The sequence below is a fragment of the Helianthus annuus genome, chromosome 3 (assembly GCF_002127325.2).
Source record: "Helianthus annuus cultivar XRQ/B chromosome 3, HanXRQr2.0-SUNRISE, whole genome shotgun sequence".
In the NCBI taxonomy this organism is placed as follows: Eukaryota; Viridiplantae; Streptophyta; class Magnoliopsida; order Asterales; family Asteraceae; genus Helianthus; species Helianthus annuus.
This window is the reverse complement of record NC_035435.2, coordinates 17360584-17432509: the sequence shown is the minus strand read 5'-3', so window position 1 is coordinate 17432509 and position 71926 is coordinate 17360584. Positions and strand designations below refer to the sequence as shown.

The following is a 71926-nucleotide window of genomic DNA, read 5'->3' as shown; positions in this document are numbered from 1 at the left end:
AAACTGCACAGCTCAATAAGCTCCTTCACCTCTTGACCAGCCGCTAACTCCCTATTCCACTGCCAGCGAAATCTTGAAATACCATCATCATTAGCGATCCTTTCAGCGATTCTGCAATTTTTCTTTGATTCCAGATCAAAGAAAGCTGGAAATTTCAGCTTCAACGGCCCGGTAGACAGCCAAGAATCAGTCCAGAAATGAATTGACTCTCCATTACCTACTTCTCCTTTGAAAAATTCCTTGATCGGCTTATTTTCAATCACACAACTTTCCAATAACTTAACAATGTTGGACCAAACCTTTGAAAGTTCCTTGATCGGCTTATTTTTCAATCACACAACTATCCAATAACTTAACAATGTTGATCGGCTTATTTTCAATAAGTACTTGACTTACATTGCTGTGTTATAATTATATGCAAGTCATTATTTTATATCCCCTAATCCAACATTTATAATTGATAAATTCTGAACATTAAATTTGTCATTCATTTCAACATTTGATGAAATAAGCAAGGCTTAGAGTTGACTTATAATAAACTGGAAAGAGACCTGCCAACTGGATAATCATAAAGAGAGAGGAATGAAGTATTAGCAAGTTGGATTTGACCATAATTTTTATAAAAAAAACATAATAATAAAATAATAAAAAACCCACAGGGTTTTGCTTTAGGCAATTAAGTTCCATATCATACAAAAAAAAAAAAAAAAAAAAAAACAACCTATTTTTTCAAATTATTTTCGAGCCGTAAGAAAGACAAAAAGAAAATAATAACAATAATTAAATAAAAAAACTTAATATGTGTTGATCATCAGATGGACTGACCTAAGTTAGCATTGGCATGGGCATCTATGTTTGACTGAACTGTAGTTGGTACCAGAAATATCCAGAAAATGTTCAAGGACAACAACTCTATTTCGCATAATCCTCTTTTGTATGATTAGTTTTCATTACTATTTTGTTTTTGACTGACTCCTTCATATGTTTAGAAGTTTCCTTGCATGCACCTACTGTAGTTGAAACGTGACTATAAAACCTGATCAAAATTGTTATCACGTTCTGAATCCAAGCTTACATATTTTGTCCTCAAAAACTTCTGGACAAGATCTCTAACTAACCATGATCATGTACTCTGCAGAAGGCGAGGATGACCAGTCGTCTACAACGTCTGCACGTCCATGTCGCCTATTTTCTCTTGTGGAAATTCAGTCTGCAACCATGGACTTTTCTGATGAACTGGTAATTGGAAAGGGAGCATTCGGAAAGGTCTATAAGGGCCAAATTTCTAGGGAAAAAGCATGTCATGCTGTAGCCATCAAACGACAGGACTCTATGTCCAATCAGGGGGAACCTGAGTTTAGGTCCGAAATCGAGATGCTTTCAAAGTTGCGTCACAACCACTTGGTGTCTTTGGTTGGTTATTGTGATGATAGCAAGGAGATGATCCTTGTTTATGAGTATATGCCTAATGGAACCCTTTACCACCATCTACACAAAGCGCAAACTCCATTAAATTGGGTTCAAAGAATGAAGATCGCAATAGGTGCTGCACGTGGACTAGACTACCTTCACACTGGTGTTGGCACCCAACATGGAGTTGTACATCGTGATGTGAAAACCTCGAACATTCTTTTGGATAATAATTTGGAAGCTATGATATCCGATTTTGGTTTGTCCAAAATAGGCCCAACTAATCATTCAACATCTTATGTTACTGGGAGTGTTAAAGGCACATTTGGGTATTTGGATCCTGATTATTTCTATACCAGAAAATTAACAACCAAGGTAGATGTGTATGCATTTGGGGTTGTATTATTTGAACTACTATCCGGGAGGCTTGCAGTAGATGAGCTCTATGGTGAGGAGGAATGTAGTTTGGTAATGTGGGCTAAAAAATGTGTCAAAGAACGAAAAATAGATCAAATGGTTGATCCTTCTATTAAGGGAACAATTCATCCCAAATGCGCAAGAGGGTTTGCACAAATTGCAAATCGTTGTGTGCACAGTGTTCCAAAAGAACGCCCTACCATGTCCGAGGTCGTTGCCTCACTTCAGGCATTACAGGTACAAGAAAAGAAATATGATTACCCTGTCAGGTCAAGAGGCAAAACTGGATTCCCTTCAAGGATTCCAGAGTTTCTTGTTTCCAGCACCAAACTATATATTCCAGAGTTTCTTGTTTCCAGCACTAAACTATATACTGGCGCCAAGGTTGTCATACACCCTTTGTTAAACTAGTATCTAGTTTTGGGTGATAATTGTCATGTTTAGAACTTCAGGGACTATTTTTGTAATACTTGTGAACTCTAGTTAGTTATAATGATTGAATTTAACAGCTTAGACTTTGGAATTTGGATCATCCGTTCTCTCTAAAATCTAGGCAATACCCATAAAATTAGAAGGCACTAAATACTTAATTTACATGTTATGATTAATAATTATAGAAGAATGGCTAGCAATAGGTAACTTGTATAAGATACGATTAAACCTGTTTACTAAAAGTATATCATGTGATTTTTTACTTTTTTAAAAATAATTAAAATTAGAAGGTTAGAATCCATCATTTCTCCTTCTTAATAAATAAAACATACAACTGTATTATAGACATTGGATATAAATAGTTAAATGAGTCGCATTCATGTTTAGAAGTTTTGTTGTTCGCGTCGTCAGATACCTGTTAAACCCGTAAAGACACGATTTTCCAGACCTACGGCTTTAAACACCTTGGTTTGGGAAGAGGATGTCTTGAGTTCAAGCCCTATAGACGAGAGGAATTAAAAGAGATTCACTTGGTTCCTTTGTTTTATTTTGTAGATTAAATTACTATTCACCTTAAAATTAGATTTAACCAATTTAAAGAATTTGTGTAGATTAAATTACTATTCACCTTAAAATTAGATTTAACCAATTTAAAGAATTTGTAAATAGTATAGATTTTCTATTCTAAATGAATATTAATATCAGTACATCATTATATGTTAAAAACTAAAGAAAAACATTGTGTTAATGGTTAAAAAATAATTCAAACGCCTATGTTTATTTCAAAAGTCTTAGAACTTTAACACTGTGTTCCAGAGTTTACTAATGGAAGGAAAGAAAAAGAAACAAAAAGAAAGTAAAAATATTTTGTGTTTCAGAGTTTCATTTAAGGAAGAAAAATATGTGTTCCCGGGTTTCATTTAAAGAAGGAAATGAAAGAAAAACTAGTCTAAATTCTTTAGTTTTTCTTTTCTTCTGATTTGGGAGGAAATGGTGGGAAAGACATCTTTTTTTTTTCCTTTTTCGTCCTTTCCTTTCTCACTGTTACTTTCTTTTCCTTTCCCTCGTTAACTCGGGAACAGAGCGTAAGAGATGTTTATTTAGTATGTGACACACTACTTATACGCTAAATTGTCTTAAAACCTTTTTTTCAAATGTATATACATATACATATACATATGTGTGTAGGATTATAAGTAAACCCTAAGGGCAATGGCGTCTCTGAAAATTCACGTACCCTATTCGAGCTCGAAAAATGGGCCCATATGCTTTAACGTTAAACAACATAATTACGAAAATGACAAAAATTGTAGTATTTGATAAACAATGCAATTACGGTAATGACAAAATCATAGTATTCTAATGAGTTACATACCGTAATAAATAATAAGTTAATAGTTAACCAATGATTCGTGTAGCCCTCCTTGCGTTCTTCATAGCAAATTGTTAGATCAACTCTTCACAATTTATATACAAATGCGGGTTCTATGTTCAACAAAATAATATTTAATGTTCAACATCAACAATTAAACGAACTTACGAACAGTTCTATAAATATGAATATGATGATATAGGTATTGTTTCTCTTGATTCTTGAATCGAACAAGTATATTACATGGTATATCTTCCAAATAACCATATGTACTCAAATATATTTATGCTATGTTTAATATATAATCAATTATAAGTAAGGAATCATGAGAACCGCAATAACTATTTAATATATCAAAGTTCATCAATCATCAGAATTCAGAAATTCAGAATCAAAGTTTTAATATATCAAACTTCAATCGGAAATTCACCTGATCTTCAACGTGTTTCACTAAATCGCCAAATTTCCTGCTGCGTATTTCCGAATCGTCGTTCGATTTTCCTGCTGCCGTTCGATTTTCCTACTTCGTCCATCCAGTTTCCTCGTTTCCCGTTGCGTATTTTTTTAATCATTTTAGTATTGGATTGGGCCCAATAAACCTATTGTTAAGTTGGGTAAATTATAAAAAATACAAATCTTTTGATGATGGGCCTTGTGACAACCCGAGATTTCAAGGTCTTTTTCCTACAAATCACTTGTTTCGCAATCCTGTTTTGATAATTTGATTTATGTTATGTCATGTGTAGTGTATGATTATAGTATTCTGATTCTTGGTTGATTAAATGTGTAATGTTTAATAGTTTTATAGTTAATGAGTAATGGAAACCCAAGTGACGAAGAGTGACTCTTCGCCGCCACAAATGGGCTCGACGAAGGATGGGTCTTCGTCACCATCTATAGTCGACGAAGAATGAACTTCGTCACCCACGGCCCAAATAAAGCCCAGTTGTGCGACTCGGCCCTATTCCCGCTATTTAAACACAAACCTTCCTAACCCTAAGCCCTTCTCCTCATTTGTGAACCTCGACAGCGCCTTTCATCTCCCTCGAAGCCCTTTTTGCACTTTCGTGATCAGTTCATCATTCGGTTAGCATCCCACCGTACCTCACGTTATTTGATGATTGTTTTGTGATGACTTGAGACCTGCTGTGGATATAGGGCTTTGTTAGAAACCATACTTCCATATTGTGTTGATTAGGGTTTCGATGTTCATTGTTAACCTAAGAGATTAGAAGATGCATGATGAGGATCCGATGGCTTGTATTTATTCATGTTCATTATGTGGTTTAATAATTCTATTTGATTGTAGTTATATTATGATATCTGTTGTATATGGTTATTGAATAGTCGAGAATGTGACATGATGAACGTGATGATGTCTAGGGCTGCTTATGATTGATTTATGAGTATTAAGGAAAAACTATTGCTATGAAATTATATGATCATGAATGATAACTGACTAAAGCATATGGTTTGATCCGTTTTGGAATGTTGAATGTGTTTACTGGAGTTAAGGAAATCTCGAAGCTGATAAGGGCAGGCGATGAACCCCAGGTCGACGAAGAATTATTCTTCGTCAACAAGCCTTTCGATGAATAATTGGAAGCTTCGTCACAAATGTTTTTGGACGAAGGATAGACCTTCGCCATGAAGGATCTTCGTCGAATGGGATTCTTCGCCGACTAGGAACCTTCGCCGAAGACTAAACAGTTAATCAGTTGTGACGTATCTAGTAATACATATATGTGTTTATAGAATTCGATTGGCTGCATGTTAATAATGTTGACTAGGAATGAGGGATCTGAACTGACTATGTGATTTGCACACTCATTAATTAAGTGATGTTATGTGACATGCACAAGGAATGTGGACTTGTATGGGAACTGAGCGCTTGCTATATGTTATACAGTGACCTTTTGATGAATGCCATTTGTGTGAAATATGTGACTTGGTTTATTATGAAACTGATAGTATTATTAACCACGGTAGGGTTGGTTGATTAACTGGAAAGGGTAACTAAATAAATCGAGCAAATCTAAGGTGAGTTCACTGCCTTTTTCAAGCATGCGACCCGGGGAGGGACATCTGGTAATTATTCCGGGGAGGAATGTTGGGTAAATCAGTTTAACTGGAATGTTAAACTTGGAATGTTGGTTAATACACTCATATCTATCATTTAAGTCCCATCATATACTGAATAAGTTGCCGGGGAGGCAACGGGGTTATTAGTTTATAGCGCTATTAGGTTTGGCACCCTCACACCGTACCGGGGAGGACGGGCGTGAACTAATTACCTTAACCACTCGACCAATGTTTGATAGAGCATTGGGGAAGGGAAAATACTCTGGAGCCATCTCGGTAATCGAGTTATTAACAACATTGAATCTTTGACATGTTTTAAACTCATAACTGGTAACTAAATGTGTTAACAAACTTTGAACTCACCAGCGTCGTCTGACACACTTGTCTGCATGCTTGCAGGTCGTTAGATTTATGGTTATGGAACTTGCTATCTGGGAGTGCTGGAGTGGTCATGGGTCGTGGCTCTTGGATACATGTTCATTGTTTTCGCACATTTGTTTTGATACACTTGAAAAAAAAACGATTTACATTATGCTTCCGTTGAACAATTTGGTTTTAAGTTATGATTTGAAACTATATTATGAAATAAATGGAATCTTTCATTTAATATATTGTGATAGTTCAATGCGATTAGTGGTTGGATCCTGGTACGTCACACACCTTGCGGTGTTTCCGCATGTGGTATTTTGGGGGTTTTTATCTTTTGTTATTATTATTTTTTGAAATAATATTTCATTTCATGATTATCAATTGGGGTATTGGATTTTAATAATCCCAAGTTTCACTGATTGGCCGGTAATAATCCCAACTTCAAAAATTGCCTACAACAGTCCCAACTTGTAAGATTTTGGCCACCAATGATCCTACCCGGTTAGTTTTTTGAAGTTTTGAGCGGCAGAGAAGGTCACTAGAGGTTGGAGATGACAAGTGGTGGTCTCCTTTGGTGGTTTCAGGGGTAAAGAAGGTCGTCGGAATAAGTTGCAGGTCACCGGAGTTGCGTAGATGGTGGAAATTTTAAACTTTTGAGAAGCGGAGAAGATTATAGGAGGTCGGAGATGATTGGTGGTGGTCTCGTTTGGTGGTTTCAGGGGTAAAACGGGTCGCCCGGAATAAGTTGCAGGTCACCAGCCCAACAAGGTTATAACCCAGTTAGACAAGGATCATTGGTGGCCAAAATCTTACAAGTTGGGACTGTTGTAGGCAATTTTTGAAGTTTGGATTATTACCGGCCAATTAGTGAAACTTGGGATTATTAAAATCCAATACCCCTTATCAATTCAATACTCTTGTTATTTTAACTTTATTGAAGCAACAATGACCGGACAAATTGTTTACTCGGTTCCGTATCATTGACGTAATATCTAAACTCGATGCTTATCTTTTTTAAATTATTGGGTTATTGGATTTTTATAATCTTAAGTTTCACATGTTGGCCTGTAATAATCCCAACTCTAAAAATTCCCTCCAACAATCTCAACTTGTAAGAATTTGGCCCCCATCGAATTTTTTCAAACTGTAGGTGCACTTAATTCAATTAAGGAGGCTGGAGGTGCACTTGAATCTATTGAGAAGGCCAAATTCTTATATGTTATAAAAGGATCAATGGAGGCCAAACTTTTACAAGTTAGGATCGCTGGGGGAATTTTTAAAGTTAGGATTATTATCGGCCAATATGTGAAACTTAGGATTATTAAAATCCAATAACCCTAAATTATTACCTTATTCTTTAAAAAGTCACGAATTTTTATCATTTCGTTAATGAACTAACATGAACATATGTTTCGTTCGTTTATTTATGTTTGTAAACGTTTGTTCATGGTTGTAAAACAAGGTCTCCAAGGCCGAGTACTCCCCGAGTAGTCGCTACAAGGTAGGCTGCCGAGGCGACTTTCTTCAACTTCCACTAATTACTCGGAACCGATCAAATGCGGTCAACATTGGCCAAAATCGGATCTAGTAGGTCAACTCGGGCCGAGTTTAACTTAAAATTAAATAAAACATAATTTCTATGCCTATCATATTAAAGAATGAATATCAATTTCACATATTTTGTTATAAATATTAGTAAATTTATGTTATTTGACATATATTTAATTTCCGAAAACTAATTTCTTTATGTTTTGGCATCTCCGAGTATTCCCCGTGTACTCTCCGGCTAGGCCGAGTACTCTCAACTCCTCCGTCGACCGACTAGGGAGCGCCTAGCGACTTTGTTCCTTGTTTACGTACGTTAACTATTTTTGTCAGATATGTATTCATTAATTTAGTTTTTTAATTACATTGCAATTTAGTCTAGTTTTATAAGTTTAAGATATTAACCATTACAGATTAATCTAGTTTTATTAATTTTCTTTTGGTCCAATCTATTGATATTTATGCTTGATAGGAGTAAATATTACTACTATATCTTCGTGTTCGTTTATAATCCAGAAACTATAGAAGCAAACTTTCTATTAAAAGTATTTATCTTACGTAAATATAAAGGGTATAAAAGAAAAACATTAAAAAAAGACTTAACATAAGTAAGTTAGTAAAAACACAAAATAAAAAGTATAATGAGTTGTTTGGTATAAAAACATGATACTGAATAAAAGATAAAAGCAAAAAACATAGTATAGTAATTTAAAATAAGGGAAAATATCAAATAGGAAGTTAATTTTCGCTAGGAATGATAGGAAGCCATAGGATTATGACATGTGGCAAATTTTAAAATAAAGAGAAAGGGTATTTTAGTCAATCCAACTCCTTCTTATTCCTTTTTCACAACCCAGTAAATTCAAAAACCCGCCATTTTCAAAACCCACCATCTTCAACTATTTCTTCAATTTCTATCTCAATAATCACTACATTATAGTGCGATTTTCATCACCAATCAATGATTCAGAACCCGATCAACGTGTTCTTCAGCTTTTTTTTTAAGAAAACCCAGTTTAATTTCATAAAAAAAATATCGTTTTTCCGGTTATTTTGGAGATAATCACTTGATTCGTTCGATTCGAGCGTTGATAAGTGTTTCTATCATTCAAATTTCGTTAATTGATGAAGAAATCGGCTTCGATCCATGTAAGAAATTCTTTAATTTCATTTTCACGATCTGGGTTTTTGATTTATTCATTGCATTTTACGATCTTTGCGGGGTCCCAGGGGCGGCAGCCCCTGGCGGGGTCCAAGGGGCAGAGCCCCTGGCTGGGGTTGAGCTGGGGTCCAAGGGAAAAAAAAATTCGATTAAATTGCTGTACTAAAAACGCATCAGAAAAATTAATTTTCCAGAAATTGGCTCATTTCGAAGACAGTAAATCGTAGACAATTCAGACAGTTCACAGTGACAGTGACAGACAGTTTTATGTGTCCATTGCGTTTTAGAAATAAGAGAGTTTTATGTGGTTTATGGCTATTGCGTTTTAGAAAAAAACACATTTTTAAGTGTTTTTAGTCATTGCGTTTTAGGTAAAACACATTTTTTAGGTGTTTTCAGTCCATTGCGTTTTAGAATGTGTCATTTTTAAGTGTTTTCTGGCCATTGCGTTTTACATATAAGACATTTCTTTGTGTTTTTGGTGCATTGCGTTTTAGGTAAAACACTTTTTATGTGTTTTCTGGCTATTGCGTTTTACAAATAAGACATTTCTGTGTGTTTTCTGGCCATTGCGTTTTACAAATAAGTCATTTCTTTGTGTTTTTTGTGCATTGCGTTTTAGGTAAAACACATTTTTATGTGTTTTCTGGCCATTGCGTTTTACAAATAAGACATTTCTGTGTGTTTTCTGGCCATTGCGTTTTACAAATAAGTCATTTCTTTGTGTTTTTGGTGCATTGCGTTTTAGAAAAATGTCATTTTATAGGTTTTTTTTTTTCATTGCGTTTTACGTAACTGGTGGTTTTTCTATTGCGTTTCACGCAACTGGGTTTTAAATTTTTTTTTAATATAGCAATAGTATACTCGTTTTAAAGATAAAAAAACACTCGTTTTTTTGGTGCAATTTTTATAAAAAAATAATGTCGTATGAAAGAGTTATTAACGTTTAAAAAATGGGAGGGAATTGGAGGAGAGAGAAACTATTGGCTTGGATTGACTAGAATGCCCTTGAACAAACTCACGCGCCTCTTTTCTTCTTTTCAATTTCCCTGATTTAATCCTAGCCCTTGATTAACTTAATGGATGGTCAAGATCACTTCCTATCCTTCCTAGCCAAATAAACTTCCTATTGTATCTCCACCCTTTAAAATAAAGAAATAAGTGAAAACACTCATCTTGGTAAATAATTTTTTAAATCATCTATTTTAGTAAATGTTTTTCCCACCACCACCATTTTGAGAAAAAACTTAAAGAAAACACCCATTTTGATAAATATTTTTTAAATCACCCATTTTGATATATATTTTTTTCCCACCACCACCCTTTTAGAAAAAAAACTTAGGTCGAGGCATGTCTCGTGCCTGGAAGGCATGGTCGTTCCTGGATGACACGTGTTAAGGCATGGGGCGTGTCTGGATGACACGTCAGCAAAGCAATGACCGTAAACTGCTAGGTTTTCTGAAGCATGGGGTGTGTCTGGTCGAGACATGGGGTGTGTCTCAGAGACATGGGCCATGATCAACTTTCCCCAGAATCTTCAGAAATCTTCTTCTAAATATTTTTTTGTCATTTTGTGGTCGAGGCACGACTCGTGTCTCTCCTAGACATAGGGCATGCCTCAAGTACTTTGACCATCAAAACCATGTTTTTGCATCTGTTTCATCGAGATAGTTGAGATTCATGTATTATAATCTCCGTAACTCATTTCCTAGCCCGAGATATGCTTCCGCGAAGTGTTTGGTTTTTCCGACTATACCGTTGACACTTAGTTGGCTAAGGGGACCACCATATTGTCTTGTCTTAAGGATTTGTCTACTTATTCACTACTTGAGGATCATGCACGAGGCGTGTTATGTAGGCATGACCCATGTCTTGAGCTGCAACTTGACTTTTCTCTTGATTTTTCTTTGGTTTTCGCTTTTTTTTTTTTGTCATTTTCCATTAATTTTGTCCTGAAAATCAAATATAAACCAAAATAATCCTTTTTTGAGTTATTCTTTAGCAAAACATAATAAAAGGTGGTTATAATTTAATATAAAAACATATAAATTTTGGCTCATATGAGTGCCTAGAAGTGCCAAGTGGTTGTCTAGGAACTTGATCTAGAGCTCGCTCTGTGAGACCCTTTTGAGGGTCATATCTCCTTGAATGCATGGATGATCTATGGATCTTATTGCACTCATGCTTAAGTATGCCATTCGGTAGTCTTGGAAGATGGGAGTTTGAATCTTGAGTAATCATGCAAGATTGGTAGTCGTCGTGGGTAAAAGTGTTAAGATCTCTATATGGTTGTAATCTCTTTCTTTCCTCTCACTCTTAGATTAGTTAAACTTATTTAATCTAGTATTTTATTTTCTCAAGTGTGTTTATCTTTTACGAATTCTTGGTTTATTATGTTTTGTGACAGGATCATTTGGCTCCTTAAGACAAATTAACTTAATAACTTAATTTGACTAATTAATCTAATCTAAGTTAACTTGATCGGGTATACGTACGACTTCTGGTACCCTTAATCAGATCTGGTGTAAGTTTCTGGCATTAATCCTTACTAAGGTTTTATGGTATTGATCCAGATTCGGGTGACAAGTTTTTGGTATTGAAACAAATCTTGGGGTAAAAAAGGCTTTTGATATTACATCAAGATCCTTAAGGAGGCTTCTTGTAATGCACTTCAATTGGGGGGGGGGGTAAAGTCAAGAAAGGTTAATTGATGGGGGTTGGGTAATCGAATAAAGTAGTGAAACAAGCAAGATAGTTACTAAGTACTTATGTCTCTGTTGGACCCGAAAAGGGATCACCACTATAGAGACGTGTGTGGTAATTAGATCAAAAGAAGATCTATTTTGTTTATCCGATAAGTTAATTAATTTGGAAGTTAATCACCACAGCAATTAATAGATCCTAACCAGAACCCTAAGTATACGCTTGGAATATCACAAACTAAGTTATAAAAAAAGATAATAAAACCAAGATGACCTTAGAACCAGTTTTGTTGTGGCATATTGTTTACTAATCGAGAGACTAGGGATAGTAGGATGAGAGCCTATCAAGCCGAGAACTTCAAAGAAGTTTATCAATATGTTGTGATAAGATTGAGGGAAGGAAACACGCTAAGCTTAGCAAGAGCCTATTTCATTTTTATTAAAATACAAATAAGAAGGTTTAAGTACTCTTCCACACTAATAAACTTAACTATATTAAATAAACAAGACTTATCCAAGAGTCTATTAATATTTGGAAGACTAATCTACATATAAATAAAATTGGTCAAAATAATAATGGAAGGTTGAGGAGAGGAAGCGTATCCTTGGACAATACTTGGTTCTTATCTATACTTTATTATACGTGATAGGTTCACTGCCTGTTGTGTATATGGTCTATATAAAAATCTTTTTATAAATTTAAAACATTGATAAACGTGTCCAAAATACCAACTAAAAATTACTACCTAAACACACACATCAAGTACTAAATAAAAAAGAGGTGTACCTCTTCTCAAGTCGTATCACTAACAACTAATATTGTCTTATATCCTTAATTAGTCCCGGTGGCACCTACTTTCCTTGTGGGTTTAGCAAAAGCCCTCCTAAAGTATCAAGTAGGATATCATCTACTACTTAACTCACATTCCCTCACTACACACTTTAGATATTTGTTTATATTTGACCAAAGATGACCAAGGGCCTCTAATCTAAAGGCGAAAGAGTCCTATTTGCGCTACTATGCATTCTTGCTCATAGTATAGTGCAAGTTAGGTTTGGGTATAGCATGACCAGAACTTGCAACCATTAGGTTAATATCCTGATGCGCTACCAACTAAGCTATACACCCCAACAAGATATACTAGTAGATAAGGATTGGTGTAGAAATCAAAGAGGGTGGCCCTTCTTCTTCATCATAATAAAGGATGCAACTTTGTATGAGGCTCGTACTACAGAGTGACGTGAGGTCGAAGTCTCACTCAAATTTAATCCAATTACAACTAAATAGCTAGCGTTAAGTGGGTCTCAAACACAGAGAGTTTGTGGAAAATGTATTATCTATGTAGCTTTTCTAAGTGACTAAAATTAAACTAAGTTGCAAAAAGTAAATTTCAGAATTTGGATTGATTGGTTTTAATTATCTAAATTGAACTAAATTAAGTTGCAAATCAAAGTTAAGTTTTGAAAACAGATTAAGAAAGGTAGTGATCATCCCAAGTTTCAGGTTTTAAGCGATACTAGTGTCCATGCGCTATTAGAAAGAACCACATAGACATGGCTCATGTTTGATTAAACGTTTGTGATGAAAGGGAACTAAGTACTCGGATTCCTAGAATGCGAGGTCGTTACCCGATGACCAATTAACTAATATCTAACCCTAATCTCTCCCATGATATCTCGATTGCCAATGGCACCAAGAACGTATGGTTTAGACTACGATCAAACAAAAATTAACACTTTACAAAGGAATATCCAAACACCATAACAAACTAAACAAACATTGCAAAGTTCATTATTTTAGAAATCAAACATAAACAGAAGTATCTCAAGCAAACCTTACAGTTAGGATGATCACCAATGAAATTAGCCACTCTTAGTGTGGTGAATCATCATAACATCAAATGTATTGTTCATAGGAATCAAACAAACAAACCAAATGTTTTCAATCTTCTAGAACACCAAAGACATGCCAAATTTCGCCCCAAAGCTGCTCCAAAACGTAACCAATGATGGGAATAATGAAGAGGCAAACATAATTGTTCTTAAAAGTGGGAGTTACAAAAAATGCCAGTCACCACCGTAACTTACACTTACGGTGGCCCTTAAACCCTTACGCTCAGTCTTTACTGCCTTACAATGATAAAAAAATTGCCAGTGACTACCATAAATTACGCTAGCTACGGTAGGCTTCAGCAAGCAATTTTGTTTTCTTCGTAACTTTCTCGTTTCAACTCCGTTTTCTTCGCCGTTTCGCCCACGTTCTCGTAATTTCATCCTTTATCACGTTATCTTCTAAATTCTTCAATTCCAAAAAATTATTTTCTTCATTTATGGTCCATATTCATTCCATTTTAAGCTCCACTTGTACCTGAAACACAAACAACCATAGTTATCTAATTCTAGACAATTACCCGATTAAATGTAGGATTTTATATCGTTTATACCACTTAAGGGTTGTCCTACGGACCACCCGTCACAGAGCAAGCAAGAAAAACGTGAGTGTCACACCCCCAAATTACCACCTAGGGAATGTCCCTGTTAGGCGTGTGACATACCAACAACGAGCCACTAATTACATTGAACCCATACAAGTTTCAAAATAAAATCCTCAATTATTAATGAAAAGTACCATCAACGAGTTTAAATGAAAACCAACATGTTCAGCGGAAGCAAATAGTAAACCAAGGTTAGACAGTTTTCAAAACCAATGTATAGTATCAAGAAATCAATCACATGAATCCTTTCAGTCGACCCATGACCACTCCAGCTACTCCAGTCAACAAGTTCCCAAATCCAAGATATCTAACGACCTGCGAGCATGCAACAAGTTTATCAGACAACGCTGGTGAGTTCATAGTTTTACGAAAACGTTGGTTACCAAGTGTTTCGTTAATCCATTGAATTTAATTCCGAAAGTAATGTTGATAATATCTCGATACTGAACAAGACGGCTCCTAATGTATGTTTTGCCCGTTCCCCAGTGCTCCTATCAAAGCATTGGGCCCGACTGGGTCATTAGTTCACACCCGCCCTCTCTCAGGAACGGGGTGAGGGTGCCAAACCTAAGTAGCGCTACCAACTAATACCCCGCTACCACCCACGATAGCAAAAGATGGGACTTAAAAGATAGAGAGTGGGAATATTATCCAACATCCCAGTTTTACCCAAAAGATTTATCACTCCCCGGGATACCCACTGACTGTCCCAACCACCAGGACGCATGCTCAAAGTAATGAACTCACCTTTGGTTTGCTCGGTAAGATTTGTTACTTGTCTACCGGTTGGTCAAACACGTCCTAACATGGTTACCGGTAACGATCAGTTCTATGCACATAAATCACGCATTCTACATTCACATTACACAGGTAACATACAAGTATTGCACATAACGATATGCCAATCGTAACAAGGAATTGTGCTACAAGCAGACCATAACATTCATTGTAATAATTGGGTTTTGCATACCATGATATCATATAATAAATGTCTTGGATCCCCCATACTTTTAATTCACATGATTTTATTTCAAGTACAAGTTGACACCCCTAAATATCTATCATGTAAACAAATACTTATGCTAATTCAAAGTCCGGCTTCATCGGCCCAAATCAACAAGCCTACTTAAGTGTACAACCCACATGCTCAAAACATAGTCTAGATGAATACCCGGCCCACTTAGATATATGCACAGTCCACACTAATGTGCGACCCGCTTAAACACTTGACCAGTCCACACCCTCTCTAATTTTCCGTACACGTAACCCCCTCCCATCAATTCCAACCCAATAATAGGATCAAGTCAGTTACAATACAATAAGTCTCATTAAATTGCCTAACTTCATAATCATATTATATTTTATAATATAATATAATGCATGTGTACTTGTATCTGGTTTGGTGAAATAAAAAGTCAAACATGACTTTTAATATTACAATGTTCTTGATTCTAGTAAATGGAGTCTTTATATTTATATAATGCAATTTACACCTATCTGCAAATTCTTTCAAAAACGTTGTTGTCAAACTACATAAAAACTACACATCAATTACGGTTACACCTAGATCCACATTCACACCGAATCAACCACACAATCATTCTCATACTTATTTATCATCATTTAATGCACCCAATATCCTTAACACATGGGCCGCCACTTTTTAGTCAAGGTTATCTACTATATTAAGTTCACTTACCTTCAATTCCATTGGACCTTTAAAGCTACTGATACAGCAAAGTTAATTATGAATCGCACACATGCCCATGACTTTATAGTCTAGTGGCATCTTAGGGGTGGGATAAGGCTTTGGAACCAATAGGTCCTGAGTTCGATTTCCACAAGGAGGTTTTCCCATATTTATTGGGTTTCCTCCTGAATTGGTGTATAGGCATTATGCCTAGTGGAGATGGATATGATCGGGTGGTACCGCTGGTGGCACGATGATACTCCAGTGGTTCGTCAGTGATCCAAATTTGCGGTTCAAAAAAAATTATGAATCGCACAACATTCATCCATCACATAACCCAAGACAACTATAATCATGCAACACAATTAATGTCACTCAAAACAATAAAAATAACCATTCAGTGTTTAATATTACGTAACTTATGATCAAGCAATTAACATTCATTATCATCTTCGACACACATACTGCTGTTTAACCCATAACAAATTGTTGGAATTTTTGTTAGGAAAATGATTTTTTCCTATTTTTTGGACTAAAAATAAATATAATAAAATGAGTGGTTTTATATATTCATTTGTGGGTTTGTGTTCTACGTTGGAAGGGCTTCGCAACGAACTAAACCACGTCCAAAACGGAGCTAAGATGAATGAGATATCGATGCTCAAAGTTTGGTGTTTGAAACTTGAATTCTGAAATATGTGGGAAAGTGGCACCTTGTCCCACATCGGATGAGAGATGGAACTTAAAGGGGTATTTAAGTAGGATCTCTCCATCCTTATTGTTTCAAGGAAGCACTCACCAGTGTACTCGTGAAGGGTGCGGAGCACCCTAACTCGAACTTGCACTCGCCCACGCGCGCGCGCGCGGCGTGGACGATGAGGCGTAATGTGGCGCTTTGATGGCGCACTTTGCACTTCGCTTGAGAGCCGCCTTTGTATTTTTGACCGCGCGCGCGTGGTGAAGCACAAGGGTTGCAAAGACCAAGTGGTTGGTGATGTGGGATGCATGCGCATGACCCTGGTGGGTCCGCGCGCAGTGGCGCATGACGTGGCAGTAATGCGCGCACGCGCGCGAGTACACATGGCATGAACGCGTGCGGTTGCGCGCATGGTGCATGGGCCTGATGTGACGTGCGCGGCGCACCAAAGTGAGCCAAAACGGCGCGACTGTGTTGGCGTGCTCGTACAGGCTCACAGGTGACGTGGCACACGCGCGCAGGCGCGCATGGACCTGAGTGAGTATGGCGCACGCGCGCATGGCAGTGAGCCAAGTGGACGCACCGCGCGTGAGGTTGCAGACTTGCGCGCGCGCCAGTGTGTCTTGCGCACGCGCGGAAGCTTCCTGCTGTACATGAGTCCAAGAATCCCGATGTGCACAAACACACTATCATGGAGGCAAACCCTAACGTCGTCTCATATTTTGAAAATGTGTTTTCTATGTTGGGTCAAACACAAGTGACTTCATCAACAGCGGCTGATGAAGCGGGTCCAAGTTCGGCTACATGGTTAGATGAACCAGGTCCAACTTCATCTACATGGGTAGATGAGGCAGGTCCGAGTTCGTCCAATCAGTGACATGAAGTAAAGGTTAAGCATGTTGAGGTTAAGGATTTTGAGGAAATCCAAATTAACCATGATGCTTTTAATGATTCAGAGGAATCACCTATGTTAGAGAGAAGTGGGGTCGCTTCGAATGGATTTGTGGGGAGGCGAAATCCTAGAGCTCTCGCAGAACCAGGAACGTGTTCCATGACCATGAACGGACACAACCATGAGGTCTTGACTCGACTAGGGAGAGTATTGTGTGAACGTATATTGTCGCCTACATAAATGGGGGATTGTTCAAGGACACCGCGTCTACAAGACCCTAGGAGGCTAAGTATGCTTCACAAAAGAAGGTTCAAAGGTTACACCTACCTATCTTGCAATGCTCAACTGTTGAACGTGTATCGTTGAAACTTGATAGATCGATTTCTATTCATGTGGGGGATTGTTGGAATTTTTGTTAGGAAAATGATTTTTTTCTTATTTTTTGGACTAAAAATAAATATAATAAAATGAGCGGGTTTTATATATTTATTTGTGGGTTTGTGTTCTACGTTAGAAGGGCTTCGCAACGAACTAAACCACGTCCAAAACAGAGCTAAGATGAATGAGATATCGATGCTCAAAGTTTGGTATTTGAAACTTGAATGCTGAAATATGTGGGAAAGTGGCACCTTGTCCCACATCGGATGAGAGATGGAACTTAAAGGGGTATTTAAGTAGGATCTCTCCATCCTTATTGTTTCATGGAAGCACTCACTAGTGTACTCGCGAAGGGTGCGGAGCACCCTAACTCGCACACACGCGCGCGCGTGGCGTGGGCGATGAGGCGCAATGTGGCGCTTTGATGGCGCACTTTGCACTTCTCTCGCATCGCCGCGAGCCGCTTGAGAGCCGCCTTTGTATTTTTGACCGCGCGCGCATGGTGAAGCTCAAGGGTTGCAAGGACCAAGTGGTTGGTGATGTGGGATGCATGCGCATGACCCTGGTGGGTCCTCGCGCAGTGGCGCATGACGTGGCAGTCATGCGCGCACGCGCGCGAGTACACATGGCATGAAGGCGCGCGGTTACGCGCATGGTGCATGGGCCTGATGTGACGTGCGCGGCGCACCAAAGTGAGCCAAAACGGCGCGAATGTGTGGCGTGCTCGTAGAGGCTCACAGGTGACGTGGCACACGCGCGCAGGCGCGCATGGTCCTGAGTGAGTATGGCGCACGCGCGCATGGCAGTGAGCCAAGTGGACGCACCGCGCGTGAGGTTGCAGACCTGCGCGCGCGCCAGTGTGTCTTGCGCGCGCGCAGAAGCTTTCTGCTGCAGTTAATGCTAGTGCAGTTACATTCAGCATTTGAAACTGACGAAGTTAATGCGTTTGACTGAGAATAAAATGACGAATTAAAGTGCATTAAAGACGTTTAATGCAGTTTAATTCACCCATTTAATTCATTTTCAGTTTCTTCAAGACTTGCAACTATAAATAGGAGCATCCTATTGAAGACCATAGACACCGAATTGACCAGCAATTCTACAACCTCCTCTCTGAAATTCTTCATCTTCTTCAAGAGCTCAAGGTACACCTTCGGGTTGGAGTCAAGACCGGCAGTGCAACTGCTTGCGGCTGTTGTATCCTGGAAACAAACGTGTTCTCCTGGGAGACACGAAATTTGTTTTAAGGGACCCGTGTCTAACACGATCCTCAGCCAAAGAACAGTTTTTCTGTTCGGATTTCTGTTCTTGTTTGTCTACTTTATCCAGTTGTAACTTGTGTTTTTTTTTTGCTTTCCTACTGTTGTAATTCAAGTTAATAAAAGTATTTTTATTTATTTTACACGAACGGATTCCTACAATCTTAAAACAAATTTTTTAAAACACCGTTCGTGTAGAATCACAAACATATTCTGCTGTGAATTCGAACCAGTTTTGAATTCATACAGTTGAGTTTTAAAATTCAGATTTTCTTTTCTCTGTTTTGATTCAAAGTAGCGACTTTGTCAAAACAGAACTCTGTTTCTACTCCTTTCTGTCGCTGAGTTCTAAAAACCTACTGTTGTAGTCTTCAAAGTTGGACATAGAAGCTACGCGGTGGTTTGAAAAACTCTTTACATTGGATAAATAATAAATTAGCACAGTTATTATTTTAGTAACTTGGTTTTGTGGAATTTTTCAGAATGTCAACTGAAAATGTGGGGGGACGCCATTCTCTCAGCAAACTATCTTTTGAACAAGATACCTTTGAAAAATAGGGACGAAACTCCATATGAGTTATGGAGAAAAAGGAAGCCATCGTACAAATACTTGAAAGTGTGGGGGTGCCTAGCTAAGGTGATTGTTCCACCTCCTAAGGCTCTTAAGATAGGACCCAAAACTGTTGATTGCATTTTCATTGGATATGCACATCAAAGTAGTGCGCATCGTTTTCTTGTACATGAGTCCAAGAATCCCGATGTGCACAAACACACTATCATGGAGGCAAACCCTAACGTCGTCTCATATTTTGAAAATGTGTTTCCTATGTTGGGTCAAACACAAGTGACTTCATCAACAACGGCTGATGAAGCGGGTCCAAGTTCGTCTACATGGTTAGATGAACCAGGTCCAACTTCATCTACATGGGTAGATGAGGCAGGTCCGAGTTCGTCCAATCAGTGACATGAAGGAAAGGTTAAGCATGTTGAGGTTAAGGATTTTGAGGAAATCCAAATTAACCATGATGCTTTTAATGATTCAGATGAATCACCTATGTTAGAGAGAAGTGGGGTCGCTTCGAATGGATTTATGGGGAGGCGCAAATCCTAGAGCTCTCGCAGAACCAGGAACGTGTTCCATGACCATGAACGGACACAACCATGAGGTCTTGACTCGACTAGGGAGAGTATTGTGTGAACATATATTGTCGCCTACATAAATGGGGGATTGTTCAAGGACACCGCGTCTACAAGACCCTAGGAGGCTAAGTATGCTTCACAAAAGAAGGTTCAAAGGTTACACCTACCTATCTTGCAATGCTCAACTGTTGAACGTGTATCGTTGAAACTTGATAGATCGATTTCTATTCATGTGGGGGATTGTTGGAATTTTTGTTAGGAAAATGATTTTTTTCTTATTTTTTGGACTAAAAATAAATATAACAAAATGAGCGGGTTTTATATATTTATTTGTGTGTTTGTGTTCTACGTTGGAAGGGCTTCGCAACGAACTAAACCACGTCCAAAACAGAGCTAAGATGAATGAGATATCGATGCTCAAAGTTTGGTATTTGAAACTTGAATGCTGAAATATGTGGGAAAGTGGCACCTTGTCCCACATCGGATGAGAGATGGAACTTAAAGGGGTATTTAAGTAGGATCTCTCCATCCTTATTGTTTCATGGAAGCACTCACTAGTGTACTCGCGAAGGGTGCGGAGCACCCTAACTCGCACACGCGCGCGCGCTTGGCGTGGGCGATGAGGCGCAATGTGGCGCTTTGATGGCGCACTTTGCACTTCTCTCGCATCGCCGCGAGCCGCTTGAGAGCCGCCCTTGTATTTTTGACCGCGCGCGCGTGGTGAAGCTCAAGGGTTGCAAGGACCAAGTGGTTGGTGATGTGGGATGCATGCGCATGACCCTGGTGGGTCCGCGCGCAGTGGCGCATGACGTGGCAGTCATGCGCGCACGCGCGCGAGTACACATGGCATGAAGGCGCGCCGTTACGCGCATGGTGCATGGGCCTGATGTGACGTGCGTGGCGCACCAAAGTGAGCCAAAACGGCGCGAATGTGTGGCGTGCTCGTAGAGGCTCACAGGTGACGTGGCACACGCGCGCAGGCGCGCATGGACCTGAGTGAGTATGGCGCACGCGCGCATGGCAGTGAGCCAAGTGGACGCACCGCGCGTGAGGTTGCAGACCTGCGCGCGCGCCAGTGTGTCTTGCGCGCGCGCAGAAGCTTCCTGCTGCAGTTAATGCTAGTGCAGTTACATTCAGCATTTGAAACTGACGAAGTTAATGCGTTTGACTGAGAATAAAATGACGAATTAAAGTGCATTAAAGACGTTTAATGCAGTTTAATTCACCCATTTAATTCATTTTCAGTTTCTTCAAGACTTGCAACTATAAATAGGAGCATCCTATTAAAGACCATAGACACCGAATTGACCAGCAATTCTACAACCTCCTCTCTGAAATTCTTCATCTTCTTCAAGAGCTCAAGGTACACCTTCGGGTTGGAGTCAAGACCGGCAGTGCAACTGCTTGCGGCTGTTGTATCCTGGAAACAAACGTGTTCTCCTGGGAGACACGAAATTTGTTTTAAGGGACCCGTGTCTAACACGATCCTCAGCCAAAGAACAGTTTTTCTGTTCGGATTTCTGTTCTTGTTTGTCTACTTTTTCCAGTTGTAACTTGTGTTGTTTTTTGCTTTCCTTCAGTTGTAATTCAAGTTAATAAAAGTATTTTTATTTATTTTACACGAACGGATTCCTACAATCTTAAAACAATTTTTTTAAAACACCGTTCGTGTAGAATCACAAACATATTCTGCTGTGAATTCGAACCAGTTTTGAATTCATACAGTTGTCTTTTAAAAATCAGATTTTCTTTTCTCTGTTTTGATTCAAAGTAGCGACTTTGTCAAAACAGAACTCTGTTTCTACTCCTTTCTGTCGCTGAGTTCTAAAAACCTACTGTTGTAGTCTTCAAAGTTGGACATAGAAGCTACGCGGTGGTTTGAAAAACTCTTTACATTGGATAAATAATAAATTAGCACATTTATTATTTTATTAACTTGGTTTTGTGGAATTTTTCAGAATGTCAACTGAAAATGTGGGGGGACGCCATTCTCTCAGCAAACTATCTTTTGAACAAGATACCTTTGAAAAATAGGGACGAAACTCCATATGAGTTATGGAGAAAAAGGAAGCTATCGTACAAATACTTGAAAGTGTGGGGGTTCCTAGCTAAGGTGATTGTTCCACCTCCTAAGGCTCTTAAGATAGGACCCAAAACTGTTGATTGCATTTTCATTGGATATCCACATCAAAGTAGTGCGCATCGTTTTCTTGTACATGAGTCCAAGAATCCCGATGTGCACAAACACACTATCATGGAGGAAAACCCTAACGTCGTCTCATATTTTGAAAATGTGTTTCCTATGTTGGGTCAAACACAAGTGACTTCATCAACAGCGGCTGATGAAGCGGGTCCAAGTTCGTCTACATGGTTAGATGAACCAGGTCCAACTTCATCTCCATGGGTAGATGAGGCAGGTCCGAGTTCGTCCAATCAGTGACATGAAGGAAAGGTTAAGCATGTTGAGGTTAAGGATTTTGAGGAAATCCAAATTAACCATGATGCTTTTAATGATTCAGATGAATCACCTATGTTAGAGAGAAGTGGGGTCGCTTCGAATGGATTTGTGGGGAGGCGCAAATCCTAGAGCTCTCGCAGAACCAGGAACGTGTTCCATGACCATGAACGGACACAACCATGAGGTCTTGACTCGACTAGGGAGAGTATTGTGTGAACGTATATTGTCGCCTACATAAATGGGGGATTGTTCAAGGACACCGCGTCTACAAGACCCTAGGAGGCTAAGTATGCTTCACAAAAGAAGGTTCAAAGGTTACACCTACCTATCTTGCAATGCTCAACTGTTGTACGTGTATCGTTGAAACTTGATAGATCGATTTCTATTCATCTGGGGGATTGTTGGAATTTCTGTTAGGAAAATGATTTTTTTCTTATTTTTTAGACTAAAAATAAATATAATAAAATGAGCGGGTTTTATATATTTATTTGTGGGTTTGTGTTCTACGTTGGAACGGCTTCGCAACGAACTAAACCACGTCCAAAACGGAGCTAAGATGAATGAGATATCGATGCTCAAAGTTTGGTGTTTGAAACATGAATGCTGAAATATGTGGGAAAGTGGCACCTTGTCACACATCGGATGAGAGATGGAACTTAAAGGGGTATTTAAGTAGGATCACTCCATCCTTATTGTTTCATGGAAGCACTCACTAGTGTACTCGCGAAGGGTGCGGAGCACCCTAACTCGCACTCGCACTCGCAGATGCGCGCGCGCGTGGCGTGGGTGATGAGTCGCAATGTGGCGCTTTGATGGCGCACTTTGCACTTCTCTCGCATCGCCGCGAGCCGCTTGAGAGCCGCCTTTGTATTTTTGACCGCGCGCGCGTGGTGAAGCACAAGGGTTGCAAGGACCAAGTGGTTGGTGATGTGGGATGCATGCGCATGACCCTGGTGGGTCCGCGCGTAGTGGCGCATGACGTGGCAGTCATGCGCGCACGCGCGCGAGTACACATGGCATGAAGGCGCGCGGTTACGCGCATGGTGCACGGGCCTGATGTGACGTGCGCGGCGCACCAAAGTGAGCCAAAACGGCGCGAATGTGTGGCGTGCTAGTAGAGGCACACAGGTGACGTGGCACACGCGCGCAGGCGCGCATGGACCTGAGTGAGTATGGCGCACGCGCGCATGGCAGTGAGCCAAGTGGACGCACCGCGCGTGAGGTTGCAGACCTGCGCGCGCGCCAGTGTGTCTTGCGCGCGCGCAGAAGCTTCCTGCTGCAGTTAATGCTAGTGCAGTTACATTCAGCATTTGAAACTGACGAAGTTAATGCGTTTGACTGAGAATAAAATGAGGAATTAAAGTGCATTAAAGACATTTAATACAGTTTAATTCACCCATTTAATTCATTTTCAGTTTCTTCAAGACTTGCAACTATAAATAGGAGCATCCTATTGAAGACCATAGACACCGAATTGACCAGCAATTCTACAATCTCCTCTCTGAAATTCTTCATCTTCTTCAAGAGCTCAAGGTACACCTTCGGGTTGGAGTCAAGACCGGCAGTGCAACTGCTTGCGGCTGTTGTATCCTGGAAACAAACGTGTTCTCCTGGGAGACACGAAATTTGTTTTAAGGGACCCGTGTCTAACACGATCCTCAGCCAAAGAACAATTTTTCTGTTCGGATTTCTGTTCTTGTTTGTCTACTTTTTCCAGTTGTAACTTGTGTTGTTTTTTGCTTTCCTTCAGTTGTAATTCAAGTTAATAAAAGTATTTTTATTTATTTTACACGAACGGATTCCTACAATCTTAAAAAAAAAATTTAAAATACCGTTCATGTAGAATCACAAACATATTCTGCTGTGAATTCGAACCAGTTTTGAATTCATACAGTTGTGTTTTAAAAATCAGATTTTCTTTTCTCTGTTTTGATTCAAAGAAGCCACTTTGTCAAAACAGAACTCTGTTTCTACTCCTTTCTGTCGCTGAGTTCTAAAAACCTACTGTTGTAGCCTTCAAAGTTGGACATAGAAGCTACGCGGTGGTTTGAAAAACTCTTTACATTGGATAAATAATAAATTAGCACATTTATTATTTTATTAACTTGGTTTTGTGGAATTTTTCAGAATGTCAACTGAAAATGTGGGGGGACGCCATTCTCTCAGCAAACTATCTTTTGGACAAGATACCTTTGAAAAATAGGGACGAAACTCCATATGAGTTATGGAGAAAAAGGAAGCCATCGTACAAATACTTGAAAGTGTGGGGGTGCCTAGCTAAGGTGATTGTTCCACCTCCTAAGGCTCTTAAGATAGGACCCAAAACTGTTGATTGCATTTTCATTGGATATGCACATCAAAGTAGTGCGCATCGTTTTCTTGTACATGAGTCCAAGAATCCCGATGTGCACAAACACACTATCATGGAGGCAAACCCTAACGTCGTCTCATATTTTGAAAATGTGTTTCCTATGTTGGGTCAAACACAAGTGACTTCATCAACAGCGACTGATGAAGCGGGTCCAAGTTCGTCTACATGGTTAGATGAACCAGGTCCAACTTCATCTACATGGGTAGATTAGGCAGGTCCGAGTTCGTCCAATCAGTGACATGAAGGAAAGGTTAAGCATGTTGAGGCTAAGGATTTTGAGGAAATCCAAATTAACCATGATGCTTTTAATGATTCAGAGGAATCACCTATGTTAGAGAGAAGTGGGGTCGCTTCGAATGGATTTGTGGGGTGGCGCAAATCCTAGAGCTCTCGCAGAACCAGGAACGTTTTCCATGAACATGAACGGACACAACCATGAGGTCTTGACTCGACTAGGGAGAGTATTGTGTGAACGTATATTGGCGCCTACATAAATGGGGGATTGTTCAAGGACACCGCGTCTACAAGACCCTAGGAGGCTAAGTATGCTTCACAAAAGAAGGTTCAAAGGTTACACCTACCTATCTTGCAATGCTCAACTGTTGAACGTGTATCGTTGGAACTTGATAGATCGATTACTATTCATCTGGGGGATTGTTGGAATTTTTGTTAGGAAAATGATTTTTTTCTTATTTTTTTGGACTAAAAATAAATATAATAAAATAAGCGGGTTTTATATATTTATTTGTGGGTTTGTGTTCTACGTTGGAAGGGCTTCACAACGAACTAAACCACGTCCAAAACAGAGCTAAGATGAATGAGATATCGATGCTCAAAGTTTGGTGTTTGAAACTTGAATGCTGAAATATGTGGGAAAGTGGCACCTTGTCCCACATCGGATGAGAGATGGAACTTAAAGGGGTATTTAAGTAGGATCACTCCATCCTTATTGTTTCATGGAAGCACTCACTAGTGTACTCGCGAAGGGTGTGGAGCACCCTAACTCGCACTCGCACTCGCACTCGCAGATGCGCGCGCGCGTGGCGTGGGCGATGAGGCGCAATGTGGCGCTTTGATGGCGCACTTTGCACTTCTCTCGCATCGACGTGAGCCGCTTGAGAGCCGCCTTTGTATTTTTGACCTCGCGCGCGTGGTGAAGCACAAGGGTTGCAAAGACCAAGTGGTTGGTGATGTGGGATGCATGCCAATGACCCTGGTGGGTCCGCGCGCAGTGGCGCATGACGTGGCAGTCATGCGCGCACGCGCGCGAGTACACATGGCTTGAAGGCGCGCGGTTACGCGCATGGTGCATGGGCCTGATGTGACGTGCTCGGCGCACCAAAGTGAGCCAAAACGGCGCGAATGTGTGGCGTGCTCGTAGAGGCTCACAGGTGACGTGGCACACGCGCGCAGCCGCGCATGGACCTGAGTGAGTATGGCGCACGCGCGCATGGCAGTGAGCCAAGTGGACGCACCGCGCGTGAGGTTGCAGACCTGCGCGCGCGCCAGTGTGTCTTTCGCATGCGCAGAAGCTTCCTGCTGCAGTTAATGCTAGTGCAGTTATATTCAGCATTTGAAACTGACGAAGTTAATGTGTTTGACTGAGAATAAAATGACGAATTAAAGTGCATTAAAGACGTTTAATGCAGTTTAATTCACCCATTTAATTCATTTTCAGTTTCTTCAAGACTTGCGACTATAAATAGGAGCATCCTATTGAAGACCATAGACACCGAATTGACCAGCAATTCTACAATCTCCTCTCTGAAATTCTTCTTCTTCTTCAAGTGCTCAAGGTACACCTTCGGGTTGGAGTCAAGAACGGCAGTGCAACTGCTTGCGGCTGTTGTATCCTGGAATCAAACGTGTTCTCCTGGGAGACACGAAATTTGTTTTAAGGGACCCGTGTCTAACACGATCCTCAGCCAAAGAACAGTTTTTCTGTTCGGATTTCTGTTCTTGTTTGTCTACTTTTTCCAGTTGTAACTTGTGTTGTTTTTTGCTTTCCTTCAGTTGTAATTCAAGTTAATAAAAGTATTTTTATTTATTTTACACGAACGGATTCCTACAATCTTAAAACAAATTTTTTAAAACACCGTTCGTGTAGAATCACAAACATATTCTGCTGTGAATTCGAACCAGTTTTGAATTCATACAGTTGTGTTTTAAAAATCAGATTTTCTTTTCTCTGTTTTGATTCAAAGTTGCGACTTTGTCAAAACAGAACTCTGTTTCCACTCCTTTCTGTCGCTGAGTTCTAAAAACCTACTGTTGTAGTCTTCAAAGTTGGACATAGAAGCTGAGCGGTGGTTTCAAAAACTCTTTACATTGGATAAATAATAAATTAGCACATTTATTATTTTGTTAACTTGGTTTTATGGAATTTTTCAGAATGTCGACTGAAAATGTGGGGGGACGCCATTCTCTCAGCAAACTATCTTTTGAACAAGATACCTTCGAAAAATAGGGACGAAACTCCATATGAGTTATAGAGAAAAAGGAAGCCATCGTACAAATACTTGAAAGTGTGGGGGTGCCTAGCTAAGGTGATTGTTCCACCTCCTAAGGCTCTTAAGATAGGACCCAAAACTGTTAATTGCATTTTCATTGGATATGCACATCAAAGTAGTGCGCATCGTTTTCTTGTACATGAGTCCAAGAATCCCGATGTGCACAAACACACTATCATGGAGGCAAACCCTAACGTCGTCTCATATTTTGAAAATGTGTTTCCTATGTTGGGTCAAACACAAGTGACTTCATCAACAGCGGCTGATGAAGCGGGTCCAAGTTCGTCTACATGGTTAGATGAACCAGGTCCAACTTCATCTAAATGGGTAGATGAGGCAGGTCCGAGTTCGTCCAATCAGTGACATGAAGGAAAGGTTAAGCATGTTGAGGTTAAGGATTTTGAGGAAATCTAAATTAACCATGATGCTTTTAATGATTCAGAGGAATCACCTATGTTAGAGAGAAGTGGGGTCGCTTCGAATGGATTTGTGGGGAGGCGCAAATCCTAGAGCTCTCGCAGAACCAGGAACGTGTTCCATGACCATGAACTGACACAACCATGAGGTCTTGACTCGACTAGGGAGAGTATTGTGTGAATGTATATTGTCGCCTACATAAATGGGGGATTGTTCAAGGACACCGCGTCTACAAGACCCTAGGAGGCTAAGTATGCTTCACAAAAGAAGGTTCAAAGGTTACACCTACCTATCTTGCAATGCTCAACTGTTGAACGTGTATCGTTGAAACTTGATAGATCGATTTCTATTCATGTGGGGGATTGTTGGAATTTTTGTTAGGAAAATGATTTTTTTCTTATTTTTTGGACTGAAAAAATAAATATAATAAAATGAGCGAGTTTCATATATTTATTTGTGGGTTTGTGTTCTACGTTGGAAGGGCTTCGCAACGAACTAAACCACGTCCAAAACGGAGCTAAGATGAATGAGATATCGATGCTCAAAGTTTGGTGTTTGAAACTTGAACGCTGAAATATGTGGGAAAGTGGCACCTTGTCCCACATCGGATGAGAGATGGAACTTAAAGGGGTATTTAAGTAGGATCTCTCCATCCTTATTGTTTCATGGAAGCACTCACTAGTGTACTCGCGAAGGGTGCGGAGCACCCTAACTCGCACTCGCACACGCGCGCGCGCGTGTCGTGGGCGATGAGGCGCAATGTGGCGCTTTGATGGCGCACTTTGCACTTCGCTCGCATCGCCGCTTGAGAGCCGCCTTTGTATTTTTCACCGCGCGCGTTTGTTGAAGCACAAGGGTTGCAAGGACCAAGTGGTTGGTGATGTGGGATGCATGCGCATGACCCTGGTGGGTCCGCGCGCAGTGGCGCATGACGTGGCAGTCATGCGCGCACGCGCGCGAGTACACAAGGCATGAAGGCGCGCGGTTGCGCGCATGGTGCATGGGCCTAATGTGATGTGCGCGGCGCACCAAAGTGAGCCAAAACGACGCGACTGTGTGGCGCGCTCGTAGAGGCTCACAGGTGACGTGGCACACGCGCGCAGGCGCGCATGGACCTGAGTGAGTATGGCGCACGCGCGCATGAAAGTGAGCCAAGTGGACGCACCGCGCGTGAGGTTGCAGACCTGCGCGTGCGCCAGTGTGTCTTGCGCGTGCGCGCACGGGGAAGCTTCCTGCTGCAGTTAATGCTAGTGCAGTTACATTCAGCATTTGAAACTGACGAAGTTAATGCGTTTGACTGAGAATAAAATGACGAATTAAAGTGCATTAAAGACGTTTAATGCAGTTTAATTCACCCATTAATTCATTTTCAGTTTCTTCAAGACTTGCAACTATAAATAGGAGCATCCTATTGAAGACCATAGACACCGAAATTCTACAATCTCCTCTCTGAAATTCTTCATCTTCTTCAAGAGCTCAAGGTACACCTTCGGGTTGGAGTCAAGACCGGCAGTGCAACTGCTTGCGGCTGTTGTATCCTAGAAACAAACGTGTTCTCCTGGGAGACACGAAATGTGTTTTAAGGGACCCGTGTCTAACACGATCCTCAGCCAAAGAACTGTTTTTCTGTTCGGATTTCTGTTCTTGTTTGTCTACTTTTTCCAGTTGTAACTTGTGTTGTTTTTTGCTTTCCTTCAGTTGTAATTCAATTTAATAAAAGTATTTCTTTTTATTTTACACGAACGGATTCCTACACTGTTAGAACAATTTTTTTAAAACACCATTCGTGTAGAATCACAAACATATTCTGCTGTGAATTCAAACCAGTTTTGAATTCATACAGTTGTGTTTTAAAAATCAGATTTTCTTTTCTCTGTTTTGATTCAAAGTAGCGACTTTGTCAAAACAGAACTCTGTTTCTACTCCTTTCTGTCGCTGAGTTCTAAAAACCTACTGTTGTAGTCTTCAAAGTTGGACTTAGAAGCTGCGCGGTGGTTTCAAAAACTCTTTACATTGGATAAATAATAAATTAGCACATTTATTATTTTATTAAATTGGTTTTGTGGAATTTTTCAGAATGTCGACTGAAAATACCAACGTCAACGTTGTTGTCGGTACCCCTGCCAACACTGTGGGAGCGTCCACAATGGTGAATCATGCTGAACGACCCGAGAAGTTCTCGGGTCTCCACTTCAAGAGGTGGCAACAGAAGATGTTCTTCTACTTGACCACCATGAACCTTGCGAGGTTCTTGACGGAGACCGTTCCCCAACCTGCGGAAGGGGAGACCGAGGCTTAGGCTCTGAGCGCGGTAGAGGAATGGAAGCACTCGGACTTTATATGTCGAGGCTATGTTCTCAATGGTCTCGCGGATGCCTTGTATAATGTGTACTATAATATCAAGACTTCCAAAGAATTATGGGAGTCTTTGGAGAAAAAGTACAAAACGGAGGATGCGGGAACAAAGAAATTTGTTGTCGCCCGTTTCTTGGACTTCAAAATGGTTGATAACAAGACTGTTATGAACCAAGTCCAAGAGTTACAAATTATACTTCATGACATCCATGCTGAGGGTATGGTACTCAGCGAGACATTTCAAGTGGCAGCCATGATCGAGAAATTACCTCCTTCTTGGGTGGACTTTAAGAACTATCTTAAACACAAGCGAAAGGAAATGTCGATTGAGGATCTTGTCGTCCGTCTTCGTATAGAAGAGGACAACAGGGTGGCCCTAAAAGGCACCATTTTGCAAGCTTCGGCTAAGGCAAACATGGTGGAAGTTGGGGAGTCCTCTAAGGGTAATAAGGCAAAACGGGGTAAGAAGGACAACAAAGGCAAAGAAAAGGTTAACAACCTTGGGCCGAAAAAGGGGGCTGTGAAAAAGAAGCCTGCGCCTTTCCAAGGTACTTGTTACAATTGTAACGAGACGGGGCACCGTGCTAACCAATGCAACAAACCTAAGCGTGAGCGTGCGCACATGGTTGATGAGGACGGTATGCCTCTAATCGCAATGATAACCGAGGAAGCGGCTATGATTGAAGAAGTCAACGCAATGGATGAAAACCCAAAAGGATGGTTCGTTGACACGGGTGCAACCCGCCATGTTTGTGGAGACAAGGCTCTTTTCTCTACATTCAAGGAAGCGTCGGGTGAATAAAAGCTTTATATGGGAAATAAAGCTACCGCAAGCATCAAGGGGGAAGGCACGGTTGTCTTGAAGATGACTTCTGGCAAGGAGCTTACTTTGACCAACGTGCTTTATGTCCCAGAGATTAGGAAGAATCTCGTGTCGGGATGGATGCTCAACAAGTTTGGATTTCGTCTAGTGTTTGAATCGGACAATTTTGTCTTGTCTAGACGTGGAATGTTTGTTGGAAAGGGCTATGCCCTTAATGGAATGTTTAAAATGAATGTAATGGTTGTGAACCAAAACAAGAAAATGAATGAAAGTTCTTCTTCTACTTACATGATTGAGTCTTCTAATGTTTGGCATGGTAGACTAGGACATGTAAATTTTAATTCATTACGACGTTTAATTAAATTAAACTTAATACCAACATTCCATATCGAGTCCAATCACAAATGCGAGACATGTGTTGAATCCAAACTTACGAGATCATCGTTTAAATCGGTTGAACGAATAACCGAACCTCTTGATTTAATTCATACCGATGTGTGTGATTTAAAAGCGGTTCCCACGAGTGGAGGAAATAAGTACTTCATCACGTTTATTGATGATTGTACAAAATATTGCTACGTGTATTTACTAAAGAATAAAGACGAAGCAATAGAGAAGTTTATCTTGTACAAAAACGAAGTTGAGAATCAACTTAAAACGAAGATAAAAGCTTTGAGAAGCGATCGAGGAGGTGAATATGTTGCACCTTTTGCGGATTTATGCGCAAAAAGTGGCATTGTACATGAGTGTACACCTCCTTATTCTCCACAATCAAATGGCGTTGCGGAACGTAAGAACCGCACATTGAAAGAAATGATGAACGCCATGTTGATAAGCTCGGGAGTAAACTGAGAATTGTGGGGGGACGCCATTCTCTCATCAAACTATCTTTTGAACAAGATACCTTTGAAAAATAGGGACGAAACTCCATATGAGTTATGGAGAAAAAGAAAGCCATCGTACAAATACTTGAAAGTGTGGGGGTGCCTAGCTAAGGTGATTGTACCACCTCCTAAGGCTCTTAAGATAGGACCCAAAACTGTTGATTGCATTTTCATTGGATATGCACATCAAAGTAGTGCGCATCGTTTTCTTGTACATGAGTCCAAGAATCCTGATGTGCACAAACACACTATCATGGAGGCAAATCCTAACGTTGTCTCATATTTTGAAAATGTGTTTCCTATGTTGGGTCAAACACAAGTGACTTCATCAACAGCGGCTGATGAAGCGGGTCCAAGTTCGTCTACATGGTTAGATGAACCAGGTCCAACTTCACAAAAGAAGGTTCAAAGGTTACACCTACCTATCTTGCAATGCTCAACTGTTAAATGTGTATCGTTGAAACTTGATAGATCGATTTCTATTCATGTGGGGGATTGTTGGAATTTTTGTTAGGAAAATGACTTTTTTCCTATATTTTGGACTAAAAATAAATATAATTAAATGAGCGGGTTTTATATATTTATTTGTGGGTTTGTGTTCTACGTTGGAAGGGCTTCGCAACGAACTAAACCACGTCCAAAACGAAGCTAAGATGAATGAGATATCGATGCTCAAAGTTTGGTGTTTGAAACTTGAATGCTGAAATATGTGGGAAAGTGGCACCTTGTCCCACATCGAATGAGAGATGGAACTTAATGGGGTATTTAAGTAGGATCTCTCCATCCTTATTGTTTCATGGAAGTACTCACTAGTGTACTCGCGAAGGGTGCGGAGCACCCTAACCCGCACTCACACTCGCGCGCGCGTTGCTTGGGCGATGAGGCGCAATGTGGCGCTTTGATGGCGCACTTTGCACGCTCGCATCGCCGCGAGCCGCTTGAGAGCCGCCTTTGTATTTTTTGACCGCGCGCGCTTGGTGAAGCACAAGGGTTGCAAGGACCAAGTGGTTGGTGATGTGGGATGCATGCGCATGACCCTGGTGGGTCCGTGCGTGAGGTTGCAGACCTGCGCACGCGCCAGTGTGTCTTGCGCGTGCACGCGCGCGGAAGCTTCCTGCTGCAGTTAATGCTAGTGCAGTTACATTCAGCATTTGAAACTGACGAAGTTAATGTGTTTGACTGAGAATAAAATGACGAATTAAAGTGCATTAAAGACGTTTAATGCAGTTTAATTCACCCATTTAATTCATTTTCAGTTTCTTCAAGACTTGCAACTATAAATAGGAGCATCCTATTGAAGATGAATGAGATATCGATGCTCAAAGCTTGGTATTTGGACGAACTAAACCACGTCCAAAACAGAGCTAAGATGAATGAGATATCGATGCTCAAAGTTTGGTATTTGAAACTTGAATGCTGAAATATGTGGGAAAGTGGCACCTTGTCCCACATCGGATGAGAGATGGAACTTAAAGGGGTATTTAAGTAGGATCTCTCCATCCTTATTGTTTCATGGAAGCACTCACTAGTGTACTCGCGAAGGGTGCGGAGCACCCTAACTCGCACACGCGCGCGCGTGGCGTGGGCGATGAGGCGCAATGTGGCGCTTTGATGGCGCACTTTGCACTTCTCTCGCATCGCCGCGAGCCGCTTGAGAGCCGCCTTTGTATTTTTGACAGCGCGCGCGTGGTGAAGCTCAAGGGTTGCAAGGACCAAGTGGTTGGTGATGTGGGATGCATGCGCATGACCCTGGTGGGTCCGCGCGCAGTGGCGCATGACGTGGCAGTCATGCGCGCACGCGCGCGAGTACACATGGCATGAAGGCGCGCGGTTACGCGCATGGTGCATGGGCCTGATGTGACGTGCGCGGCGCACCAAAGTGAGCCAAAACGGCGCGAATGTGTGGCGTGCTCGTAGAGGCTCACAGGTGACGTGGCACACGCGCGCAGGCGCGCATGGACCTGAGTGAGTATGGCGCACGCGCGCATGGCAGTGAGCCAAGTGGACGCACCGCGCGTGAGGTTGCAGACCTGCGCGCGCGCCAGTGTGTCTTGCGCGCGCGCAGAAGCTTCCTGCTGCAGTTAATGCTAGTGCAGTTACATTCAGCATTTGAAACTGACGAAGTTAATGCGTTTGACTAAGAATAAAATGACGAATTAAAGTGCATTAAAGACGTTTAATGCAGTTTAATTCACCCATTTAATTCATTTTCAGTTTCTTCAAGACTTGCAACTATAAATAGGAGCATCCTATTGAAGACCATAGACACCGAATTGACCAGCAATTCTACAACCTCCTCTCTGAAATTCTTCATCTTCTTCAAGAGCTCAAGGTACACCTTCGGGTTGGAGTCAAGACCGGCAGTGCAACTGCTTGCGGCTGTTGTATCCTGGAAACAAACGTGTTCTCCTGGGATACACGAAATTTGTTTTAAGGGACCCGTGTCTAACACGATCCTCAGCCAAAGAACAGTTTTTCTGTTCGGATTTCTGTTCTTGTTTGTCTACTTTTTCCAGTTGTAACTTGTGTTGTTTTTTGCTTTCCTTCAGTTGTAATTCAAGTTAATAAAAGTATTTTTATTTATTTTACACGAACGGATTCCTACACAAATACTCATCATCATACGATAACCATGCTCACATCTATCAGTGTTTTATGTACATACAACCCAAATTACGATCCATCAAGCAAAACGGAAACAATCTACTTTAGTGTCGTGTAACAATATAATCTACAATCCTAACAAGTATCACAGGAAACACAATAGTCAGTCATCGTTTACTAACCGTGGTGAAGGATGAAACCAGCAGAGAATTCAAAATGCACAAGGAGTTGCCACAGGTACAAAAAGGGACGAGAGAGAGGTGTTAGAGTGTTAGGGTTTGAATCTAATGTGTTGCGTAGCCTAGGAACTGATCGCATGCAATATATCCGAGTTCGGTTGGGTTTTTTTTTTCTTTTGATTCGTGAAGGTTTGTTTTGGGCTTCAGAGATCTGGGCCGCTCACAACACAAAGACACACAAAGTGCAGCCCATTTCACTCACCAGCTCGTTTAATGCATTTAACTTCATTACAACCTATATATATAACCCGTCAACTCAATTGACTCGTTCAAATAACTGGGTTACGCGGGTTGTCTACGGATTACACGATCTTTAAGTGTGTGAGCTATAGTTTATGTCTTTGGCACAAGTCCATATACATACCTCTTATACTATCTAAAAGAGAAAACTAGGGTGCGGCCCAATCATACATTTGACACCTACAGTGGCCCACTCCACACAATCAGTCATTTACGTTTAGGTTTAATAAATTTATTATCACAACGTTTAATAATTAGCATAGCGAGAACGGGGCCAAAGGAAATAATCAGGATCACAAGACTGAAAGGTACAAACCTTGAGAGATCGGGTTGTCACATCATCCCCAACTTACTTGAAAGAAATTTCGTCCCGAAATTTGACAAGTAAGCACATAAAAGTGAAGTGATAAATCAAGATTGCAGCAAATTTCCCTCAGGTGCCACAGTAAGGGCGCGCGCTAACACTTCTGCAAGAAAACGGCCTGGCTAATAACGATATTGAATGATCGATATAAAAAAGAAGCGCTCAAGCATTGGAAGAAAGTCGGCCTTACTCAACAACCACCTTTCTTAGCTTAGTACGGTTGTTTGTTTCCACTAATTGAAGATTCTATCTACAAGCACCTCTGTTTGAATGTGTAAAATTAGAGCAAGCAAATGGCTAGCAGGCCTATGTAGCTAATAATCTTCTACATAGACAAAATTAAACAAATGATCTTCAAATATTAAACAAATATTTGAAACAAATATTAAACATTCTTCCAACAAATTATCTTCACCGTTCTCGAACCCATGGAGTTCGATCCACAAAATTAAGCTGACGCCATAATCTTTAATGTTGCACTAAAACCAAAACCAATTCGTTGTTGCATCAAATCCAAACGAAGAACAAACTTGTGGCGGCCGAACTTATTTAGCCCAAAAACAATGATAAATTTTGACACCTTAACTTCAATAAACTCACCGTGAAAGTGGCGTTCACTACAAGTTCACCGAATTGAGTTGGGCTTCTGATACCATGTTAAACGATAAACATACACAAAAGGAAAAGGGAAAGTGCTAGTGTTTTATTATAATAGAGAAGCATTACATACACAAATAACGAAAAGAGAATATAATAAAACAAACTAGGGAAAATGGACTAATAGATATAAGACCAATGAGGCAATGAGTCCAGAATTTATTATGCTAACACTCAATTGGTCATATGTCCCCATTATGAGGTTGATGACTTATACTATAATTTTAAAAACTGGTTTAAATTGGCCGGTAGTATCAGTTGAACCGTTTGATTGAACCGGTTAAACTTCTAAATAGGAAGTACATGATGAATAAAGTTTATATGTATGTAATTAAAATTGATTGTAACTAGATTTACCACCCGCCGCAATGCGGCGGGGCGTAAAGTCGTGCCGAATAGCATCATTGCCACACCACCGCCAGCGACAATCAATACTGAAGTTACGGTGTGTTAATGGGAAGAAATTAAACTGCAACATAAAACATAGAAAATAATAATTAAGTCGATTTAGGACTCCACGCGTCGTAACGAACCTGTCAAACGGGGAAAAGATAGACAACGTAAAAACGTTATACCACACGTGCACTTTGAGCCGAGTTAACTCGCAAAATCTAGTACGAAGCGTTAAAACGAAATGTTAAAACGTTGAACCACACACACGTTACGCCGTGTTAACTCGCAAAATTTAAAACAAAATATTTGCGAAATATGAAAAGTGTGGGGATCAAAGTTGAAAGTACAAAATTTGTGAGGTAAAATTGCAAGAGATGAAAACTTTTGGTGTTAAAAGTAGAAAAACAAATAGTTTTGGGTCAAAAGTGAAACATTGAAATTTTTTTGAAAACCTCCCAAAGCATGATGTACATACCTATATGCATACAAATGTTAAAAATTTGCGAAATATGAAAAGTGTGGGGATCAAAGTTGAAAGTACAAAAGTTGTGAGGTAAAATTGCAAGAGATGAAAACTTTTGATATTAAAAGTAGAAAAACAAATAGTTTTGGGTCAAAAGTGAAACATTGAAATTTTTTTTTTGAAAACCTCCAATGCAGAAACTTCTATTAAATTGTTGACTTTCTTGACTTTAAAGATTTCCTTTTTCTTTCTTCAATAATAAATGAGAATTAAGAGTTTAATTCATAATCTAATGTGTGTTTCTTGAGCCAATGATTTCTAGATCAAGTGGTGGAGGGCTTGCATTTCTTTTGAGAGATGCAGGTTCGACTTCCACTTGGTGCAGAGTGAGGCACTGGTGGGCAATGATAGGAGACTCAGGGAAATCTGGGTTGGATCCTTGAGCCAAACGGGTTTTACCGGTAATTTCACCGTCGTGCCTACGGGCGGGTAGGTTACCGGGTTTTCCCCGGAATTGGTGGTGGACTCGGGTTACTCTCGGAGTACTCCGTTTGTCCAGTGGGTGCCCCGAGAGTGCTCGAGATTAAGTTTGTTGGCCGTTCAAAAAAAAAATGTGTGTTTACATGTACTAAATAGAATAATAATTTTGGTTATATTCAATCAAATCCTTTGCACTTAGGTCTTGGGGTATACTTTAACTTTTCTAACACCATCTAGCTGTCACATCACTTACTTTTCTCCATTTCACTTTAGCTCACATCAACGAAATGGTTTAATCCCCTTAACTTTATTCTTTTAATGGTTTGAGTGTAAAAACTTTTAATGGTTTGGGTGTAAAAAAGGAAAACAAATTAAGACAATGTCTTAACATCATGTTAACATATAATCCCTTTAACACCCTCTTAATACAAGTAGCGAGTGGTTTGCAATGCCGTTTAACATACCATGTCATCATTAACATCCTAGATGTTAAGGTACACCCCAAGGCCTTATAAACGTTAATATGTTCTATGCTACAGCCTAAAATAGTACATGTGGCGGTATTTATAATGCGCTGGTTCCAGCTTGTATAAATTTACGCCTTGACTTACTTCATATGTCTTTGTATAAATCCAAAACGCACAAGAAATGCAAATATACTTCAAAAATTTTAAGTAAAAAAATGTTTAAATATTATAGAGATTTTTATATATTTCTCCATTTAAGAGGGCTTATTACATATTTCTCAAAAAAAAAAAAAATACATATTTCCCCTTTTATTTAGAAATTACTCAATTACCCTTTTCTTAAAATCTTTTCCCATCTTCATAATAAATACAAAGGCATTTTTTACTGATTAAAGACCAATCATCTACAAATTCAAGAGTAACCAATTCATCCAATAAATACAATGAAAATTGGATTTAAATAATCACAGTTTTTTCAATTTGGCCGATAATAATCTCAACTCAGTTATTGGCCAATAATAATCCGAACTGTTCCACTTTTGGTCAATAATAGTCTGCGTTAAATATAGCTTAACGGAGTTAAGCTTTTTTCTGAATTACAAACTGATGTTTTATGGATTTTGATTAGAACGAGGATACGATTTGGTTGATGTAAAATTTACCTCGAAATACTGCCCCAAACGACGAAAACGGTGCTTCAATTCGGATGTTTAGACTTCCATTCAACAAAAATCAAGCCGTTTGAGCATCATTTCGAGGTAAGTTTTACATAAATCGACTCGTATCCTCGTTCTGATCAAAATCCATAAAACATCAGTTTGTAATTCGGAAAAAAGCTTAACTCCGTTAACCTATTTTTAACGACGGATTATTATCGGCCAAAAGTGGACCAGTTCGGATTATTATCGGCCAATAACTGAGTTGGAATTATTATCGGCCAAATTGAGAAAGCTGGGATTATTTAAATATAATTTGGCTAAATACAAAGGCAGTTTTTATCAATTAAAGCACTTTATATTTACACTTCATAAGAAACATGGTCATGTTTGACCTTTTTCCTCTTAATATTTACCTTCTGATATGATTCCAGACGCCAGAATTAATTGAAAAGTATATGTAAATCTGACCTCAATGAACCTATGGGATGATTTAAGTGCTTAAGTTATACTTGCTAATTTGTAACTACTGCTCTGTCCGAAAAATAGAAAACAAAAAAAAATCAAGCAGATCTATATCTTTTCATTTGGCTACGCAAAAGAGAAGGTATGAATGTAATATTCACTTGTAAAATAATAGCCAATTTTAGGTGACTTAATGTGTATGTGCTCATTAGTGTTTTTTATTATGAGTATTATGGTATTGTTTGAGAAGAGTAGCAAGTAGAAGAATTGTAGAAATACTACATGAACGAGGAAAATAAGTAATTGATCAAGGATATTAGAAAGGGGAATATGTAAATATTAATTAAGGGTAAAATAGTCATCAACTAGAATTTTTTTAATGAAAAGAGGAAATATGTAATATGTATGGATTAGGGAGGGAAAATATGTAATTGAATTTTATCATTAAGTAAATATGTAATAAGCAAGCTTAGAAGGGGACGTAAAAAACCCAATAAAGCATAGATGAAAAAGAGTTTTGAAAACAAGTTCTTTATAAAGTATTGGTTATACTTAGTTTGGATAATCATAAGAACCAAACTAGATTAGCTTAGGTGGGCTTGGACTTAACTGACATTGACATTGACATTGGATGAGGTGTCTCGATGTCTCAATAGTTCTATTGACATTGATTTGCCTTCTCAATGATTAGTTTTATCATTTATTGTGTTTTGACTTCTTAACATGAGAAAGCTTTGCACCTACCATGGTTGAAACTAGTTTGGTCTTTATTTCTCAAAACCTTGTGTAGAGGTCTCAGTAACTAACCAAGATCATGTACCCTGCGACAGGCGAGTGTAACAAGCAGTCGGCACCTTCGTGTCGCCTTTTTTCTCTAGCAGAATTACAATCTGCAACAAAGGACTTTGACGATGAACTTGTCATTGGACAGGGAGGATTCGGAAAGGTATACAAAGGTCAAATTTCTAGTGAAGAAGGTAGTCATGTTGTAGCCATCAAACGGCTAGATTCTACGTCTAGCCAGGGTGAACTTGAGTTTAGAGCTGAAATCGAGACACTTTCTAAGCTACGTCACTGTCACTTGGTGTCCTTGATTGGTTATTATGATGATAATGAGGAAATGATCCTAGTTTATGAATATATGCCTAATGGAACCCTCTACCATCATCTACACAAAGCCGAGACTCCATTAAATTGGGTTCAAAGACTGAAGATCGCAATAGGTGCTGCACGTGGATTAGATTACCTGCACACAGGTGTTGGCACTCGACATGGAATCATACATCGAGATGTTAAAAGCTCGAACATTCTTTTGGATGAGAACTGGGAAGCTCTTATTTCAGATTTTGGGCTTTCCAAAATAGGCCCAACTAATCAATCTTCATCATACATTGATGCTAGTGTAAAGGGTACATTCGGTTATTTGGATCCAGAGTATTTCTATACCAGACGATTAACTAGAAAAACAGATGTGTTTGCGTTTGGGGTTGTATTGTTTGAATTGCTATCCGGGAGGCTTCCAGTCGACATAAGAAATGGTGAGGAAGAATGTAGTTTGGTAAGGTGGGCTCAAAAATGTGTGAAAGAACGAAAACTAGATCAAATGGTTGATCCCAATATCAGAGGGACAATTTTTCCGAAATGTTTAAGAAGGTTTGCGCAAATTGCATATCATTGTTTGCTTAGTGTTCCAAAAGAACGCCCTACCATGACAATGGTTGTGGCGTCACTCCAAGCTATACTGGAACTACAGCAGAAAAATGACAATTTTGCGAAGTCACTTGGCACAATGGGGTTCACTCGGAAGATTCATAAGTATCTTGCTTCCATGACCAGGCAAAACTCTGGTATGCACAAACTTTTCGTTTATCGCTTTCTCATAAGTCAAACTATGATTTGTAGTCTTGAAAACCAAGTCTATGGAGACATGTATTTTCTTTGTCTGAAAGAATGCACTTGCCGTCTTTAATTATTTTTACTCTAATTTTCTTTCAAAGAGCAGGTTCATCAACAAAGAAGGATGGTCGCAATCATGGTGAAATGTCACATCAGCATGGGGAATTATTGGCTAGAGATCTGAAAATATTCACATATGATGAATTGAAATGTGCTTCGAGGGACTTTCGAAATGCCACATGTTTGGGCAAGGGGGCTTATGGAGCGGTTTACAAAGGTTGGGTCGATAAAATGACATATTCGCCCTGTATGCATGATACTGGATTACCCGTTGCAATTAAGAGACTTAATAGCTACAAACGTGTAAGTCTTTAAAAGAGAATAAACTATCTTCTAGTTACCCTTTCTATTTTTAGCTTATCGGAGATAACTCTCTGATGGAACACATCGAATGCAGTTTGATCCGGATGTGCTGAAAGAGTTTTGTCATCCCAACCTTGTTAAACTCATAGGATACTGCTTGGAAGGTGAACAACTCTTTCTTGTGTATGAATTCATGAGCAATGGAAACTTAGAGGATCTCATGTGGAGCGGTAAGTTGCTTGAATTAATATTCCACAGACAAATCACAAATGAAAAAAAAAAAGAGTGAATTTCAAGAATTGTCCTTTATATTTATACCCATTTTCAGGCGTTGTCCTTTATGTTCAAAATTGACGAGTTTTGTCCTTTATGTTTTCATATCATACACGTTTTGTCCTTTAGGCCTAACCCAGTTAGTTTTTTCATCATGTGCTTTGCACATGAGAGCATTTTTGTCAATTCAAAGGTTGCAATAGCTTTTAGCTGTAAATTTGCCGTTGAACTTACCTTTGAATTGACAAAAATGCCCTCATGTGCAAAGCATATGACCAAATTTAACTGAAAAAATTAACTGGGTTAGGCTTAAAGGACAAAACGTGTATGATATGAAAACATAAAGGACAAAACTCGTCAATTTTGAACATAAAGGACAACGCCTGAAAATGGGTATAAAGATAAAGGACAATCCATGAAATTCACTTAAAAAAAAAAAAAAAAAAAAAAACTGTAACGGTTAACAAAGTACTGTTTGATTTTCATGTATTGTAGGAGCTATAGCACAACTTCCATTGGTTATAAAGGTGAAAATAGTAGTAGGAATTGCACGATCGATTGTTTTCTTGCTCAAGACACAAGATGAAGTCAAAGCAGATCCTTATGACAGAGGAACGGTTTGTGAGTATCGGCTTCACAGGCATAAGATATTGCTCGATGAGGTATATTCCAAACTGTTTTTCTATGTGCATTTATAACTACTATGTTTGTCATTACCTGTATGCATGAAATATGAACTTACAGGATTTTACCCCTAAGCTTTTGGATTATGACGTTACAAAGTTAGTACACGGTCACTATCCTAACAACAACGATCTTCCTTATGATGACTATTTTACTGGTTTCAGTAAGTTACTTCATCTTATTCATATCCATATCTTAGTTTGTCTTGTGTTTATGCATTTGCATACATCTGAATACTGATCATTCTATCAGAACCCCTTCCACTGCGGACCGATCTCTATGGTTTTACAGTTCTACTTGCAGAGGTGCTAACAGGAAAACAAATCTTCTACGAAAACGAAGTCCAAAAGATTGATGAGTTTTTGCTTCAACGTGGAAAGATGTCGTTGAGTCATACTGCAAACTCATGTTTTGAGATGTATGACGATGTGGATTCAGAATCGAAGGTGCTAACGATGTTGGAGGAATATGAAAAGTATATCCCAGCTATTCACGAGTTATTCACAACAACCAACAAGAGTTATTCATCGTAAGCATCCAATTAGCCTCCATTATTATCCGTAAGGTTGCATGGTGTGGGATAAAGCCCCTAGGGGCTTTATCACGCCACAACAGTGCCACTTAAGTGGGGGGCACCATCACGCCCCTGAATCGGTGTTTCGGGAGCTATGGAGGTGATGTGGCAAGGGGCGTGAGCCTACCCCGGAAGGCCTAATGGGTCAGGCTGGGTAATTAAACAATTCATTTCTTGGGTTTGTTTTGGTCAGATTTAGATTCTTATGGGTCGAAATGGGTTTCATAAAAAAAAAATCATGCTAAACTCTTAAGGGTCTTGTGTGGGTCAAATGGGCTCTATGTTCAATCTACTCCTTTCAACCCCCAAACAATCATTTGAGTAGTGTGAGCTTGTGATGCTATTGCAGCCCTACATTTTAAGTTTAAATGAAGTTTGGTGGGATTTTTATATGGGGGACTCCAGTCTTTGTGAACCCAAAGAAAGAATCAAAACTCTTATAATTTTGATTAGGTAATCTTGTTAGTCAACTTGTTGCCAATTATCAGCTTTCATTAGAAAGAAACTAGTCAAACTTGTCAACACTTTAGCTGTCATATTATCATTTTGACCACTAATAACATTCTGCTAAATCAAAATATTTGAATGTTTGCCCGCTTTGTCGGCGCCAAAGCATTATGCAATTACCCATATATGTTTATATGCCAAATGTATTTAGAGGCAAAATGTAGCAAATAGGAATCTATTTTCTCATGTCTATCAGCAATTATGCATTTTGTAACAGCCTGTATAGAAAGTTAGGAACCTACTAAAGTCACTCAAAGTGTATGCAACATCTTAATGAACAGAATGCTGGAGGTACACACTCTAAAGGGACACATTGATTCGGTGGTGAAGCTCAAGAGGCTCAATATCGACACAGACCAGTTGCATTACTCGGTGTAAAGAGAGCATGCTAGCTTTTATGATACTAGTAGAAGGCGTTAACCAAGACGGTTGGTCCAAAAACATCCCGATAGCTTTTTCTCTTCTTTACGGTGCATTTCCGAGCAACATTATAGTAATCATCAAACTATTGGTTTTATTGTTGGGAGTTAAATTAGTTGTGTATCCTTTGAGTTGTTATTTTGTTTCATAAATTTCATTAACCAAAGTAAAATAACTTCTTGACATCCAAAAAGGTATTAAAATCTTTACGAAACCTGTATATGTCTTTGCAGATGTGTTAAGAGAGCATACGACGTTCGAGTTTTTCGGTGAGATAAAAAAACATCAAGTATTTAGATTTATTATCGTTTAAAGGAATAAAACACGAAAAAAACAAAAATATAAAGTGTGGCTGATGACTATGAGAAATGCAATGTTTTAAAATCCGGTTATACCGTACCGGATTTGGCTCATAAACGGTTTAACCGGGTGTATCGGGCGGTTCAACCGGGTGTACCGGGGGATTTAACCAGTTCTATCGGACGGTTCAACTGGTACAACCCAATCAGACCCAACCCTTTCCTCTCGAAACCGGTTTGAACCCAGTCAAACCCGACCGAAACCAGTCAACCCGTTTTCAACCCAACCAGGCCCAACCCTTTCCTCTCGAAAAACGACTCCAACCCGACCAAGTTCTGACTTTTGTTGACTCGACCCGAACCGATTCGGGCTTAGAACCAGAATTGCGCACCTCTACTTTAAGGTTCGTTGTCAAACTTTATTTATGACGCTTTTCAGACTTTATTTATGTCGATTATCGACCAAAAAAGGCAAAACAGTAGCCAACATCTATAAAAAAGAATCTCATTATTGATTTCTCAGGTATCTAAATGAGCACAACACTGAAACAAATGATTTAAGTTACACTGCCTGCTACTGCAATCTCTTCTAATCCAACAAAATATCACAACAAGAGCACAAAAAAGATATAAAAAAAAACAAAAATTAGAGCTTCATACAAGTGAGGAATATGCTGATGCCTTGAGATTATCCCCTTCCTCATTTGTCTCATAAGCCATAGTACATATCGCACAACATAGCAGCTCTGCGCCTTCAGAAGACACGGTATAACACAACCATTAGCAAATATGTTACCGACAATAACAAACTATGAAACCAAACTTCATTGGAATATGCACACGCCCGGTGTCATCTATATGAGAAATACAAAAACAAACCTCCCTTTGTCCGATAAAAATGATAGCATTTCCTTTTTCAGAAAATTTTACCTATTAATATAAGTGTGTCACTGGGTCGACGGGTCGGGACTCGGTTGAATAGTTGGACCCGAACACAAACACAACCCATATACAGATTTGTGTCAACTGTCAAGGAAATCAATCCTGACCTGGACACACTAAAATTTGTGCAACATTGTAACCCGGACACGACCAGTTTAACGGTTTAACCCATTTATCTAAACGAGTTAAATGGTTTGGCATGTTGTAACCAGGTTGACAGGTTGTAATCAAATTGTAAACTTCTCAAACGGATTGACTAGTTGTAATAAATGGGTTAAACGGGTCGTAAACAAGTAAACTTGTTTAACTAACCAAATTAGACATGCCAATCCGAACACGACCCATTTAGTTAAACAGATTAAATGGGTCGTATACAGGTTGACCTGTTTAATTAAATGGATTAAACATGTCAATCTGTAATCCGAACACGACCCCTTTAATTACACGAGTTAAACAGATTAACCCGAGTACGACATGTTTACTAAATGGGTAAAATATGACAACCCAAAACCTGATCTGTTTGTGTCGTGTTTCGGATCGTATCAGAAATTGCCACCCCTATCAATTATCATCATCGTTAAATATGCCTAAGGGTCAAATACAGTTCATAAGATTCGTCAACTTTCTTTGTAGCAAAGGCGTTTTTAGATATTTGACAAATCATCATTACTGAAACTTTCAAGGGCCGGACAGAGTAACTAGTAAAATAAATATACCATTAACTTGTAGCGGAATCAGATTTTGATTCTGATTCTGTCGAACCCGTTGGCAACGCGAGTCCATTCCCATTAGGAGGCAACTTCGACAAAGCCGGCGGCCGCTGCAAACTCCGTCCCCTCGTCCCAAACAACTGCTTCCTCAACACATCATGCAAATGCCCAAACAACTCCTTCTTCAACGCTTCAAACGCCAAATCCAACCGCTCCAACTGCTCCATCGCATTCTTATTATACATAAACAACCCATAATACAACTCGAAACTATCACTCGACGTATTCTCCACCAAATCCAACAACCGCTCATACCCTTTGGTATTAATCGGCGTACTATCCAAATTCAACTTCTCCAAAATCCTCCCAACCGTATGCGTTATAAACTGACTCTCCGCCGCGTGCATATCATGCTCCGCACACGTCATCTCCTTCATCACACACCCTTCCCTCGCAAATGCGTCTAAAAACTTCTCGCACCGCGCTACCCGACTCTCATCGTTCCCAATCCTAACCTTATCATACACAAATGGAAGATCCTTCCAACTGTTTTTACCGCTTTCCGGCCCGAACATCGGGTGGGTACACAATATATCAAACTCTAACGGCAGGATTTGTATAAACAAATCTTTAGCAAACTCTTTAACGGATAAAACATCTACAAACAATGTACTTCTTTTTAACCGTTGTAAGGGTAATGAACGGAGGACTTTGTCGGTTGATAATATTGAGGTGCAGAGTAAGATAACTTCTGGGTGTTCTTCGCAGAGGTCGTCGGCGTTTGAGTACCACGCGACGCCGAGGTCGGAGGCGGCGGCGGAGTAATCGGAGCGGGAGTGGGCGAGGACAGTGTGGCCTTGACGGACGAGGGTTTTGGCGAGGAATTGGCCGAAGTTACCGAAGCCTACAATGGCGATTTTTAGGGTTTTGGATTTGGAGATTTGTTTGGAGAGTTTGGACTCGTAATCGAAGGGTTGTGCGGCGTCGATTGCGGAGATTTGGAAGGGTCGCCGGAGGCGAAGGGGTTTGGAGGGATGGGGGTGTGGTGGTGGCGGCGGACGGTGGGAGGTTAGGTGGCGGTAGGTGTGGGGGTGGTGGAGGTGGTGGTGGTGGTGGGTGGTGGTGATTTTGGATGTGGTGGGGGAAATGGTGAGCATTTTCCGATGAGGGTTTTGAATTTACGGCGAGGGTTTTGGGTTTTCCGGCAAGGGTGTGGTTGTGTTTGACGGAGGCGGAAACTGGAGTTGTGTGTTAAAATGTGAGGGGAGGAAATTTGTTGTCCGGGTTGTGTAAGGGTATACGGGGTGCCTTCGGGCAACCCCTTCGGTGACCAATTCTCCCGAGCGGTAAGACACCGCCAACAATTAGGTGACCAAGAGAGAGAGAGTGAGACCGGTGGCGGCTCACCGAAGAGAGAGGGAGGAGAGAGAAGGCGGCGTCCAATCACAGCTTTTCTTTTTTTTTTTTTTTTTTAAAAGAAAACCAATTCACCTAAGAGGGGAGTGCCGCCATCAATTTAGGGTGTTAGGGAGTTTAAGAGGGAGTTGACGTGGCACACGAGGATTGGTTGGGCGTAAGAGAGGGGACTCACCTCTTAGGTGAGCACCCCTTACACCCTAAGGGTTGTCAGGTATCATTTTTATAACCGGTAATATGACCCGGAGGCGATACGTCTTGTGCGTTGCAAATATCAAATGGATTGGTCTAAGCTTTATGTCAGGCGTTAACAATAACGTTTGACATACACCGTTCAACTCAATGTAATTTATGTAAGTATTGTGGTTGAATGAAAAAAGGTAAAGTAAATCAAATTTATACCGTAGTTATAACGTAATGTATCCAAAAAAACATATAGTGTGTTTAATGAGATAACTTACATGTTTAAGTAATTGTTCTTACATTAAAAAAATAGAAATCGTAACAGGAAAAAAGAAAACGCGTTCACAACAAAGGCAACCATGAGTGTTTTCAAAGTGAAAGAACCAAAGTCAGGAGGTGTAAACATCATCAACTACGGTTTTTAATACAGATGTATATAATAATAATAATAATAATAATAATAATAATAATAATAATAATAATAATAATAATAATAATAATAATATAATTGTAATTTTACCCGTCTTGCGTTGCTAGGGGTCGAAACATTGAGTAACTCGAATTTTATATCGTTGAGTGAAAATGTATAATATTTAACCACACTCGGTTTGATACAAAATGTATGTCGAAATGTAAACAAAATGGAAACGTACATAAATTAAGTATGAAAACATATTATATTTGAGCTGACTCGTTTCTTTAAAAAGGTTTATGTTTAAACATAAATCAACTCGAATTTAACCCGACAAATATGCACGGAAAGGAACAAAAGAGGTAAACTCAAATAAGCATTTTAAAAAAATAAATTAGTGAACGAAAATTATGAAAGAAAATAATAGGTTAAAAACTTATATTATATATGGTATAGGAATAAAGTTCAAATAATAAAAACTTGAGGGTTTAATTTGTACAAATTTTAAGATAAAGTAGTAGTCTAAGAGTTAAACTTATCATTTTATGAAACTTTGAGCCTAGCAAAATCAAGAAACTTAAATTGTAATATGTAAAAGTTTGGGGGGTGCTTAGGCTAGACGGTATGAGGGGTCGTCCCCCTCCGTCCCGGACCGTCGCCGACCCAAACACCACCCCCCCGTCCTAATCGTCCCCTCCTAGCCGTTTGAGACGATGCACAAAATAACAAAATTTGTGGGGGATCGATGCTTGTTGACCGTTAGAATAAAAAAAAAATTATTTCCAATTTTTTAAAACTTTCAAACGGCTCTCTCATCAAAATCCACCAAAATCCAACCCAAAATTATATATAAATCCCCATTTTTTACATCATTTTCACACTTTTTCTTCCACTACAACTCATCTCTCTCTCTCGTCTTTATAACATTCTTCCCTTTTTAAAAAATTCAAACAACTACATGGATCCCTTCAACCCGAACAACCCGAACGTCCCCAACAACCCGAACCCACCGAACATCCCGAATGTTTTTTGGTGCCGGGATACTATCCGACGATAGAACCGAATCAATTCGGTCAATTTTCCTCAAACGCTTTTGCAGCATTCCAAAACTCACCGAACGTTTTTGCGCACACGCAACAAAGTCAAGCCATACAACAATTGTTGATGCAGAATGCTTTTAATACCCAACCCGTTCAACCCGAACCGAACCCGACGCAGCCCGTTCGATCCGAACCCGACGAGGATATTGTCGAAGTTGTTCCCGAGACCTAACCGCAAAAAGGCAAATGAAGAAAAGGCAAGCAAGTTGCGGGTGAGCAAAGCCAACCGTCCAAACCAAAGCCGAAACCATGGACGCAACTCGAGGAAGAAGCCTTAGCGAAGGCTTACATAGGGACGTCCACACACCCAATTAAAGGTACGTAAAAATAACTTTTATTTTTTTAAGTTTATATTTTGTAGTATTAGTTTTTTTATTTTTTTGTAACATATAATTTTGTCCAATATAGGTAACAATCAAACGGGTGAGGGGTTTTGGAAGCCGGTTTTGGCAAAGTTTCTTGAGTTAATGGACCAAGGGACGTATCGAGATATCGACTCTGTGTCTTCTAAGTGGCGAAAAATGAGCGGGTTCGTCAATAGGTTTTCCGAAGAATATAATAAAATATATTCAAGTGGGCGTCGTAGCGGGATGAGCGACGAGGATGTGTTTAAAAAGGCGTTGGATGTTTACAAGTCGAACCATGGTACCACATTCGCACACGTTCAGGCGTGGGAAATTATTCGAATGGCCCAAAAATGGGCGCTGGTTCCGAACGAGGTGGAGATGGCAAAGAGGCAAAGGACATCGGAATCCGGTAATTATAGCCCCGGCGGATTGGACGTGAGATGTCACATAAACTTAAACGATGGCGCCGAGTTCGATGAAGAAGAATACGCCGTAAAGGAAGCGTACACCAAGATCACGGCCCAAAAGGCGAGGGCGAAGGAGCGGGCGATCAAAGAAAAGTCACACGTGGCGGGAGAAAAGTTACGCGTGGCGGGAGAAAAGATACGATTGTACGATGATAAGGTTCGGCTCAAGGAGTAGGAAATATTAACGATGGATGTTGATAGTTATCCCGAACCGAAACGCTCGACTTTGATAAAATTGTAAAACGACATCATGAAGAAGCATCAAAGTGGTTGATTTTTATAAGTTTATGTTTTTTTTTAATTTATTAGGATTTTTTTAAGTTTATCTTTTTTTTAAGTTTATGTATTGTTTTTTTAATATTAATGAAAGTATTTTCCTATTTTATTTGTTAAATATTAAAAAAATGGAAGATTTAAAAAAATACCGATTTCGGGTTAAACATGAAACACCGTCTCGAACAGTTAACTGGTCGGACTAGGGTGGTTCCTGTCCGATCGGGTCACTAAGTCTTGACGAGGTTTCTGTTGTTTAAAACGTTATTGAACAGTCTCGAGAAAACGCAAACTACCAAAACAACCAAGGAAGAAGACGATCAGGTCGTCTGGGACGGATTGCCGCCCGATCGGATTGCCGTCCAATCGGATTGCCACCCGACCGGGCAGCCACCCGATCGACTTGCACCTTGGGTCCCACACTTAACTTTATTTTAACTTTGGAAGTTTGAACATCGAACGGATTGCCGTCCGATCGGACTACCATCCGACCGGATTACCACCCGACCATGTGATGTTTTGGCTTCAACACTCAAACAATTTTCAACATTTTCAAAGCATACGGATTGCCACCGGATCGGATTGCAATCCGATCGAGTGACCGTCCTGCGGTGAACTTGTTCTCAACCTGAGAAGTCTCGCCAATCGGATTGCTGTCCGATCGAACAGCCGTTCGATCGACCGGCCTGAGAGGTAGAGATACTTCTCTATTTTTAAAATGCTACAACGAAAACTTCAAAGCACAAGCCATTATACACAAACACATCCATCCCAAACGAGATGACAATCCAATCGAGTGGCCACCCGATCGGGTGACCACCCGAACGGATTGTCATCCGATCGACCAGCCACCCGATCGGATTGCCACCCGATCGGGTTACCGTTCGATCCACCAACACTTCACACTGTTTTACGCGCTGCTTATCTTTTGTGCTATCGTTCTGATCAGGCTAAACTCGCTCTAAGCGCTCCCTTCAATCCATCATCGTTGTGAGTATACTCGATCCCTTTTTGCTTTACGCACTTTTGGGTGTTACATACGTTACTTATTCTAAATCACATCGAAAACACTACGGAATACTTTAACGCTAACTTTTACCGCATGTTATACGTGACTTAATGAATGCTTGTTAGTTATGTTTACACATGGAATGCTGTCTACCTGCCTTAGCAACGATAGTACTATAGTTTGGACTCAGCACCTGTTCATTCAGGGGTTGTTAAGGACAATTTTTTACATGGTTCACAGTGGTGAGTGTGTATTACGAACTGCCTTGGGCAGTCAACCCGCAGTCATTGGTATCGATAGGTTCATGTCGATAACTAACGTGCTTCATTTCACACTGTGTACGTGCTGGTTATGCGTAATCGATTTCGAACTCTATTATATCTATTAAACTTGTGTGCTCACCTTTACACTATGTGTATTGACTTTTACTTTACGTATGTGGCAGGTGCTTAAGATGTTTAGATGCTTGGCTTGCTGTGAAATCGAGGCTAGGAAACGTCTAGAAACAAATAAACAAATTGTCTGTATTTGAAATCTGAGTTGTCGAAACAGAACAATTTGACTAGATTTTGTCTGTAATAATTGTTATTACTTTTTATGTCATGGTATGGGACATGATGCTTTAAATAATTGGTAATTATAGTTGTTATGGAAACTTCTAGACAATCTGTTTCGCTCAGTGTCGCGCCCCGATGTTTCCGCCATCGGTTGGGGTGTGACACAAGCAGCGGCTGAAGTTATTGGTCTCCCCACTGCTTGACAAATCTGGCTTGCACTCGAACATGCCTACAGCAACTCCTCTGTTGAACGCATCCATGTTTTGCGTGACTCTCTTAGGCTTCTTACTAAAGGTAATTCCTCTGTTAGTGAATTTAGTCGTTGTTTCAGAGCTTTATGTGACCAACTTGCTGCAATCGGACATCCGGTTGCAGAAATTGACAAAACCCACTGGTACCTCTGTGGTTTGGGACCAGCCTATGAAAAATTTTCAACTACAATACGAGCCAATACCCCTGCTCTACCATTCCGAGACCTGGTATCCAAAACCGAAAGCCAGGAGATTTTCATTAAACCTCTTCACGGTTCCTCGCCTTCCCCGGTCGCCTTTTAGGCCCAACAGACCTGATCCCACTCTTCTCACACAGGAAGAGGACGATCTACCTCTCGTGGTTCTTATTCCCGAGGTGTATCCAACAGTAACAGTGGTACCAAGGCTCGTGGTTCTAACCGTCGTCCTCCACACTGTCAGCTTTGTCGAACCAATGGCCACTATGCATCCTCATGTCCCAACTTACATACATATGCTACTCATGCATTATCTGATGAATCTTTGGCCAAAGCGTTTTACGCTCAATGTCATGTCACTGCTGATGGTCCTGATTGGAAAGCTGATTCGGGTGCCACTGATCACATGGCTCCTGATTGTAATGGTTTAAATCACACGGCTCCTTATGCAGGTAACTCCCAGGTTCTTTTGTGTAATGGTAACAAGCTTCCTATTTCTCACATTAGCTCTTCTACTATTTCCAATAATATTCCATTACATGATGTTCTTGTTATTCCAAAACTCACAAAACGATTATTATCTGTGAGCAAATTAACATCGGATTATCCTGTGGATGTATTATTTTCTCAATCTTTCTTTACAATTCAGGATCGAAAAACAAAACAGGCACTCGCTAAAGGAAGATGTGAAAATGGACTTTATGTGCTCAAGCATGAACCACAAGCCTTTGTTGCAAACATGATTTCTAATAAGGCATCATTCGAGTTATGGCATGCTCGTCTCTGCCACGTGTCTTTTGATATTATTTCATGTTTAAGTAAATTAGGTGCTTTATCTATTACTTCTTTGTTGCCAAAACCAACTATTTGCACTCCTTGTCAACTTGCCAAAGGACAACAGTTATCTTTTAATGTAAATTTTAAACGTGCTTCTTTACCTTTGGATTTGGTACATTGTGATTTGTGGGGACTGGCACCAATTTGTTCTTTGGATGGTTATCGTTATTATGTGGCTTTTGTTGACGATTTTTCGAGATTTACATGGCTTTATCCACTTAAATCTAAAACAGATTTCTATTCTGTTTTACCTACTTTTATCAACCTTGTTCAAACTCAATGCTCTAGGAAAATAAAAGTATTTCAAAGTGATGGTGGTACGGAATTTGTTAATCATACGGTACGCAAAATCTTTGATGAAAATGGTACCTTTCACCGACTTTCTTGTTCATACACACCACAACAAAATGGCCGTGTGGAAAGGAAGCACAGCCACATTGTGGAAACGGGTCTTACTATGCTATTTAATGCCCATATCCGTGCTACTTATTGGGTTGATGCTTTTACATCAGCGGTTTTTATTATTAATCGTCTACCAACTCCGGTTTTGAATAACAAATCTCCATTTCATCTTCTATTTAACCAGGATCCGCACTATGGCAATTTTCGAGTGTTTGGTTGTCAGGTGTTCCCGTACTTGCGTGACTATTCGAAACACAAATTGGAGCCACGTAGTCTTCCTTGTGTTTTTCTTGGTTATAGTCCACAATACAAAGGTTATCGATGTCTCGATACTACTTGTTCTCGGGTTTTTATTACCCGCCATGCTCAGTTTAATGAATTGGTATTCCCATTCCAACGCTGCTTGTCTACTGTTGATTATTCTAATTTGGAGCTTACCTCTTTTGTGGATGATAGTTTGGAGTTTTCTACTCAATCTGTTACATCACCCAAAACACCCACATGTGCAGATCATTCATCTTCCTCAAATGGGCCTACCCCCTGTACAATTTGTCATTCAAATGCTCGAGAGCCTGACCCACCAGCAGCTCATGGAGCTGATCCACCCCAGCAGACCATGAACTTGATCCACCAGAGGATCCTTTATCACCGGATCCAACCTCCTCAGCCCAGCTAGACAATACCACCTCCACCGCGGCCCAAACGGATTCCCCAAATCTGGTCCAAACCGCCCCATCAGCCCATGATTTACCTGCTAATTCATCAGTTCCTTCTACTTCTGCACACCCATTGCAAACTCGCTCCAAATCCGGTATATTTAAACCCAAACACCAAGCAGGTCTCGCCTCACTCACAACTCATGGTCTTCATATAGCCTTAACTTCCGCCAAAGAACCTCGTGGTTTTAAAACTACTGCCAAGGATCCTCGTTGGTTAGCCGCCATGCATGAAGAATTAGAAGCCTTGAAACACAACAATACATGGACTTTGGTTCCCGTCCAAACTCAGCTAACATTGTGGGTTCTAAATGGGTTTATCGTATTAAATACCATTCAGACGGCACTATCGAGCGATACAAAGCTCGCCTGGTTGCTCAAGGTTTCACTCAGGTACCGGGTCTGGACTTCTCGCATACGTTTAGTCCGGTTGTCAAATCATCCACAGTTCGCATAGTTTTATCTATTGCTGTATTAAATTCTTGGAAATTACATCAACTTGATGTTAAGAATGCTTTCTGGAATGGTAATGTAAGTGAAACCGTCTTTATGGAACAACCTCTCGGTTTCGTTGACTCTCAGTTTCCTCGGCATGTTTGCGAACTATCCAAGGCCCTTTATGGTTTAAAACAAGCACCTCGTGCTTGGTTCCAAAGATTAAGCACTGCTCTTCTCGCTTATGGTTTCACATGTAGCCGTGCTGACACTTCTTTATTTGTTTTCACTCGTGGGAAGTGTCTCATGTATATATTGGTCTATGTTGATGATCTTATTCTTACAGGAAACAATGAATCTGAGATTGCTTCCATCATTTCTCATCTCAATAAGGAGTTTACTATCAAAGATCTTGGTGATCTAAGTTATTTCTTGGGTCTTGAGGTGGCCTACACTGATAATGGTTTATTTCTCACACGGTCCAAGTATGCTAGGGACATCTTGCTTCGTGCTGATTTGCTTGATTCAAAGCCCGTCAGCACTCCTCTGGCTCTGCATGTCTCCTTTACATCTGATGGCTTGCCTTTCTCGGACCCCACTCTTTATCGCTCCTTGGTGGGTGCACTTCAGTACTTAACCATCACTAGACTGGATCTCTCTTATGCCGTGAATCAAGTCTCTCAGTTTCTGCATGCTCCGACTAATGACCACTTTCAATCCGTGAAACGTATTCTCAGATACGTCAAAGGCACTATGGCTTATGGTTTAACTTATAGCCGTCCCATTTCAACTTCTCTTGTTGGATACTCTGATGCAAACTGGGCTCACTGTCTACAAACTCGTCGATCTACTTATGGATAGTCTATTTTTTGGGAGGAAATCTTGTATCTTGGAGTGCCAAGAAGCAACCCACTGTGTCTAGATCGAGTTGTGAGTCTGAATATCGAGCGATGGCTAACACGGTTGAAGAAATCATCTGGATTACTCATCTCCTTCGTGAGTTACATGCTTTTCCCCCGGATCGGCCTACTTTACTATGTGACAATAAGAGTGCCTTATTTATGACCCAAAATCCGGTTGCACACAAACGAGCAAAGCATATAGACTTGGATTATCATTTTATTCGGGAACTTGTTACATCAGGGAAGTTGTACACCAAGTTTGTTTCAACCAATCTTCAGGTGGCAGATATATTCACGAAAAGTCTTCCGTGCATAGAATTTGAGTATTTTCGTACTTTATTATGCCTTGGTCCGCCACCGTTTTGATTGAAGGGGGGTATTAGTAGCTGAAATTATGTATTTATTGTATTTAGTCAATCCCCTTTATTTAGTCAATATCCCTTGTAATTAGTCAATCTCCTTTAATCATGGAGAGATTGTTGTAATTGTTGCTTATATAATGAGACCCCTAAACCTCCACAACTTGTGAGGTTGATTTACCAATTCATTACAATTATGATCAGTCTTCTGCTGTGTTAAGTATAACATTGTGTAAATCCAGCACATCGAGCACCTGGACTTAGGGTGTAACAACCATTAGTAATTGCATATATCTATTTGTTTACAAAGTTTATGAAAACCCACGTATGAAAATTGCTCGCGGCTCTCAAATTCCAATTACTATATTTACACACGTATTGAGGTATGTACTGAATGCATTGAGAATAATGTGGCAGGATCTTAGATCAGTTACAAATAACTCCTTCTCACTTTAAGAGGAAATTACTTGGCAACAAGCATGAGGGGCCTTTTAAAGAAGGTTTTTTTTTTTTCTTAAGTCAACTTCAAAAATGGTAGGTGGAAGGTAATGTAAGAAAACAACAAATACAGAACAATCAGTTAAAAATTGGAGTCCTGAGTCAACAATAGAATATTGCAATATTGCATCCGTATCATCAACTAGATTCCATTTGCATCATTCATACACCCATACTTTCGGTCATAAACAATCTCTATTTGTATGTGTTATCCACACTATCATTTTATTCTTCAATATGATATCCTCCTAGACTAAATTAGTATTACATTTGGAGGAAATTACTATGAAGCTTCTTGTAACACCCCACCCTGATATGGGATGATATGTCACATTAACCAAAGATAATATTTACTAACTTCAAATGTTTAATTACTCATGTTATACATGTTACAAAAAGCAGCACATTGTAGCGTAGTGTAGTTCTTCGCGTGTTGCATCTTCCACAATGAATCAATCACTCAATACTTGAGTTTGTTTTGCATCAAATTGTCGTACTCCTTCAATATTCTTCGATTGTTTTTCCCACATTGGAGAAACAAACCATTTATCATCTGGAATTCCCTCCAGTTTGGGATGTGTTCCCCTACTCAAACCACTTTCATTCCACTGCATAACACAGCCAAACAGATTCATTTCTCCAGTCTATTCTGCAGGTGATTGTCCGTATCATATAATGGAAGCAATTCCATTTGTCCAGGTTCTTCTCCTTCCTTTTAGTTTCCATTCTCTAATGCAGTTATACTCTGCATGACCTCCCCCTACTATATACACACCCAAGAAAGATTACCCTTTCATATTTTCACAGCTCAGTGAACTCGTATGAATATATGGATTTATATGTATATATACACAGATAAATAGAACCAATAGATTCTCGTCTTAGATCAAAAAGTGGGGTCAAGATTGAATAATCACATGTTAATATAAACTTGCGGGTGTATCCCCACATGTGACTACTTAAAATCTTGGTCTTTCCTTTTTGTTATTAAATCTAAGGATCCAGATTAGTTCTTTTGATCTAAAGTTTTTTTTGGTTGTCAAATGAGTTCAGATTGGATCAGTGATCCCTTTTTTATTCATATTCGTTTATCAATTATAAATATATAATATACTAAACAAAATAGATAATAAAAATAAAAAAAAAACAATTATAAAGAATTTAAAAGTGGCCAAAGAAATGATTTCTTTTACCCAACTTGATCAATAGTTACATTTAGAAAAATTGGTTACTATTGGGTCAATTTTCCCCTAACGGATTTGTGAAAACAAAATTGCCCCCAAAAAGTGCAGGCAAGTATAAGAGTTCAAATTATGGGATGCTTACAGTAAACAACTCTCGGCTGTTGCTGTTGCGAATGCCTCGTGGATATACATCTCATACTCCTCCAACAATTTGAGCATCTTCAATTCCGAATCTGCCTCATTGCAGATTTCAAAACATAATTTTGCAATATGGCGTATCGACATTTTTCCATTCTGGAGCAACAAATCATCCATCTTTTGAACTTCATTATCATAAGAGAGTTGTTTCCCTGTTAGCACCTCCATGAGTATAAGTGTAAAACCATCAAGATTGCTCTGCAGTTGAAACGGTTCTGCAGAATGATCATTACTTTTTCAGATGTATGTGATTGCATAAACACTAGGAAAAACTACAACATGGATATGATGAAAACTTTCTTTAATGGAAGTGGGAAAGAGAAGATGAAGCAACTTACTGAACCGTGGGTAATAGTCACCATAAACAAGACCATTATCGTCCCGGATATTGTAAGGGTAGTGACCGTGTGCTAGCTTAGTAACCTCACAATCTGAAAGTTTTGGCGTAAAATCCTGAAATTTTATTGTCCATTCATAAAAAGCAAAACCAGCAGGGTAGTAATCCAGCAGTATGTTTAATGCCTATAGCAGAAGAGCTGAGAGTATAGGTTATACCTCATCCAGCAATATCTTACGTTTGTCAAGCCAAAACATACTGCTAGTTCCTCCCCAATGCAAATATGTGGTGACATAATCCCGTGAGTTGTGCAAGAAAACAATCCCTCGAGCAATTCCTACTGCTATTTTCACCTTTGTAACCAACGGAAGTTGTGCTATCGCTCCTACAAACCATGAAAATATAAAAAAAAATATATTCAAGATAAATTTGCATCATTTTCAAGCTTATTTATGTTTCATACCACTAAAAAGGCGATCTTCAAAGTTTCCGTTAGGCAGGAATTCATTCACAAGGAAGAGTTGTTTGTGTGACAAGCAATATCCGATGAGCTTAACAAGGTTGGGATGACTAAACTCTTTCAAAATTTCCAATTCCAACTGCATTTAAAGTGATCACGCTTCACAATCGGCGTTTAATGAAAGAGATATGGTAAGCTACATATAGAAAGGGTGAAATAAAAGATATTTTACCTTGGCCTTGTCAAGTTTTAAAGTTTTATTCCAACAAAGTGACTTGATTAATACAGGCATTCCATTATTACTCTTCGATAGAAAATACGTTTTATCGAGCCAGCCTTTGTAAACATCTCCATAGCTCCAAGTACCCAAGCATGCGTCTTCTGCAAAGCCCCTCGTTGCACGTCTCATTTCGTCAATTGTGAACACTTTCAAATCTCTAGCAACTATTTCCTTGTTGGTCAAAGAAGCCTGATCTAAATTGTTTCCGGTGTTCGTTGGTGAACAGGTGCGTCTTTGGTCTAGGAAATTGTACAAAAGAGATAATTAAAAGGAAGGCTAGTGAAAGTTATGTCATAGAAATGTATGATGTGATTTAGTAGTGTGCTATAAAGAGTAAACAGTGAAAGAACATGCATACAAGACAATATAACGAAGACTGTCCATACCTTGGTTTTCTTTAGTCGAGGTACGAAACTTGGGAATCATCCAACTAAATACCGTCGTGATTGATGATTTTGCAGCATTGTCCCATTTCTTCTGTATTTGTTGTAACTCTTTAAGTGATGCTACAACCTCGGTCATGGTAGGCCGTTCTTTCAGATCACTATGCAAACAACGATCTGCAATTTTAGCAAACCGTCCTAAACATTTTACATAAATTGTTCCCTTGATATTAGCATCAACCAACTGATCAAACTTTCGATCTTTCACACATTTTTGAGCCCACCTTACCAAACTTGACTCCTCACCTTTGCTTAAGTCTACAGCAATCCTCCCAGATAACAATTCAAACAACACCACCCCAAATGCATACACATCTGTTCCCCATGTCAGTTTTCCGGTGTAGAAATAATCTGGGTCCATATACCCAAATGTGCCTTTAGCACCCGTATAAACTGACCGGTCAATTGGTACTATTTTGGACAACCCAAAATCTGAAATCACAGCGTCCCAGTTCTCATCTAACAGAATATTGGAACTCTTCACATCACGATGTATGATTCCCTGTTTCATGCCATCACCTTTGTGAAGGTGCTCCAATCCACGTGCAGCACCTATGGCTATCGTTAGTCGCTGCACCCAATTTAAAGGAGTATCATCTTTGTGTAGATGATGGTAGAGGGTTCCATTAGGCATATACTCATAAACAAGGATCATCTCCTTGTTATCATCGCAAAAACCAATCAAGGACACCAAGTTATGATGGCGTAACTTGGAAATCGCCTCAATTTCAGACCGGAACTCAAGTTCACCTTGTTCAGATATAGAACTCAACCTTTTGATGGCTACAACTTGACTAGTTTCTGCTATACATATATGACCTTTGTATACTTTCCCAAATCCACCCTCTCCAAGGAGCTGTTCATCATCAAAGGTTTTGGTTGCGGCCTGAATCTCTGCAAGAGAAAACCGGAGACAAGGCTGTGCTGAAGTCAAAGATGACAGTTTGGCAGCTTCACCAGTTGCAAAGTACATATTGGGTTATGTACTGAAATCTTTGTGGATAATGTGATCGGATCTTGGGTCTTTAATAAAGAACTAGTTCTCAATTTAAGAGGAAATTACTTGGCAACAAGCATGGGTGACTTTTTGAATAAAGTTTATCCACAGTCCACAGTCAAACTTCAAAATGGTAGGCATAGCATTAATGGGTCATTCCCAGAAATTTACAACATCTAGACAAAATAAAATGGGTCTTGGAAGGAAAATGTCCAAATCAAGAGCAGCGGACCTAGAAATTATTTATTGGAGGTGCAGATGAGATGTTCAACCATATTTTCAAAGGGTGTGGTCTGGTTTTTTGCCTAAAATATACACTAATTTTTTTTTTCAAGAGGTGCGGCCGCCCACCCTAACCAAAGGGTAGGTCCGCCCCTGATCAAGAGTGTCTTGCTACAGCTAAAAATTTCAGGATATAATTCTCATCGAGAACAAGAGAAATTTTTTTTTCAGGAGGATATAATTCTCATTGAGAACAAGAGACAATTACAGACTAATGGTAGGTAGACGGGAAACAAGTTGCGTCGCTACCCCCACTTAATCAAATCACCCCCCACTTAATCAAATCACCATTGAATAAATTCCAATAGCGTCATCCCCACCACCCACGAGGCCCAGGCCATAGACAGTCCATACCAACTAGTTTAATACCCGTCCGGTGGACGGGTAGTTTAAAGTCATTATGACATAAATTTTTTTAGTTGAATCGTAAACAAAAGCATTATTTTAATGTTTAATACATGCAATATTGCAATAGACGGGTGTATATGAATATTTGCATACTCTGAATCTGTTTCTCTTGTAATGCAAAATTTGCCCATCTAACAAAAAGATATTGATCCAGAATTATAAACTTTCCCCACAAATGAAAAGAACATAAGTAAATATTTAAATAAATTTAAGTTCACGATCAGATCTCCACTACTCCACACCATAACATTTGTGATGTAACCAACAAAAGTAGAAAACCTTGTCATTAAGAAGCTCAAATTTTAGTCGAGAGAAGTTCACCTAAAACAGGAGACATAAATGCAATGATCATAGAAGCACATGTAAGAAGATAGAAAATGTCATCAATGCTGGTTTGTTATCTCACTTACTTACTGATGCTCTTTTTACTTTCATGACAAATGAAGAATAGAAAATTAAAGAATCATGAGAACTTGTTAAAGTTTACCGGTAGATACAAAGAAAGATGGTTATTGGAAAGTAAGAATGTAATGATTTTGTATACAACTTGTTACCGGTGCATTGGTGCTTGAAGATATACATATTTTCTACATATATCAATGGTAGTCACAAAAAGAAATGATCACATCTAACCATCAAATTAAAGCCTTGACAACAGAAATAACCATTGTTGGCAACTTAAGAGGCTCATTTTGACCCACTCTGTTTAGCCTGTAACCAACCAAAACGGGATGATCCGTCATTTTTTTATTCTATGATAAATAATACAAAACTAAGCTATTTCTTCCAAAAGTCTCTTGAAACTTAGATGCCATAAAAATTTGAACCAAACCAGTTTGGCCCGCCTATCGAATCAAAAGCACTCATTTGACAAAACCTATTTGCCCCGTTACAAAACAGGCCATGTCAAATTGGGCTAAGCCGTACTGCATACACATCATCTTTCTAATCTTTTATACATATTTAATGCGATAATATAAGTATGAAAAATAAGATTACTTTAGGGGTGAAAATTCTTGGCACGACCTAAAACACAACCCAAACACGACACAAAATTAATCAGTTTTTGGCCTGGCAAACTTGACCTGTTAAAAAATAGGGCGTGTTAGGATTGACCCGTTTAAAAACGGGTCGCATTCAAGTTGACCTATTTCATAAAATGGGTTGATCCGTTAATCCATTTTAGTATGTGTTTTTTAAATAAATTAAACTTGACATCCTTCCAAAAAATCTGAGGACATTTATTGCTAACTCCAAGTCCCAACTACAATACACATGTTTTTTTAAATTTTCTATTTCCAACTTGCAATCAAGTTCGAGTCTTTCATCATCAAACTCTTTGATCATCATATCCCTGCCAAGACTCTTCATGTTCAATCAACTCTTATTATTATTAATGATTAAGTTCTTATCATTTTACCAATAAAAAATGTTAAATGCTTCATAACTGTTATGATAGTCCATAGTTTTAAACCAGATCTGATTCTCAAAATAAAGGCATCTTATTAAACAATGAGTCTGATCCTCAAATAACTTTCATGTTATGGTAATAGCAAATGAATGGTAATGTTGGTCGTATTCGGGTTGCACAATTCAACCCACTAACTCACAACCCGACATAATTGACACCCCTAACTGTAATAATCTAAATCCCGACATAATTGACACCCCTAACTGTAATAATCTAAATCTTTGAACAAAGAATGTACAATTTTGTATGCAATAAACTATAGGCTTTAGGTGACCAGTTAGACAGGACAACCCGAATCGACCCATTCAAAAGTAAATGGGCCAAAATGACCACCCCATATAAAGAAGCCATACCACAAACATGTGAACAAAAGGAAAACATACCGGACATGCCAGGGGCCAGCTTTGAGGCAACCGGAGGTCAACTTGAGTGCTCCACATTCATCAAAACATCAATACCTTGACCACCAGCTGCAAAATCAACAAACCACAAAAACTAAGAACTAAATTTAGACAACAATAAACCACCAGCAATATACTTATAGTTCTCAATTCAAAATTATTCTGATGTTCGCTCACTAGCTTATATCTATGTTTTTTGTACCCATTTTCAAGATGCGTATATAAGTATATGCATTTGAATTTGATTCTTAAATTTATCACTATAGATGGACCAAGATTTGTACAGATTTCATGTTGTTCATGGTGCGGGTGGGTTTAGAATCTTGAGCATGGTTTTGCTTCACTTTAGGGGTTAATGGGATTCCTCTAGTAAGGTTTAAAGCCAGCAAATAAACATTAGTACTTTGCATGTGCCTGTTGCATGCTCATATCTGTCCAGCAGCACCAGCAATCAGAAATTGTTCAAATTATATCCATAAAATTGTCAAAATTCAAATAATATTCAGCATAACAATAAATGGCACTTTTAAACTGACCAGTGACAACCTCAAGGCTGCAGTATGGCAATCAAATTTTGGATTAGCCCCTTGGATACCCGCGATTTTTCCCTTTCGTAAGTACCAACACACATTTTCCAATTTTACTATATTATTTAACATAAAAAATCCATGATTAGCCCTTTAGACACCCACTGCATGTAGCCTTCCTCCTGCCACAAAAGTAGAAAAATGCACCTCAAAAATTTGTAAAAGCTGAAATAACCATGAGTCTAGTTCTTAAGCACAATATAATTATTCGAACTGTTAAAATAAGAATGCCCTTACTATACTTATGAGACATCATCAAAAATCTAGTGCACAAATAAAGCATTCTCCATATTATTAAAAAAAAAAACATAACAAAAACCAAACGAAAGTAGAAAAACGCACCTAAAAAATTAAGAGAAAAGAAAATATTCTAAAAGTTAGGAGCAACACCCGAGGGAAGAATCCACTTCAATGGCTTGTGCATTTGTAGGAGTATTTAGCAAAGTAAATCGCAACAAAAGTGATGATAGTATTACACCATTGAGGTTTAACATAAAGGAATAAAGGATAAATAGAAACTCACATTTCGTATATAAGCAATCCGTCATTCCTTTTTTCCAAACCCCACTACTGCAAAAGAAAGAAACATTTAGGTCAATTTCCAATTGAAAAGAATTTAAAGTCAATTAAAACTCACACTAGTCAATCATGAGGATATACAAGTTCGATTTTTAAATACTAACTTTACTTTGTATTTTTTCCAATTAGGTTAAAAGGGGGTGGGGGTGTTTGGAGAAGACGCAAAGTTCACTGGAGAAGCAAAATTCCTTAATATGGACTCCGGAATCCCGCATCTGAGCCACATAGCAAGTATATGAGCGTATTAGATGAGCAAAAAAAAAAAACCCTAAATCAACAGAGATGAAGAAATCAAGTCAACAAAGAACATTACCTGACGAAGAGATGAACACTACTTGTTGCAATCAATCCATATGACCATATCTCCGGTGGTGGTTAGGATAGGAGCGTTGTAACACCGGTGTGATATGGGGAGCAGGGGTTAGTATCGATCGAACTGGGTTGAGGAGGTGAATGTCGCGTAAGGGAGTGAGGATGAATTTTCTTTTCTTCAGTAACTCACTTACCCACTTTTGCCTTTTGATTTGTTGATGCAGGTTGTGGAGATGGATGTTAGTTTTATGGGTGAGGAGGAGATGGCCGCCTGAAAGCACGGAAGGTGGAGAATGTGGGGCAAAACATGGGAGGTTTTTAACTGGCAACAAAACTGACGATAACTGGTGATAACCGTTGTTGTAGCAGTTAGAAAACAGAGTTTAAATGGTCATGATTTCATCTCAGCAAGATCTAAGGGCCAAGAATGATTGAAGAGTTAGTTAGACTTAATGGGTTTCATATATATATATAATATATAATTGTTGAATTTAATCTACCTTCAAAACGCCCCCCTAAACATCGTATGGCCATGTTCTCAGGAAATGGTATTTTTTTTCTACCACAAGGGTATCCAACGTTATCGTTATCATTTTCTTATAGCTTGGCGATTAGCTAAAACGAGTGTAAAAGGAATTATATTGTGAACCAAACAGACTAGTTCCGTCATTGTGTCATTGTACTGTGACGATCCGTCCCAAATTGATAGCCGTGTATTTTATGCTACTAATTAATGTAACCTTAACAAAGGTCATGCTATTTATTTCACTTGTATTTCGCTGCAGATATATGTCTCTAATGTATATTTTTTCCACGCCATTGTTTTCTTCGTCCGTATGATTTCCTACTTAATGATTAAGAATAACTAGAATTACCTATATATTACCTATATATTAATTTTAGAAGTCAATGAACAGTAACTTAAAGGATGAACAAATAGTATTGGGTACCGGTACCTGCTTTTACCAAATCAGGTGTAGTCAATGAACAGTAGCTTAAAGGATGAACAAATAGTATTGGGTACCGGTACCCGCTTTTACCAAATCAGGTGTATTTTCGGTACCGGTTCGGCACCGGTATTCACCGATTTCTACCCTCAAATACCGGTGTCGTACCAGTACCGACCGGTACCGAGCCGTACCGTACCAGGTATATTCGCTACCGGTACACACTTTTGGGGATTTCGATAACGGTATTTTCGGTACCGGTTTTAGAAGTGAATGAACAGTAACTTAAGGGATTAACAAATAGTATTGGGTACCGGTACCGGTACCCACTTTTACCAAATCGGGTGTATTTTCGGTAGCGGTTCGGCACCGGTATTTACCGATTTTTACCCTCAAATACCAGAGCCGTACCAGTACCGACCAGTACCGAGCCATACCGTACCAGGTATATTCGGTACCGGTACACACTTTTGGGGATTTCGATAACGGTATTTTCGGTATCGGTTGGTACCGAGCTCATCAAATCCTGTAACAACGTAGCAATGCAAGTAATTGTACCGTTTAGATTACTTTCATACACACAGTAAGTAAATTGTATTTCGTTTGAATGAGGTTTTATATACAAAACAATTTATTTTGCTTTCTTTTTTGTCTTTTTTCTGTAATGAATGAATTGTAGCATGTAAAATTAACTTGGATATTTAGATTATTGATGAGCAAATCGTATCAAATCCTGTAATCAAACCGGTATCATATGGGTACCAAATTTACTATTACGAAATCATTTTCGTTACCAATTTGGTACCCACCTTTTGGCGTTTTTAGATCGTTACTTTCGGTTCGACACCGGTCTAGCACTATACCTGTATTTATTGATTTTCACCTTCAAATACCATACCGTATGTTACCGATCATTTTCGGTGTCGGTACCAAATTTCGATGATTTTCCAGATCGATACTTTTGGTGTCGTTACCGGTACCGAGCTCATCCATATTTTAATGTGTTAGCACCGTAAAAACTAAATTGAAAACAATCGAATTTTCAACGTGTAGGACGTTTGGGTCCTATTATTATATATTATGTTATTTAAAATCGCTTTAGGACGGAGTGACCATCCTTACCACGTCATTTTTATTTATGTTTTGATATTCGATATCTGCTGCTGACACGCGTTTTGCAGACATTGGGTCCCCGCCACAACGCGCGACCAGAAAATCAACTAGTTGGTATTAAAAGTAAAAAAAAATGACTTTGGGGTCAACCAATGCGACCGTGTCTGGTCCCAATGAAACCTGAAAGATGCATATACACTTATCTCCACCAGGGGTGGACCCAAGGCTTGGTTGGGGGGCCTCTTGAACAATTTTTTTAGGTTCTGTTTGTTTTTGCTTAAAATGTCTGTAAAGGGCTTATGTCTACGGGTAGGGCTGTAAACGAACCGAACGTTCAGCGAACAGTTCGTGAACCGTTCGGCGGGAAGTTCGTTTATGTTCGTTCGATAAGCTTAACGAACGAACACGAACAAAAAATTTCGTTCGATAAGCTTAACGAACGAACACAAACAAATGTCTCGTTCGTTCGACTACGTTCGTGAACGTTCGGTAATAGTTCGTTTATGTTCGTTCGTTTATGTCTGTTCGTGTTCGGTTTTTTATGTTTATTTTTCTAAAAGTTTTTAATGTTTTATTAATTTTTTACTTTCCCCCATATGTATTTCCCTCTCTCTGGCCCTCTCCCTCTTTGATATCACGCTCCTTCATTCAGCCTATCTCCAATCGATTGAACCCAATATCATCCATCCCTTCAACCTTTAAATGGTACAATGTTTAAGATTAATTGTTCCTTTTTTAATTTTCAAAATTAAAGTTCATTTGTGTTCGTTTGCGTTCGTGGTTTGTGTTCACAAACTGTTCGCGAACAACCAAAATTCCTTAACGAACGAACACGAACACAAACTTCTGTTCGTCATGTGTTCGCGAACAGTTCACGAACATCCAAATTTCCTTAACGAACGAACACGAACATAGCTTTGTTCGTGTTCGTTCGGTTCGTTTACAGCCCTATCTGCGGGCGGACAGACATAAGCACTTGAAGACTGTTTGTTAAAAAAAAAAATCTTAAAATAGCTTTTAATAGCTTTAAAAAAAAGCTATGTATAATAGCTTCATGAATCAGATCAGATTTTCACAATAAAATTTAGTGTGTCGTACCCGTTATCGCAGCCAATAAAATTTTGAAATCGGCCGCCACAAATTCCGGCAAACCACTACGGTGATTGCTAAAGCAAGAGTGAAATAGTATGCATTACCGTTAGCTGGAGTTGTCTTGGCCAGTGGTGAAAATGTCTCCAAATCCTCTATGGAGAGAATTTAAAAAGGGAGAAGATAGTGTTTAAAAAAAGGAATAATGGATAGTGTTGCTAAATGCACTCACTTTTTTCTATTTTTATTCGTTACACTCCCCTCTAAAGTTTTAAAAATGTACAATCAAACCTTCTACTTTGTTTGTTTTTTTGTTAATTGCTTCTACTTAAATTTTTAAACAATTCAAAAATATAATTAAATTAGATAACAAAAACTTACCTAAAATTTTACACGGATTAATGGACAATATATATATTCGTATTGTACCGGTGTTATTTTCGTACCTCGATATCACTCATAAAAAAAAAAGAAACGAATAAAACTGAAGGGGTATGGTCCCAAAAAGTCGCGCAAACCTCATAACAGGTTGCACGTGAGACCATACTCCTTAGCATAACAACTTGATAAATAACAACCTCGCGCAGCTCACATCACATTATGACTTACCCCCGCGCGAGGAAGAGCACGTAATAAACTCAGATAGCAACACTTAGCATAACAACTTGATAAATAACAACCTCGCGCAGCTCACATCACATTATGACTTACCCCCGCGCGAGGAAGAGCACGTAATAAACTCAGATAGCAACACTTAGCATAAAAACAATGGTATAAGTGAGCACACTAGCCCCGCGCGGGTTAGTTGCCACCAAACAAAATCCTCTCCATAGGAAGACGCGCTGTTACCTACAGAGGTACACAGGGTACAAGTGGCAGTAAAAAGAGCCAATGAACGTTCAGCAGGCTCTGTTCAATCGTGCGCCACGATCTTCTGACGATAAGTACACAAGGACGCCTACATGGCACCAATCAAGAGACGGGGACAACTGTCCCACGATCTCCACTTGTCTGCTGATGACAGAAGGGACAACAAGGCCGACAACAATGACACGTGGCTCCAATCAAGGTGCGCCAGCACCGACGAGCATCTAGAAGCCACTAAGCAGTCGAGGCCAGCGAGGCAAAGGGCATATTCGTTGTTGTCCGTTTCTGGCCCAAGGCCCATCAGCCCACAACCTCTTACACCTCTCCGGCTATAAATAGAGACCTTCATTCCTCAGGTTATTCATTCTATTCTCTCGGCTCTTACTCTTAACTACTTAATTACTCTCAAAGCAGTCGCTTATTCTCACGCCGGAGCCCGGTTAAGAGGGAAACCCCCACATTCCCCTCTTAACGAGTAACGGTGTTCTGTTTTGCAGGTTGATTAACCAGTCGGAGCTCAAATACCTAAAAGAAGATTAACCACTATGATAGGAACATAAACCCACCTAATTAATACCTTAATTAGATCACTGTTTCTTCATTGGCGCCCACCGATTTTTTCTATAACCACCCTCATCTTCTTTATTTGAGCCTTTGACATCTTTTCATCCTTCGACTATGACTGGTCAAGGAATCTTTCCAGAGTTCGGCTTCGGAGCCAACTCTAACACGGTCTTAGGTGAAGGAGTCCAAAACCTCCAAGCCCAAGTCGAAGAAATAGGTGAAGTTGAGATCACCAACACGGGGGGTCAGCGCGGGAGCGTTACCCGTATCACACAAATGGTTACCCCAGGTAACAACGGCGAAGGACCGTCCAACCCAGCGCCACCTCAAAATGTATCTGCATTACTTGGCTTACCAGAGGGCGAAACCCCAGCCTCGTGGTATGCCAAGAACATCGCCACCATCAATGCAGCATACCAATCGCTCATCGCGCAGCAGGCAGTTTTGACGGCAGAACCGTCCTTGGTCACCCCTCCGAGTCAGGGGGTGCGCCAAATGCCACCACCGGCCAATATACAAGGCAGAACCAACAGGCCCCCCCCTACAAGGCGTTTAAGCGTACAAGACACGCGCGATACAAGAGGGGAAACGGATAGTTACTATGAGTATCCGTCGAACCTTCAATGAGGCCCTGTGCACAGCCGGCTCACGCCGCGCAACATGAACAACGAATGGGAAGAAACCGACCCATATGATCCTACATGGGAAGGTGATGAAGAATCATCGGTCTTTAATCGTTTACCAAAGAACCATGAGTACTATAAGCCAAGACAACACATTGGCTATACAGAAGAAGCTGAACGAGATTTCCGCCTGGCATACAGACCAGCGGAAGCTGCGGAACACTCCAAGTTTATCCCGAAAATCGCACTCGCACCACTCTCACGAGAGAAGCTACCCCCAACCGTTGGGAAGTTCAATGGGTTGACTGACCCAGACGACCACGTCAGAACATTCACGAGTGTGGGCTGCATGGGAGGTTGGAACATGCCCATGTGGTGCCACCTGTTCATTCAGACTCTTACCGGAGCGGCTCGCGCCTGGTTTGATAGCCTTCCGCCCGGAAAGATTAAGTCATGGACAGACTTCAAGACACAATTCTTAAGTTATTTTAGCCAACAACGTCGCTATCAGCGTGATACGGCGGAAGTAGAAGATATATGGCGAAGGGATGGTGAAGGTCTGGAGGACTTCATCACGCGTTTCAACAAAGAATGTTTAGAGATTGGCGGCGTCAGTGAGCAACTCATGCGCTGCCACTTCAAGAAGGCTATACGCTGTGATAGCCTCATTAGAACCATCACAGGCAAAGATGGGATGCCAAAAGAGTGGGATAAACTGATGGAAGCAGCAAAGATCGTCGCGCAAACCGAGGAGTCCCTTGCTGGTGGAAAGGGTTATTACTCCGAAGATCGATTCTCAAGAGCAAACGAGAGGCCGCGCGACAACAATAACAAGCGCAACAAGTACAAAAGTCATGACTGGAAGTCTGAGAGACCCAGAGGCCGCGACGACAGGCCACGTTACAGAGAAGATGCGCGAGAAACGATTGACCGAATCGGTTACAAGAAAGCGGTCAGAGACGAGAATCGTGACAAACACTGGACTCCGCTCACAAAAACTCCAAAGGAGGTATTGATGACGGAGAATGTCGATTTCAAGGCGCCAAGGCCAATGACAAACAAGAAAGGGCAAGACCCTAACTTGTACTGCGATTTTCACAAAGATTCAGGGCACCTAACCGACGACTGTTACAGCTTGCGCCAAGAAATCGAAAGAGCGCTCAAAAGCGGCAAACTAAGCCATTTAGTGAAGAATGTGCGCAAGGACACCCGTCAGCTCCAACGTCACGATGAAGGTAGCCACAAAAAGGTGAGACGGCTAGAGACTCACATGGTCAACGGACCAAGATACACCGCGAGAGAAAAAGGCAAACGGCCCTACGAGCCTTCTTGGCAAGAACAGCAAGTCATATTCCCAGTAGTGCGCGGCGGTCCTCGCGCCACACGACCCGTCGTCATTACTGGTATAATTGGTCACTATGAAACAGAATACATCTTCATCGACCCAGGAAGCACAGCCGACATCATCTACGAACAATGTTTCAACCAACTCGATGAAGAAGACAAAGCGAGACTCGAGCCAGTCGATTATCCTTTGTCCGGCTTTTGCAATGAAATGGTCTTCCCTCTCGGGCAAATCAGTTTCCCCGTCACGCTCTCTGACGGGAAACACTCAAGAACAACAACCATAAACTTCATGGTAATGCCAGTAAAGTCAAGACACGATGTACTCATTGGAAGGGAAACACAAGGCGAACTAAACATGGTGACTTCAACACCTCATTCTGCCATAGGTTTCCCTACCAAGACAGGCGTAGCAATCATATACGCCAAGAAAGAAGTGATGTCAACTGAAGAGCTGCGCCCAACAAAAGCGGCGAAGGTCTCTACGACCGAGCCAGAAAAATGGGTCTTAAACCGCAAGTACCCAGAACAGACAGTGACAATTGGCCACGCCATTTCGTCAGACATCAGAAAACGTTTAATGCAACTGCTGTTCCGCAACATGGATATATTTGCCTGGACCCCGTCAGACATGACCGGCGTCCCGCGCAACATAACTGAGCATTGCTTAAACACGTACCCTTCTGTAGAACCAAAAGTCCAGCGAAGGCGCAGCCTAGGCGCGGATAAGACAAAAGCGATGAATGAGCAAGTATGTGAGTTGCTCAAGGCTGGAATCCTGAGAGAGGTAAGATACCAAAGCTGGGTCGCGAACCCAGTAATGGTGGAAAAGTCAAATGGCGGATGGCGCATGTGTGTAGATTACACCGATCTCAACAAAGCATGCCCAAAGGATTGCTATTCCTTGCCAGAGATCGATAAAAAGATTGACTCCCTCGCGCCTTACAGATGGAAGTGTTTCTTGGATTGCTATAAAGGATACCATCAAGTGCAGATGAAGCTAGAAGATGAAGACAAGACAGCCTTCAGGACTGATCTTGGAATATTCTGCTACACCAAAATGCCTTTTGGTTTAAAGAATGCAGGCGCGACTTATCAACGCTTGATGGACAAAACATTCGCAGGTGACATCGGAAAGCACATTGAGGTTTATATCGATGATCTAGTGGTGAAAAGTCCCGAGGAGGACCAAATGTTAAAAGACATCGAAAAAACGTTCAACTCATTGCGCAGCGTAAACATGAAGCTAAATCCAGCCAAGTGTTCCTTTGGCATGGAAGAAGGGAAATTTCTGGGCTTCATTGTCACAAACGGCGGTTTCAAGGTGAATCCAGAGAAGGTACAAGCTATAGAACGAATGCCCTCACCAAGAAACATCAAGGAAATGCAACGACTAGCCGGCCGGCTGGCCGCGCTAAATCGTTTTCTCTCCAATCACGCCGCAAAGTCGTATCCCTTCATTAGCACGTTGCGTAATTGCGTAAAGAAGCAAGAGTTCAAATGGACCCCGGAAGCCGAAACAA

General features: G+C 40.0%; 5 protein-coding genes across 28 annotated transcripts; 3 read left to right on the top strand and 2 right to left on the bottom strand.

The window, feature by feature from the left end:
- Nucleotides 1-1119: 1119 nt before the first annotated feature.
- LOC110931237 (receptor-like protein kinase FERONIA) lies at nt 1120-2238 on the top strand. The gene has a single exon (XM_022174639.1). It carries the CDS (start codon nt 1120-1122, stop codon nt 2236-2238), a length of 1119 nt encoding a protein of 372 aa, XP_022030331.1.
- Nucleotides 2239-39648: 37410 nt separating this feature from the next.
- On the top strand, nt 39649-43814 carry LOC110928669 (probable serine/threonine-protein kinase DDB_G0278521). The gene is made up of 7 exons (XM_022171693.2): nt 39649-40735; nt 40891-41147; nt 41242-41377; nt 41916-42082; nt 42165-42267; nt 42357-42633; nt 43467-43814. The coding sequence occupies exons 1-7, from the start codon at nt 39703-39705 to the stop codon at nt 43561-43563; spliced, it is 2070 nt and encodes a 689-aa protein (XP_022027385.1). The 5' UTR covers nt 39649-39702; the 3' UTR covers nt 43564-43814.
- Nucleotides 43815-44397: 583 nt separating this feature from the next.
- Nucleotides 44398-46840, bottom strand: LOC110928670 (arogenate dehydrogenase 2, chloroplastic). 2 transcript variants are annotated; one of them, XM_022171694.2, is made up of 2 exons: nt 45563-46840; nt 44398-44656 (listed from the first exon to the last, which is right to left on the bottom strand). In XM_022171694.2, exon 1 carries the CDS (start codon nt 46711-46713, stop codon nt 45565-45567), a length of 1149 nt encoding a protein of 382 aa, XP_022027386.1. In that variant the 5' UTR covers nt 46714-46840; the 3' UTR covers nt 44398-44656; nt 45563-45564. The 2 variants fall into 2 exon arrangements, with proteins under 2 accessions (XP_022027386.1, XP_035843324.1); XM_035987431.1 differs by having other exon boundaries at nt 44398-44650; nt 45563-46839.
- Nucleotides 46841-47514: 674 nt separating this feature from the next.
- LOC110931238 lies at nt 47515-49656 on the top strand. The gene is made up of 2 exons (XM_022174640.1): nt 47515-47572; nt 49076-49656. The coding sequence occupies exons 1-2, from the start codon at nt 47515-47517 to the stop codon at nt 49654-49656; spliced, it is 639 nt and encodes a 212-aa protein (XP_022030332.1).
- Nucleotides 49657-56093: 6437 nt separating this feature from the next.
- On the bottom strand, nt 56094-64256 carry LOC110928671 (probable receptor-like protein kinase At5g61350). Of its 23 annotated transcripts, none has more exons than XM_035987417.1 (13): nt 63858-64249; nt 63649-63759; nt 63489-63535; nt 62915-63087; nt 62663-62809; nt 62361-62447; nt 58763-61217; nt 58329-58615; nt 58100-58235; nt 57855-58021; nt 57638-57752; nt 57244-57514; nt 56094-56680 (listed from the first exon to the last, which is right to left on the bottom strand). In XM_035987417.1, the coding sequence occupies exons 7-13, from the start codon at nt 59790-59792 to the stop codon at nt 56656-56658; spliced, it is 2031 nt and encodes a 676-aa protein (XP_035843310.1). In that variant the 5' UTR covers nt 59793-61217; nt 62361-62447; nt 62663-62809; nt 62915-63087; nt 63489-63535; nt 63649-63759; nt 63858-64249; the 3' UTR covers nt 56094-56655. The 23 variants fall into 23 exon arrangements, 22 of the variants coding, with proteins under 22 accessions (XP_035843310.1, XP_035843312.1, XP_035843317.1 ...); XM_035987419.1 differs by having other exon boundaries at nt 58763-60827; XM_035987424.1 differs by having other exon boundaries at nt 58763-59939.
- Between the last annotated feature and the right edge of the window lie 7670 nt (nt 64257-71926).

Coding starts and splice junctions, on each gene's coding strand:
- LOC110928671 (XM_035987418.1), bottom strand. CDS start 59,792: ATGTACTTTGCAACTGGTGAAGCTGCCAAACTGTCATCTTTGACTTCA. Junction 58,616..58,762: donor CTCGACTAAAGAAAACCAAG/GTATGGACAGTC, acceptor ACAATTTCCTAG/ACCAAAGACGCACCTGTTCA. Junction 57,753..57,854: donor GTAAGATATTGCTGGATGAG/GTATAACCTATA, acceptor ATAAAATTTCAG/GATTTTACGCCAAAACTTTC.
- LOC110928670 (XM_022171694.2), bottom strand. CDS start 46,713: ATGCTCACCATTTCCCCCACCACATCCAAAATCACCACCACCCACCAC.
- LOC110931237 (XM_022174639.1), top strand. CDS start 1,120: ATGATCATGTACTCTGCAGAAGGCGAGGATGACCAGTCGTCTACAACG.
- LOC110931238 (XM_022174640.1), top strand. CDS start 47,515: ATGAGTGTTTTCAAAGTGAAAGAACCAAAGTCAGGAGGTGTAAACATC. Junction 47,573..49,075: donor TGTAAACATCATCAACTACG/GTTTTTAATACA, acceptor TGTCCAATATAG/GTAACAATCAAACGGGTGAG.
- LOC110928669 (XM_022171693.2), top strand. CDS start 39,703: ATGTACCCTGCGACAGGCGAGTGTAACAAGCAGTCGGCACCTTCGTGT. Junction 42,083..42,164: donor ATAAGATATTGCTCGATGAG/GTATATTCCAAA, acceptor ATGAACTTACAG/GATTTTACCCCTAAGCTTTT. Junction 42,268..42,356: donor TGACTATTTTACTGGTTTCA/GTAAGTTACTTC, acceptor TCATTCTATCAG/AACCCCTTCCACTGCGGACC.